Below are 72089 nucleotides of genomic sequence, written 5' to 3'. Positions count from 1 at the left end.
TCAGTTCAGTCGAGAAATCTGCTGATCAGTTGAGCAGTGATGCTATGTCATTGTTCATCAAAAAATTTGGAAGGTTCATGAGAAAGAATCAAGGAAACTTCGAGAAGCCATACCAAAGGAACAGCTCCAAAGATGAATCAAATTCCTGCTACAACTGTGGCAAATCAGGTCACTTTATTGCTGATTGTCCTAAACCCAAGAAGGACAGTCAAGGCTCGACTGATAGAAGAAAGAAATCATATGAGCACAAAAGAAGACCCAAGGAAGATAAGAAGTCCTTCAGAAAGAAACATGAGATACTCTTAGCTGAAGAAAACAAATCTAAATGGGCAGAAACTGACAGTGAGGAGTCAGAACCAGAAAGCTCATGCAACTCTAGTGATGACGATGAAGTCAAGTTCTTGATGGCCAATGATGCAGAAGAAGATTCATCTAGCCAACAGGTATTTGATTTCAGCTCAACTGATTTCACACGTGAAGAACTCATTCTAACACTACATGACATGGTAAATGAGTAACAAAAGCTTGCATCATCATTTGAAAAAATCAAAGCAAAGCAAACTGATCTCACGGACAATAAAACTAAAACTGATGAATCAGTTGATGGGTTGAGTCTAAAAAGGGAAATTGCTGAGTTGAAAGCAGAGAGAGACAAAAATCAGATATTAATCCAGAAGTTGATTCTTGAAAACTCAAAACAGACTGAGCTCATCTAGTCTTGGAACAAGTCATCTACTGCACTGAATGAGATGCAGAATTCACAAAAATCAGTTTCTGATAAAACTGATTTAGGGTACAACACTCAAGGAGAAATGTATTCAAATGATACTCAACCAAAGCTAAAAATAGACAAAGGGAAATACATTCACTTTGTCAAAGCAACAGTGGTACAAGAACAAATTGAGCCCAGAAAACTGATTGAGCAACCTACTGAGAATATGAACAAGGCTAGAAGATATGGGATTGGTTATAGTCAAAAATTCTCAACTGATTCACAAATTCAGTCATAAAAAAGGTTTCACAAGAACTATTCGAATAGCTATTTCAATTACTATAACTGCAAGCCAGTTCAGAAGAGATATAGAATGAACAATCAGTTGAATAAAGCTAAAACATATATTGTATCATCTGTACACTACACAACAAGCACACAAAAGCCGAGAAAAACCATTTGGAATACAGCTACTGGAAAATCTGTTAGACTAATCCAAGTGTGGGTTCCTAAGAGACTAATCAGCTCAGGACCCAAATAGATATGGGTACCAAGTTATATTGTGTGTGTGATTGTGGGTAGCAGGTACAAAAAAGAACTCAATATAGTATTTGGACAGTGGATGTTCGCGACATATGATAGGAGATGCAAGTGCGTTATCTCAACTGATCAAATACAGTGGTCCAAACATCAGTTTCGGGGACAATTCTAAAGGTAGAACTGTGGGTCAGGGTAAGCTTATCCATGGTAACTTTACTTTTAAAAATGTTCTGTTAGTAGAAAACCTGAAGTATAACTTGATTAGCATCAGTCAGTTATGCGACGGTGGATTCTTAGTACAATTTGACAAAAACTCATGTTTAGTCAAAACTTCAACTGATGAAATCATACTAACTGGCAAACGTTGTGGAAACACATATAAAGTCAGTTGGAATGATCAAACTTATGCACCACTTTGCTATATTGCTTCCAAATCATCTAAAAACTGGTTGTGGCATAAGAGACTAAATCATTTAAACTTCAAATCCATTGCCTATCTGAGTAAACATGAACTTGTAACTGGTTTGCCCAAAATAGACTTTTCAAAAGAAAAACTTTGCGCAACATGTCAGTATCGTAAACAAATATGATCTTCTTTTAAAAACAAGGGCGGTAAATCTTCATCCCGATGCTTAGAATTGTTGCACATGGATCTCTTTGGTCCTATACAACCCATGAGCTTAGGAGGAATGAAATACACCTTGGTAGTCGTAGATGATTTTTCAAGATTTACTTGAGTTATTTTTCTCAAATCTAAACATCATACTGCTTCGCAACTAATAAAGCTCTTCAAAAGACTTTTAAATGAAAAATCAGTTGGAATTGATCGAATCAGATCTGATCGAGGAACTGAATTCATCAATCAAACTCTTTCAAATTTCTTAGAAAATGCTGGAATTAAGCATGAGCTCTCAGCAGCCAGAACTCCTCAGCAAAATGGTGTAGCTGAGATAAGAAATCGGACCCTTAAAAAAGCTGCTAGAACAATGCTTGCTGATTCTGGTATTTCTCAAAGATTTTGGGCAGAGGCGGTAAACACTCAGAACAGATCAATGATTAATAAGAATCATATGAAAACACCATATGAGATATGGCACGAAAAAAAAAGTATAATTACTTATTTTAAAATATTCGGCTGCAGATGTTTTATTTTTGATAATGGTAAAAATTATTTAAATGCGTTTGATGCTAAATCTGCAGAAGGAATATTTCTTGGATACTCATCAGTTAGTATAGCTTATAGAGTCTTCAACAAGAAAACCCTAAATGTTGAAGAATCTGCTCATATTGATTTCGATGAAACTGAACTAACTGATAAGCCAACTAATCAAGTTGAGCTAGTTGATCGATTTACAGATATCAGTTTGGAAGATGATGACAAAAATGAAAGTCATGGCAATCAAAACCTACTTCAAACACCTGAACGAGAAGTACTGGACCAATCAGAAGTGCAGGAAGTCGTTGCCGATGATCAGTTGATAGAGCATAATGATAACATTCAAATACCAGTTGACGAAGCACCAATTGAGACTGAAAACTGTGTTCAGTTACCAACTGAAAAATTGCTGATACAACAAATACTGAGTAAAGATGGAGAAAATCACATCCACCTGAACTGGTAATAGAAAATCCATCTGATCCAGTAAGAACTCGGAATCAAATGCTAAATTTATTTATCTATTCAGCTTTTGTTTCACAACTAGAACCGAAGAAAACTTATGAAGCTCTTGCTGATCCTAACTGGGTAAATGCAATGCAAGAAGAGTTAAATCAGTTCACTTATAACAATGTCTGGAACTTAGTTCCAAGACCAATTTCAAAAACTATTATAGGTACAAAATGGGTATACAAAAATAAACTGAACGAGGATGGTTCAGTTGGACGCAACAAAGCAAGATTAGTGGCACAATGATATAGATAAGAAGAAGGAATTGACTATGATGAGACGTATGCTCCAGTTGCAAGACTGGAAGCAATCATAATTTTTCTTGTTTATGCATCACACAAGAACTTCAAGATCTATCAGATGGATGTAAAGAGTGCATTCCTAAACGGTCAACTACAAGAGGAAGTATATGTTGAACAACCCCCAGGTTTTGTAAATCACAACTTTCCTGATCATGTATATCATTTGAACAAAGACTTATATGGTCTTAAACAAGCTCCCAGAGCTTGGTACGAAACTCTTTCAAAATTTCTAACTGATCATGATTTTTCTGTTGGATCAGTTGATAAGACCTTGTTCAAATTTACTAAGAATGATCACATTTTATTAGTTCAAATTTATGTTGATAATATCATATTTGGGTCAATTAATCCCAAATTATGCGAAAAGTTTGCTAAGCTAATGCAGGATAAGTTTGAAATGAGCATGATGGGTGAACTGACATTCCTTCTTGGATTGCAAGTGAAGCAACTTGAGAATGGTATAATCATCAGTCAAACTAAATATACAAAGGAGCTGCTGAAGAAATTAGGCATGGAATCATGTTCAGCTGCAAATACTCCTATGAGCTCATCAGTAAAACTGGACACTGATCAAGGGGGAATATCAGTTGAGGCGACATTATATCGAGGTTTAATAGGTTCATTGTTTTACTTAACTGCTAGTCATCCTGATATTGTATTTGTTGTCTGTATGTGTGCTAGATTTCAAGCAAATCCTAAGCAATCACATTTCTCAGCTGCTAAAAGAATTTTGAGATATCTTAAGGGTACACAAAATGTTGGGTTATTGTATTCTAAAGACTCTACTTTCAATTTAGTTGGATATTCAGATGTAGATTATGCAGGATGTAAGCTTGATCGTGTGGGGACCCGGGCTCTAACTCAATTTTGTCTGGGATTAAATGGATCTGTGAGAAAATGTGGGTCAAATTTTTCGCTTTTTAACATTCATTCAAATGTATATAAACAAGCATAAGTTCTTTATTTATTTCTACAAACATACAGCATGTCTTGTTCGGGTACAATCATACAACTAGGGTTTAATACAAATCATGAACTACAAGTAGTACAAGTCTAGTCTGACACCACTAGTGATCTTCTGCGCCCGTAGTCACCACGCTATCTCGAACTCATCTCTCTCGTGACCCAGATCCTGCCCCACCTATTGTTATGCACACATACAGACATAACAACAGCTGGAAACTCCGGTGAGAACAAATCCCAGTATAAAACATGTATACATGCATATGCATAATAAAATCATAAAGCACAATCTCATGCATGTAACATAAATCATAGGTTCCATAGTCTATGAAACCAATCTATAAAAACATGCAATGCAACTCAACTCATGTCTTGACTCAACTCGACTCTACTCTAGGGATCCCGGGGTGAATAAGACGTCACTGTCTGTCACCTACCCTCCCAATCGGGGTAACTGTACGTCTTATTCCTAGACTTCGGTCGTGTCTGTATCGAATCTACAATCGGAGGAAGTCTGCTCCTATGCGTCGATACACCGAACGTATAGTTTTGACAACTCTGTCAATGACTCTCCTATCTCAATGCTTGATTATAAATCTATAAACATAGCATTATCATATCAGGAGATTTGAATATAATTCTATACACAATTCAAAACATATCAAAAGATACAATAACAACTCTAGTATGTGATTTTGTTGGGAAACTCCAATCAAATCTGATTCGAGTCCTATCTTCCTTATAATCACATGAATTATACCTTCTTGTCGTTCGTAGAAGTCGAAGTCTTGAAGATGAATCTGTCAATATCAATATGAAATGGCAATGTTGATACACATTTTATCAATCTCTAACTCAATCAACACATATCCAATTCAATATTTGATTTCGGTATCATTTGACGGCATAACGACGTAATTTCACAATACCGGTCAATCCAACTCTCACATATATCAACAATTCACAAGTCTCAACTCATCATTATCACCATAATACATCATACCATGCTGAAATTTGCACATATTTTATTCAAACATGCTGGAATCTCATAACAATAGCATACGATATCATTTCTTCGATCCGATTACGAATATGCTATGCTCAATATGTCAAGAACACAATATAATCGTCATATCCTAATTTTTCCAACAAGTAATCTTCAAAACATGCTGCAAATGAATGAGACTTACATCCTTTAATAGCTCTTGATACAAGGAACACGAATCTATTCTTGTATTGAAATTTGGATGAATGTCTCTTGCACCACTCAAATCTAAAGGAAAGGAACCTTTCACTTCTTTTGGGAATAGCTCTCGATTTTCCTTTGACATCTGAAGAACAAGTGACTCAGCCCAAGTATCTATATATATAAATGCCATGTGTCATCATAAAATACAAAGGTGGACTTCTCGCATGCAGCACCGCGGGTGCGGTAGGTTCAGGAGCGCGGGTGCGCTGTGCTCTCGGCACCAATTTCATTTTCTGAAATTCAACGACCGCGGGTGCGCTACATATAAGACCGCGGGTGCGGTGACATTACCGCGGGTGCGGTTACGTTTGGACCGTGGGTGCAGTATCATAATGTCAAATTTTGGTACCCTACTGGACATCTACCGCGGGTGCACTCATTTCTGGACCGCGGGTGCGGTGTCCCTTCGGTAAAATGACCAATTTTTCTACCCATGCACCGCGGGTGCGGTACACTGCAGGGCGCGGGGGCGGTCTCCCTTATTCAAAACTCTCATTTAATGTCATGCATTCTCATATCTTCCGAGTATTTTGTCAATGAAGACTAATAAATCTCGAGCCTTACAGATCGTAAAAGTACAAGTGGATCTTGTCAGTTTCTAGGAGACAGACTGATCTCTTGGTTCAGCAAAAAGCAGACATCCATAGCTACCTCAACAACTGAAGCAGAATACCTTGCTGCTGGTAGTTGTTGTGCACAACTGATCTGGATCCAGCAACAACTGAAAGATTATGGAGTAATTACAAATGAATCGCCCATATTTTGTGAAAATACGAGCACAATTGCCATCACCTTTAATCCAGTTCTTCACTCAAGGACCAAGCATATAAATGTCAGGCACCACTTCATTAGAGATCATGCTTTGACGAAGGACATTAGACTGGAGTATATTTCAACTGAGCAACAAGCAGCTGACATCTTCACCAAACCATTACCCGAGACTAAGTTTTCTTACTTTCGCAATATTCTTGGTTTAATTGACTTGTCTTAAAATTATTATTGATGTTGTTTTAATAATAAAATTATTTGCAGAATATAATAACACAACAACAAATTGAAAATGATACTTTATTAAGAATAAAATTGATTCCATCTTATAGAAGATAACTTAGAACCAACTGAATCTTGCCATTCTGTAATCACATTATTCAACTCATAAATTCGGATTCTAGAAAATGATTCAATTGTAGAAATATTCTCAATCACATGCCATTCCTTCCAGAGCATTGCATGTAACAGAACATTGTCATCAACCATGTCTGTAACATGCATGACTTCAAAACAATTAATGTATTTTCTTGTTGTTGCTGCTTGAGCACGAGAAGAAGCAGCACCACTACTACTTATCCTCTGCAAATCATGAATTTTGAACCATGTTGACATCACTTTCGTCAAGACATATTCCTCCATCGTTTTCTTCAACTCTTCTAAATAAGGACTTAATTGTTCAGTAACTTGATTATGCGTACTGCTGCATGCATCAGAATTACTTGAATCCGACATATTGAACTGTTATGGTCTCACATTTTATCTCTATCGTCTTATTTATAGACAGATGACATTAAATGTTGAAGGAACTAAAGAGTCTCAAGTCAACCGAAACGTTTTTCTCATTTACCCAGGCTTCTTATTTATCAGTTGTTCATTATCAACTGATATCAGTTTGTCATTTATTACTTAATGCTTAAATGATTCCAGCTCGCAATTCATATATAACAACTGATGAAATCTATCATTTGCAGGAAAAAGAAAAACAAAGTTAAGCTAATATAAATACTTCATTCAACCATAAACCTTTGCACGGATTACATCATCATATTTTTCCTCTACAACAATTATCCACATTTTCAACCAAGTGGATAAAGGTGTGGTAGATGTCTTGACAAAGCTCTGAGAAACAGCTATGCGATTAAGGATTTTCAGTTCCTTTCGAAGCATTAGCTGATAGATATGACCATCCTTAAAGATGTCCACCCACACAGCTATGTTCAAGTACTCCCGCACTTTTCTCAACTCTGCCACCAGTTCAGGAGTGGTAGCCTCTCCAGTATTATACAGGAACTCAAGCTTCTGTAACTTTTCCCAGTAGTGAAGACTCTTATAGAAGACTTCATCTTCTATAACAGCCTTCCTGTTCTCCAGAGCAAACGGTGAAGCACTCGAGCTACTCGTATTTGCCATTCTTTTTGTCTTGAATATTTTCACTAATATGACTGAAACTAATCGTGTCACTTCTATTTATAGCCGAAAATCATGGAAGCTGAAGGGCCGCCAACGTTTCAGCAAACGATAATCTTTCTAATCTTTAAATTTATTTTATATCGTAATTTTAATTATTTTATGCACCGATTAAGGGGGAATATTAGTTTTGAAGAAGTTAACTGAGAGGACAATTGTTTGGGAATTCTCAACTGAAATGAATCAGTTTCCCAGCTGATCGTTCAGCTGGATATTTTACAAATCTTCTAATATAGGTTAACAAATTAAAACTTATTATATTCCAAATCAATTGGCGTGACTGCAGTTTCATAACGTGGCATATTTTAAACCGCTCACTTTTTGCACACACGCTTACATCACACATACACACGCTTTTATTCAAAATTTTGATGGACTGACACGTGTCTAGAATTTAAACATTCACATACATATAAATAATTCCCGCTTCAATTCAGTTTCTTTCTTACGCGTACATCATCTCTCAGAGCAAACTCATACACTCAGCGCTTGTATTTCGCAAAATCTCAGGTTTCCTTACTCTCAGCAATGGCAAATCAGATCCCTGCTCATATATTGAACGCTATGGCTATCGACTTTGAATCAGCTTTATTAGTCGCAGAAGTCGATGTGAAAAATGTATTTCTGAAGCTTGAATCAGCTGGGCTGAGGATATTCTTAGGGCAATACTCGCAGGAGATTTACCCAAAAGAACTCAAGGACCTCTACTCAAATGGATATATCAACTCTGATGAAAGCATCAATTCCACTATTAATGGTCAGTTGGTGACCATTTCTGAAGATTCTTTCTGAGAAATCTTTTCATTACCTTCTGATGGACTGGTACACCTTGCTGATGTTAAAGCATCAGATATTGAAGAAATGCAAACTGCTGAAATCTTCGAATGCCCAACAGCCTATCAAAGCAGTTCCTCTGAAGATCATCCCACCAGAAATTTCAGCTGGTGCAACAAAGGAAACAGTTAGGATCAAATCTCCTCTCATCCATATCAATCGTCCTGCTGTTCTAGCACCTGCAGACCCAAAGGTATAAAGATTACAGAACTGGTGGATACTACTCGTACTGGATTGGAAATTCCACACATCCTTAGTACTGAAAAAGGTAAGGGCAAATTGATTGAAGAGACCAGGCCATCCAATTCCATTCAAACTCATATTGACCTTGTTTGGGAATAGGTTAATAATTTTGCAGCATCAAAACTTCAATCCTATGATGTCTGGACCGCTTACAGAACTCAGATTTTTGCTAAGCAACTGAAAAAGAAATCTCAGCTGAACAAGTTTATCAAACTGGAAGCAATTGTCCTCAAGATGGTCAAAGCTGCCACAATTGTTCAGGCTTTGGAGAGGAAAAACTATTTTTTTGACCAAATTCGAGCTAAGAAGCTATCTCAACTGCTTGATAAATTGAAGGAAAACTACATTCCCACCAATCCAACTGCTTATAATGATCGAGCTGTGATCACTCGGCTAGATACAGATCTTACTAGCTTGCAAGCTCAGATAAAAGTGTGGGAAATGGATCAAGAGTTAGTTCTTCCTGAGAAAGCCTCTGAAGAAGAAGAAGAAGAAGAAGAAGAAGAACCCTCCTCTCAGCAGAAAGAGCCATCCTTAGAACAAACTATTGTTACAACTGAAGAAACAGTTCAGGATGTGCCACAATCATCTGCTGTGGAACATCAGCTGTACTCTTAATCCGAGTTGAATTTTGCCAACATTGATGAAATTATTCAATCAGTAGTGACAGAATCTATTATTAGTGAACACATTTCTGAAGAAGTTGATCACTCAACTGATCAAATCACTCAAGAGGTTCCTATCTCAACAGAAGCACCAGTTCAACCTGCTGTTTCTGAACTAAAGGAGCAAAAAGTGGTGCCTACTCAATCACCAAATCAACAGATTGCTGAGAATATGGAGGCATTGTTGATTTCTTCTGAAAAACCTCCAAATGATGAACCAGCATGAAATCAGGGGACTATCAAATAGATGTATCAGTTCATGACCCTCTCACTGAAGATCTTATTCAGCAGGAAAGCCCAATTGTTGAACAACATCAATCCTCTTCTCCTCCAGTCCAAGTAGCAGTAACTGAAACAGATGTTCCAGCACAGACTGTTTCTGAAACGATACTATCTGATAGGACCATGGTGGTCTTTGATCAAGTCTCACATGAACCAAGAACATCTGATTGGTCACCTTCTCAATCCACAGAAATGGATCTTGTTCTTGAAGAAATCCAGAATATGCAGCACAATATGCAGCAGATGATTACTGAAATCAAAAAAATTCAATCCACACAATTCTCTCATACTGTCAAATTGGATTCTTCAATTGAATTTGATTCAGCAAAACTGGAAGCCATTCAAGAAAACATGGAGTCTCTTACCCGAACTGTGGATGAGATGAAGAATAACAAAGGTCTAGCTCAAAGTCTCTTCACAACTCAGGATATAATCAGTCAACGAGTTGAGCGATTGGAGACCTTTGTTTCTATTAAAATGGAATTGCTGCAGACTTCTTTACAATCTGATGTCTCAAGTATCTCCTCATATGTCAAAATTCTTTCCACTGACGTTCGAAAATTATCTATGAAGATGGAGTTGTTTGACAAAAAGGGGGAAGAGATCAAAGAGATTCTAAAACAACAAAAGAAATCTTCTCGTTGAAGAAAAATCTCTACAGATTCGTGTGATCCATTATTCAGTGGATCAATCTCTTATTTTATCTACAATGAGTTCAGACGTTCAGTTATTATTTACTTAGTTTTGTCAAACACCATAAAGGGGGAAATTGTTGGAAACTAAATTCTGGCGTTTGACAAAATATGAACCAACTGAATATACGAACCAACTTATCGAGTAAACTAAACTCGGCAACTGATCGAGTAAACTGAACTCAGCAACTGAATCTAGTAAACTAATATACGCAACTGAAACGCAATTCAGTTATTCTCCTCACCAGCAAATCTGGAACACGTCAACCGACAGATAATACATTCAGCCGTATGCTTTTAAGCTAAGCATCCTTCAACTAAACATGTCTCGTGAAAGAACATTCAACCGACAAAGAGACATAGAAGACTGAAACTGAATATGAAACGCCGCACTTCAATCAATACAGCTTAGAACAACGCATTTTGGTTAAAGCAGTTAAGACGCCATATTACAATAAATGAAGCAAACAATTACCAAGGAATAATGAAGTGGCAATCAACGGATACAAAGATTCAAATATATCTCAAGTTACCGTTGGAAGGGAAGCTTATAAATATAACAGAAGAACAGCTGAATAATAAGAAGACCACTCCATTAAAAGCTTGCTGTTATTCTTCCAAAATCATAGCTCACTCTTACTTGGTTTATTCGTAGCATTCAAGGCTACAATTTGAGCTTACTAGTACTTTGTAATAATCGTTAAATTCGATAGTGCTAAGATCAGTTACGCACTGAGAACATTCTATAATACTAAGAGTTTCAGCTTTTGGCAGTGATAAGTCCAAACTGAAGTGGGTCAGTACAAATCTTGTATTCAATCAAAGTCTTTTAGTGGAAATCCTATCCTTGAGATAGAAGGGGTGACGTAGGAGTAATTGAAATCTCCAAACATCCAGAAACAATCCTTATGTATTTTATTTCAGTTTCGTATTCTATCTTTCAGTCAGTTACTTTCCGCAACTACTTTAGTTTAACTGATTGTCATTCCGAGAATCAGTTTGTTACCAAACCGAACTCAAAATTCGAAAAGATCAGTTTTAATTGTGAGTGTTTATTCAACCCCCCTTCTGAAAAATCTTGATACGTTAATCGATCATATCATAGTTGTTTATTGATACGTTGCTAGAAGAGAAAGATTTATGTGATAATTATAATGGACTTGGGTGGGAATCTGTAAATGAGACTATTACAGCTTCAACGGAACAATGTACAAATTTTTTATTAAGGTATTACATAAATATATCATCAACTAATACAAATTTGCATTTGCATCTTGAGATTACATAAATATATCCAATTTTATGGATAATTATTTGATTAATAAAATTGGATCTTAAACCGGGTCAAAATGATTATTAAAACAACTTAAAATTTTAACGATAAATATTGGACTATTAATCTATCCTTATTTAATCCACTCAACCAAACACACCCTTTATGTACAGTGAAATTCACTTTAGACTTCACGTTTATGTTCAGTGTTTTGAACCGTGTTATTTTGATCTTGCAATGGAGAAAAATAAGGAGTTCAAAATTAGAGCTCTTGATTTTAACAAAGAGCTAGCAAAAATATATCAGAAAAAGAAAAAAGAAAGTTCAACCGGCAACTTTGCATTTGCATCTTGAGATTATGCAAATACATCTTTAGATTTGATGATGACGAATAAATGCAGTTGACGACACAAATTTTCCACTAAAATGCCTATTTGAGATACAGCTAAATAGCACAAAACAAGAAAGATCAAGAGGTAAAAGGGCGAGGAAGAACCCATATGAAAAAGACATTAATCTAGAAACTGTACCCAAACTTGTTGCTAAAGCTGACAAACATAATGCCCATCCATATAAACCCAGTAGTTGATGAATATTCTCTTGAAAGATTATAGTGATGATGACAAGTAGTACTTGATTATGAAGGCAACTAAGTCATTCGTTAACCCAACATGCATGGCGACCCCTTTTTATGAAGATGGCTCGAAGATATATAAAGATATATATTTTATTTTACCTTTTGAAGTTACTCTTTGTTTTTTAATTTGATAGTTATCTTTTCATCATATTATAATATTTTTTTCATATTATAATTTTTACAATAAAATAGATAAATGTAAAATATATAAAATATAAGAAAAGCGTAAATAACACAAAATATTTCAAAAAGTGGCTTTTTCATTCCCCTATTAACACATATTCTTTCAAAAATTGTAATGTCAAAAAACTAGTACATGTAAACCTCATGTATGATTAAAATAATTTATTTATTAATTTAATTAATAAAGTAGATGATGCATACTATATGTTAAATTATTTTAAAATGTATATATTTTTATTTTATCATGCAATTTGAGATGTTTTTCGATTTTTAGTTTTTTAGACGAATGTTCGATACAGAACTGTGAAAGGAGATCGGAGACGATTAAGATGTTAAAAATTTAAGTTATAGTTTTATTTTATTTTAAGTCGAAAAATTATGTATGTTAAAAGATTTTTAAATTTTAGCATTTAAGGGTTAAATTTAATTTATCGGGTGAAATAGAGACATTAAGCATTTTAATTAGAAAATTTCGAAAAGTAAGGAATTTAAAAACATCCACTAAGGACATAATAATCTTAATAATTATTTTATGACTTAATTAATTTAAAATTAGTTAGTATTTAATTTATGGGTAGAGTTTAAGATTTTAAGAACTCTTAATTTAGAAAATTTTAAAAGTTGGAGGGCTTAATTAGTAATTTAAAAGCTTGATTAATTAACCTAAACACATAATAATATCCTAAGCAATATGTAAAAGAGTCCTAGCCTTAATTCCTACATATCACACGACAGACACACACAAACACCAAAAACACATACTAGAACACCTACTTGGCCGAAACTTTTCAAAGCTAGGGCTTGGAATTTTCAATTTTTCTTCCATCAGCAAGCTTAGCCGATCATCACACTTCCATCTTTGAAAAATTTATTCACTTTTCAAGCCATAAACGCAACAAACCGTCTCCGTTTGGCGTCCATTTTTCCTCGCAATGGTTATCGATATTTCGTGCGTTTTTTACGCATAGGTATGTTTAAACCCTTCTTCTATGCATCGATCTTGTTATACTTTATTTTGATACAAATTATGCATGAAAACCTGTTGGTTTGAATATATATATATATATATATATATATATATATATATATATATATATATATATATGTATTGCATGAACTTCTACGTTTTCTTTGAGTTTTGATCGACGCCTTCTTTGGGCAGTATTTATGGCTTGCTGTTACATATGGTCATGTTATGGGATGTGTTTAGATGTCTTTAAGTGGTCTGGGATGGGTCAATAGGTTGCTGGACAGCAAGAAATGAAACAAGCACACAACCGCGCATATAGGGGCTAGATCACGGGTTTTCATGTCGGTTGGGTTTTAGGCTGGACCAGGGCTCGTGGCTAGGGTCTAGGTGGGATCTTAGGGTCTCGGGGTAGACCTGATATGGGTTGTTTAGGGTCGGGTTGGATGTAAATAGCTGCTGGAGTCGTGAATACCAGCTTGTGCACGTAGGAGAGGGCGGGACTAGGGCCATGGCTTTGTGGGTTATGGTGGGCTGTGGTATGTTAGGGGCGGGAACGGGTTGGACCAGAGTTTTAAGTTATGTCTAAGGGTCGATTCTAGGTCTTGGTTTGGGTTTGGTTCGAGTTGGAATCAATAGGAATTTGTACGGAACGCATAAGTGCCAAAGTGTCGTTTTTTGGGCAGCTTGTGTCTATATTGTTCGTTGAGCATGGTACGGGGGTTGTTTATGGTTTGGGGCTAGTTTAGGGCCTTGGACAGTAGGTTAGGATGTTTTTTATGCATAGTTCGAGTCCCGAGTCGATTGGTACGTTCTAAGCGGTTTTATTTAATTCGGGATTTGTACGTGTCTGAATGCATCTTAGGTCATTTCCAACCACAAATTTTATTTTTGAGTAAATTTTACACTAAAATAGTGCGATTTTCGCACCCAATATAACATTCATCTTCAACTCATTTACTTCAAATATTACACTAAAAATAATATTCTAGAAATATTCTTTTTATTTTACATTTATTAATTATTATCTTTTATGTATTTGTATTTGAATTATGTGTTTCAAGTTGCATTTGTATTTCAATTATGTATTTCAATTTATTTATGAATTGTATTGTTATATTAATTTTTTACATTTTTATTAAATTATATTTTTTTATAAATCATTAAATCAAATTATTCCTTAATCAATAATAATTAACATAAATAAATATTTAAAAAATCAATAATAATTATTCTTTAATTTTTATGATTAAATAGCTAATTATTAAAATAATACAATAAGTAGTATACTATTGTTTAAATAATATTTATAAGTTTTAATACTGTTGTGAAAAAGTAAAAATTTATGGTAAAAAGTAAAAATCTCAAACTCTCAAAATTTACCAAACTACACACTTTATAATATTTTTCTCTCTACTCAATTGTGATTTTCTTCACAAATGAGATATCTATTTATAGGAAATCTTTACAAATAATCCAAAAATAAAATACATCATTACCTACATCATCACACACTAATTTTCAATATTTACAACTCTTATTTTCAACATTCAAATATTCAATACACACATTTTAAATATTTTTTTCAACACTTCCCCTTGTGATGATGATCATAATGATTGTCTTCATTACGTGTTATTATACTGCCTCGTTAAAAACCTTACTAGGAAAAACCCATTGGGATAAAAACCATAGTAAGGAAAAAAGAGTGCAGTCACGTAAACTCCCCCTGATGTTGACATGAACAATTCTTCACAAATTTCGTAGATTGCGCATCCCAATATTATATATGTGCTTTCTGAATATTGTCGTAGGTAGTGTTTTTGTGAAGAGATCTGATGAGTTTTCACTTGATTGAATGTGACGAACATCAATACATTTATTCTTCTCTAGCTCCTTGGTGAATGCGAAGAACTTAGGAGGAATATGTTTAGTTCTGTCGCTTTTTATGTATCTTTCTTTCATTTGAGCAACACATGCAGCATTATCTTCATATAGTATCACAGGCTTATCATCGAATGATAATCCGCATGAGATTTGGATATGTTGTGTAATTGATTTTAACCACACACATTCACGACTTGCTTCATGTAGTGCAATAATCTCGGCATGATTTGATGAAGTTGTTACGAGCGTTTGTTTCTGTGAACGCCAAGAAATTGCAGTGCCTCCACGAGTAAAAACATATCCAGTTTGGGAACGTGCCTTGTGTGGATCAGATAAGTATCCAGCATCGGCATAACTAATTATACTTGGATTAGCATCTTTTGAATACAAAAGTCCCAAGTCTGTCGTTCCTCGTAGATAACGGAATATATGTTTAATTCCGTTCCAGTGTCTCTTTGTTGGATATGTGTTAAATCTTGCCAACAAATTTACGGCAAAAGATATATCAGGCCTTGTACAATTTGTAAGATATATAAGGGTACCGATAGCACTTAGATATGGTACTTCTGGACCAAGAATATCTTCATCATCTTCACATGGACGAAACAGATCCTTTACAATGTTTAATGATCTAACAACCATTGGAGTACTTAAAGGATTTGATTTATCCATATTAAAACGTTTAAGGATCTTTTCTGTATAATCTGTCTGGTGAACAAACATTCCACATTCTTTTTGTTCAATTTGTAAACCCAGACAATACTTGGTTTTTCCAAGATCCTTCATTTCAAATTCTTCCTTCAAGTATGACACAACTTCTTGAATTTCCTTATTCGTTCCAATGATGTTTAAATCATCAACATATACAGCAATAATTACGCATCCGGATGTTGTTTTCTTAATGAAAACACAAGGGCATATTGAATTATTTACATATCCCTTTTTCATCAAGTGATCACTTAGTCGATTATACCACATTCGACCTGATTGCTTTAACCCATATAATGATCTTTGTAATTTCACAGAATAACATTCACTGGGTTTTGAACTTTGTGCTTCAGGCATCTTAAATCATTCAGGGATTTTCATATATATATATTACTATCAAGTGATCCATATAAGTAAGCTGTAACAACATCCATAAGACGCATTTCTAAATTTTCAGATACCGCCAAGCTAATCAAATACCGAAACGTAATTGCATCCATCACAGGAGTATACGTTTCTTCATAATCAATTCCAGGCCTTTGAGAAAAACCTTGTGCAACAAGTCGAGCTTTATATCTTACTATTTCATTTTTCTCATTTCGCTTTCGAATAAAAACCCATTTGTATCCAACAGGTTTTACACCTTCAGGTGTAAGGACTATAGGTCCAAAAACATTACGTTTATTTAGCGAATCTAATTCAACCTGGATGGCATCTTTCCATTTTATCCAATCCTGCCGATTTTTACATTCACCAAAAGATTTTGGTTCATGATCTTCGTTATCATTTATGATGTCGATTGCCACATTATAAGAAAATATATCATCAATTTCATCTATATCTTTTCGGTTCCATATTTTTCCAGTATTAATGTAATTGATAGAGATTTCATGATTCTCGTCAGTTTGTGGTTCTGACAGAACATTTTCATCATCATGTGTTTCTTCAGGAACACCATTCTCTATTTTGTGATCATCATGTGTTTCTTCAGAAACATCATTCTTTATTTTGTGATCATCGTGTTTCTCTATGAATTTTCTTTTTCGAGGATTTTTATCCTTGGAACCGACTGGCCTTCCACGCTTCAGGCGTTTAATGACATCATAAGTATCTTCCATTTGTTTCTTTGGAATTTCAATTCGAGCAGGGGCATTTGCAGCATGTATATATGATTTAGTTACCCCTTTTGTGTCTGCAAATGCATCTGGTATTTGATTTGCTATTCTTTGCAAGTGTACAATTTGTTGTACCTCTTTTTCACATTGTTTTGTTCTTGGATCCAGATGTAACAATGATGATACATACCATGTAATTTCTTTTTCGGTATGTTTCTGTTCTCCCCCTAACATTGGGAAGATTTCCTCATTAAAATGACAATCAGCAAAACGTGTTGTGAACACATCTCCTGTCTGAGGTTAAGATATCGAATGATTGATGGACTATCATAACCGATATAAATTCCAACCTTTCTTTGAGGTCCCATTATCTTTCGTTGTGGTGGTGCAATAGGCACATACACCATACATCCAAAAATTCTCAGATGAGAAATGTCTGGTTCTTTACCAAATGCAAGCTGTAATGGGGAGTATTTATGATATGCACTTGGTCTGATGCGAATTAATGAAGCAGCATGTAAAATTGCATGTCCCCATATAGAAATAGGGAGCTTTGTTTTCATAATCATTGTTCTAGCAATCATTTGCAAACGTTTAATCAATGATTCAGCCAATCCATTCTGTGTATGTACATGAGCAACAGGATGCTCAACAATGATTCCCATAGACATACAATAATCATTGAAAGTCTGGGAAGTAAATTCACCAGCATTATCAAGTCTAATTTTCTTGATTGTATAATCGGGAAATTGATTCCTCAATTTTATTATTTGAGCAAGTAATCTTGCAAATGCAACATTTCGAGTTGACAATAAACATACATGTGACCATCTGCTGGAGGCATCAATCAATACCATAAAGTATCTGAATGGTCCACATGGTGGATGGATTGGTCCACAAATATCACCTGAATACGTTCAAGAAACATTGGTGATTCAGTTTGGATTTTTACTGGTGATGGTCTTATAATAAGTTTTCCAAGAGAACATGCTTTACATTGAAACTTATTATTCTGAAAGATCTCCTGGTCTTTCAGTGGATGATCATGTGTATTTTCTATAATTCTTCGCATCATTGTTGAACCAGGATGTCCCAATCGATCATGCCAATTGGTTAATATCGAATAATTATCAACTACCATGTTTGATTCAATGAGACTTATATGTGTATAATGCAATCCAGTAGGGAGCATTGGTAGTTTTTCAATCACATATTTCTTTCTTGATTTATATGTGATAAGGCACATATATTTCTTATTCCCTTCATTCATTGTTTGAGTATCATACCCATGGGAATATATATCATTAAAACTCAACAAATTTCTTTTCGATTGTGGTGAATATAAAACATCATTGATCAAAAATTTTGTACCATTAGGTAACAAAAATTGTGCTTTACCACATCCTTTAATCAAGTCTACAGGACATGATATTGTATTCACCATTGTTTTTGTTGGTTTTAGTTCCAAGAAATATCTTTTATCTCGGAGGATAGTGTGCGTTGTACCACTATCGGGTATGCAAACTTCAGTTTTGCTCATAGCATTTTCCATATTTGAACTTCAAAAAAATATGCAATAAAATAAAATTACTGACAATACATATATAAATATAACACATATCATAATTGTACAATAAAACATTATTATATGAATACATGAAAAACAAATTATTGTACATTTATATTCTACCACTATATTGTTCTTTTTCAAAAAAATCATTGAGAAAATCCGCAGCATCAAAATTGTTCATTTCTATCCCACCAACATGTTGATCATTTCCAGAGAAATCATTCATAAAATCACCAGCATCAAAATGAGTTGAATCACTCAAACGGTCATTGCGTTCAGTGAAGTTGGTCTCCTTTTCTTTCCCCTTTAATGATTCTTTATAAAGTTTACAAAGGTGCTCAGGGGCTCGACAAACTTTGGACCAATGTCCTGGAGTACCATATCTGTAACAAGAACTTTCATATCTTTTTGAGTGATTTTCATTAACACTTGTATTCTCATGATGTCTTTTCTGTGGATGGTTTGGGACGCTCTTTTGAGATGAGTTATAAAAATAACTATCTCTATTATTTTCAAAACCACGGCCGCGTCCACGACCACGACCAATTCCACGTCCACGTCCACGTCCACGACCTCGACCTCGACCTCGACCAAAATCTTGTCTTTGAATTTGATTTTGATTCTGAGGTTTAAATTCATTTTTACTTACAGCATTTGCTTCTGGAAATGCTGTTGATCCAGTGGGTCGGGAGTGATGATTTCTCATTAATAGCTCGTTGTTTTTTTCAGCCACAAGAAGACAGGCGATGAGCTCAGAATATCTCGCAAATCCACGTACTCTATATTGTTGTTGTAGAGTAATATTTGATGCATGAAACATGGAAAATGTTTTTTCAAGCATCTCAGATTCTGTGACCTCATGTCCACAAAATTTTAGCTGCGAGATTATTCGATACATCGCTGAATTATAATCACTGACTTTCTTAAAATCTTGGAATCTTAACATATTCCATTCATCACGGGCGGTCGGAAGTATAACTTCCCTTATATGTTCAAATCTTTCTTTCAATCCTTTCCACAAAGCCATGGGATTTTTTTCAGTCAGATATTCACATTTTAATCCCTCGTCGAGATGTCGACGTAAAAATATCATGGCTCTTGCCTTTTCTTGTGATGTACATATGCCATTTTCTTTAATAGTCTCGCTTAGACCCAATGACTCAAGATGCATTTCTACATCGAGAGTCCATGGCATATAATTCTTTCCCGTGATGTCGAGCGCAACAAATTCGAGCTTTGTTAAATTTGACATGGTGGTACTAAAAAAAATTACGATGCATTTTATTAGTTAATAAATATTGCAATACAAAGTAACGGATAAACAACAAGTACAAGCATTTGTAAAAATAAAGAAAACACATGAGGAGGATATTCTCCGATAAATACAAGACTCGTGAGTATGATAACCAAAATAATTAAAAATAACCTTGAGAAAGCCATCTTCTTTTTTCTTCGAAAAATTTGATGAAGAATAATTTTTAGAGAAGAAGAGAAAGTTGGAGTGATTGAATGTGTTTGTGAGATGATATTTATAGGGCAAAAACTAGCCGTTTGTTGCCGTTTATGACCGTTGGTGTACAAAAAATAAATGTATGTATTTGTATAATTTTATGGTAATAATATGATGTATATAATATTAGACATGTTTAAATAATTATGTATATCATATCATAATATTATAATGAGTGTCATAATTTATTTTGTTCAAAAACCTTATAGGCTTTTATACTTGTCGTATCCCTTACCGGGAGTGTGGGATGTCGTCTTAACAACCTCCCAGGATTTATAACAAGTTTATGAAAAATTTACTTTTATTATTTCTAATAATAACATTATATTATATATTAAATAAATACACAATAAATAAATACAGTAAAATAAATATTATTACTTTTGTTACCTTTTTCTTCTGTTTGGAGCTTGGAAAAGTATGTAGGACTTTTAGAGCTTCGTGCTGATAACGTGTTGTGAAAAAGTAAAAATTTATGGTAAAAAGTAAAAATCTCACTCTCAAAATTTACCAAACTACACACTTTATAATATTTTTCTCTCTACTCAATTGTGATTTTCTTCACAAATGAGAGATCTATTTATAGGAAATCTTTACAAATAATCCAAAAATAAAATACATCATTACCTACATCATCACACACTAATTTTCAATATTTACAACTCTTATTTTCAACATTCAAATATTCAATACACACATTTTAAATATATTTTTCAACAAGTACAAATATTTATAATAAATAAAAACAAAAAAAATTAAAAATGGACCTCTGCATAGGAAGGGGGCTGCGTTATTTTACCCATTGGAAAAAGATTGGTTGCACCAAAATGGTGTAAAGGAGATGCCCTTGGAGGCTGTTTTGGGTATAAATTTTAGTATTGTAGAGCTCAAATTCAGTACACATAAAACACATGTATTTATTTAATTGTTAAATTATTTTAGAGACATGATTTATTTAAATGTATTATTTTAAATTATTTATGTTTATGTGATACATGTTAAAATGTTTTCTTGAGTTTTGTGTTTCAGGCGAATATTCGATACGGGATCGGGAAAAGAGACCGGTGACGATTTAGACAATTTATGAAAATGGGGTATTTTATTTCAAGTCAAGAAAATTAGTATTTTATTTGGTTTATGGACTTTTTAGCATTTTAAAGTCTAATTTAATTTGTTATGTGATTTTGAGATTTTTAAGCTTTTCCACTAAACTACTGAGTTGAGTGGTGGGGATTTTATTTAAACCTTGTAAATTTGTTTATTTAGCCTTTTAGTGGGTTAAGTAATTATATTAGTATTATTTTATTTCTAATTATTTACCTAAACATTTCTTTAGCCCCTAATAGATTAATTAAGCAATTTATTTCCCTACACCACACCCACACTCACGCATACACAATTTCAGCACACACTCACGTTTCTTTCTTTGAGTGAAAACCTAGGGTTCTTGAGCCCTCTCTTTCAGCAGCCTCCATATCACTCCTTCCCCTTGATTTTCAGTAGATTCACGCTAGTTTTGTAGAAAGAAAAGTGCCACAAGTCGTCCTGGATCGACCCTCGCATCCTCTCCACTTCGGTATCGTCGTTTCAGGCATATTTAAAGATCAAGGCATGTATAATCTTTTGTTTCTGCATCGATCTTTCTATATTATATGTTCTTATATTTATTATGCGTAAAAATCCATGTATGTTGTAAAACGTTTGAGAAAAAATTTGTTGGATCGATTTTGAAACGATTTTAGATCTGGAAACTCGAAATTTGCTGTCATTTTAAATACTGTGACTTTTTGGTCGATTTTGTGGAAAACCTTTCAACATATAAAACGTATAACTTTTCGATACCTTCGATTTGACAGTAAATTCGAAATATTTGGATAAGAGAGTGAGTTATGATCGTTTTTCTGGGATTGCTCAAACTGCGTTTTTTTTTTAAAACGCGTTCTTGATGTGTTCTTGAATTTTTTGAGTTGCAGGTTTCGTTGGGCACCGCCGGGCTTGTGTTACTGCATTTATATATGTTATGGGATATATTTAGGTGTTATTTGGTGATTCGTTTCGGTCGGGAATGGCTTGGGATGTAATAGAATTCGTAGGAAGCTAAATGATGTCGAATTACGGGTTATTGTTGTATTGAAGTGCTTGCCGATGCTTTGGGGTGTTTGTACGGGTTTGAATCAATGTAATAGTATCATAGGATGAGTCTCGAAGTGTTAGTTCATGGTCCCTAGGCTTGGATTGGAAGAATGAATCAATAAGTTAGTAAGTTTTCGCGAGTTTGCAAGTCCAGAGGGTACCCGGACCCCGACACGAATTCCGTGTCCATTTTTCCTTCAAAATGCGATTTTCTAGCGTCTACACGGACCCTTACACGGGGTCCGTGTCTCTTTAAAAAAAATTTAAAAAATAAAACAAAAATTAATTTTTTTGGGATCGTTTTGGGGTTTTGTTGTCATGATTTAGTACGATAATTAAACGAAGTCGAATCCCAAGAGATTTAGAATGTAATAAGAAAATTTGTCATTTTTGGGTGTGAGCAAGACTATACGTCTAAGTTATGCAAGGTAGGTATTCAAACTCATGTTAGTACGTGCAGCAGTGGCCCCAAGCGAGATCCAACGAATCCTTCAACGCCAAGAAAGTATGTTCGACGTCCAAAAAAAATATTTTAAGTTTTTGAGGTATGCTAAATGTCTTGTGACCAAATTATGTATGAGATTGGAAAGCGGTAAAGTATGACCAGGGACCAATCCACCCGTCAAATTATGAATGGGGGTCTCATGTATGTGGCAGTGGATCTTCCCTGTCAGCACAGTCTGATCAGGTACATTTATGTATGGGTCACATGCTTTGAAACATATCTTTACGCAAAATGATGTTATGTATGCTCAAGTATATATGATGCAAGTATGTTTAAGAAATTCTGATGATGATGGCACGTCTACGTTTATGCTACTACGTTCATGTTTCAAGTACGTTTATGCTATTACGTTCAAGTTTCAAGTATGTAAGTCTTATTTTAAAGGTGCATGTGGTTTTATTCTGTATTACTTGTTATTTCTGGTTTATATATGTTGAGTCTTTAGACTCACTAGACTTGATCGATGCAGGTGATGATGAATTTGAGGAGACGAGAGGTGAGGGCCAGCGAGCTGGCTTGGACTGAGCGGGAGGCTAAACCTGAGGACCACCCATATTTTTAAGTTTTTATGCAATGCTTCAACTACTCTGATTTTACGTTTTGGTTTATGATGTTTAAACAAGTATTTTTCTCAAATACTTTTGGTTGGACAATTTATTTATGATCACAATTTGAAAGTTTCTTTTATATTTAAGAAAACTTTTATTTTTCCGCAAATTTCAAGTGGTTCAAAATACGGTGCGTTACAAGTATGGTAGGGCAGCATATCCAAGGACGATTCAACAAGGTTCTCTGTGTGTGTAAGTATTTATGACGTGAAAAATAATTATTTCTGAGGTATACAATTTGTCTTGTGACCAAATTATGTTACGGGTATGGAAAAAAAAGAATGTGCCTGGGGACCTATCCAACCTCTTCGTAGGAACTATGTTATGTTAGGAAGCGGACATCTAGTCCAAGGGCCATGGTAATCCCCGCATGCCCAGTACGTACTGTGGTTTTGTTTTATGAAACGATTTATGTTATAGGCTACTTGCATTGAACAGAACTATACGCAAAATGATTTACGATTCTGATTACTATGACGAGCGTGAAAATATGATTTGATGAAAATGTTTATGCAGGAAAGTCATGTTATACATATTTATGTTTATATTATTCTATGTTTAAAATTGCATGGATTTTTATTACGCATACTTGTTATTCACGATTTATGCTTGCTGAGTCATTACACTCACTAGACTTGATCGATGCAGATGATGTAGTTGAGGAAACGGGAGGCGGTCACCAGTGAGCAGTCTCAGACTAGCGGCAGTGCAAACTCAGGGACCTTGTAGTTCACGAGAGTTTTTATTATGCACGTTTAAAATTATTTTATCTAATTTTATGTCTTAGTATTTGTGAATAGTAAGTTGAGACTTTTTATATTATGTTGGATTTTTCAAATTATGGTGGATGTTTTAACTTGGGATTTTTTTTTTGGCTGTGGAAATTAAAATGCTGAAGCTTTTATATTAAATATATTTTTAGTACAAGTGATGACCGTTATTTTATTTTATGAGTTATATTTATAATAAATTATTTAATAAGAAAATTTTAAATTTTTCTGCAAATATGTGAGTAGTAATATTTTAAGATACGATTCGTCACAAAAGTAGTCTTGCGCTATGATAAATTATTTAATAAAATAATTAATACAATTAATGACTTAGATGGGTTTCTCGTCGCTTATCATTTTCCAATGCCATCAATTTTTACGTGAATTATTGTTGGTCGGATTAGAGGAGGTATACCGTACCGAAATTTTGGATACCGTATACTGTACCGAAAATACCGATATGAGAAAAATGATACCGTTACCGTACCGACTTTTCGGTACCGAAAGGTTGGTATACTGAAGTTTCGGTACGGTATTGGTAAAAAAACCGTCATATCGAAAGTATGTATAAAAACATTCATTCTCTTGTAATTTCAAGGCCAGTGATCACCAATACTAAACAAATCCCTCAAGACAGTCAAAGGGACCAAGATAGATATATACAAAACAAATCCATCAAGACAATAAACACCAACCGCAACATGTTTCTGGAGATCAAGACATCAATGAACACCAATAAACTTCAACTGCAACATGTGCGACTTCTTCATCCGCTATCTTTGCAACAATGTCTGAGGTCCTGTGATTTATGAAGCATGTTATCTTTTTAACAAGTCCAGGCAGGCCCAGCATCCAATCCTCTAGCTAGCTGTAAGGTTAGGCGACAAAGATAAGACAATCTCAACAGTTTAAATTCTCAACTATGAGTCGAGTTGTGTCAGTGAACTTTGATTTGAATTATTCCAACATGATGAGTCCAAACAGAAATTAAATTTTTTATTTTGGTACGGTATCAATATATATATCTTTTTATACCAAAAAATATCTTATATATTTTTTTAAAAAAATTATTATTTAAAAATATTATATATTTTTTAATATATATATATATATATATAAATATATATATATATATATATATATATATATTATTTCGATATATACCGAAAATTTCAAATTCTATACCGTTAGTATCGTACCGAAAATTTCGATATACCAAAAATTTCGATAAATTCGTTATTTTTCGGTACGATAACCTTGATATACCGAAAATTCGATATTTTTTCCCGCCCTAGATTCGATATTCCAAAGATTCGTTCTCTTTGAAATAAAATCTGACTAGTAAAAATATAAGTCCCACTTAAATAAATTTGAAAAACAATAATTCAATGGATTTGATGCATACCTAATCTCATTGTATCATATAATTAATTTAAAATATTAGTTGCTTATGAAACTGTAATGCCCAAGAATTTGATTAATGTAATCTGAAATGATTAACGTAATCTGAGCTGATTTATTGATAAGGAACGGATATGAGTATAGTTGGACCACTCCGAGACCAAATTGGGTAACACATATGAGTTATGTGATTTTCGGGCAGAACATGTGGCCCCCGAGCGGTAGAAAGAGACCGCCCGAGCGCCAATGTTCAACAAAGAAGAGTCTCGGGCAGAAGAGGTGGCGCCCGAGCGGTAGAATAGTACCGCTCGAGCGCCAATGGAGGAGCATCCGGACAGAGAGCCTCGCGCCCGGGCGGCAGATTGTCACCGCCCGAGCGCCGAGCTCGCGCCCGAGCGGTATTTTCTTACCGCTCGAGCGCGAGGCGTGGCGCGTGAAGGATGTGCCACTCGGCGTTTTGCATGTACGAGATATATATATATATATATATATATATATATATATATATATATATATATATATATATATATATATATATATATATATATCATGAATTCTGAAAGAAAAAGGAATCGAAGAAAGGGTTGAAAATCCTTGCGCCTTTTCTGAGAAATCCGTCCGTCCGATTTTGAATCCGACTTCGGTACTGAGTTCCTATCGACGTAGACTACGACTTGACGTAAGTTTTACTACGTTTTGACATGTCTTGAAATTATGATGTTGTTAGAATTGAATACACGTCATATATGTTGCTCTTGACATGTTAGACATCATAGAATCGAAGTCAGATCCAGAAACGGACTGAATATGAACTTGTTATGATTTTCAGAATGAGATTGAATAAGAATTGATATCCAGATTGAGTGATTATCGATTATGAGATATTAGAATTGATATCTGACTGATATGATAGGGCTGGATATATTGAGATTATGATGTTATGTTGTTGAAACAGAATTTGATTGAATTCTGTTTGTATCCAGTATTAATTGAGTGGTGTATTGATACCGTACCCTCGATATTGTTATTGTCAGACTGAGTATTTACAGGCTTGGGGTTCGAGACTTCGACAGAGCCAGAATATCAGAAAGAAAGGTATAAATTAATGTTGAGTTGGGATTGCACAACTCGAGTGAGGTTTGACTCGAGTTTCCCTAAATCACATACTTAGTTTATTACATTGATTCTTGTAATTGATGAGATTGATGTGGGTTGTCTATTGATTTATAGACACTGCATGTAATGACTGCTGATTTGCTAGTCATTGATTGATTTGCTTAGATACTGACTGTATGTATTGATTACTGAGTCGTTGAGTCATAGACTGATTCGCCTAGTCACCGGCTGATTCGTCGGGTTATTGTCTGATTCGTCCATTATAGGCTGATTCGCCTAGTCACCGGCTGATTCGTCGGGTGATTGACTGATTCGTCTAAACTTAAGCTGATTCGCTTAATTACAGGCTGAGTTGTCTGATTATTGGCTGATTCGCCTAATTACTGGCTGATTCGTCAGGTTATTGACTGAGTCGTCAATTCTGCGGCTGATTCGCCCAGACACTGGAGATATTAATTATATCGATGCCGTTTAGGGATTGATTCATTCCTATCGACTGAGATTCGATATAATACCTATATCCAGACATCGGGATCCCTAGGATAGAGTTGAGTCGAGTCTGAGACGACGTGTCAGTGGAGTCGAGTCTGAGACGACGCGTCGGTTGAGTTGAGTCTGATATGACATGTTGATTTACATTGTTTATGCCATTCATGATTATTTAATGTTTGATATGCATTTATGTTTCTGATTTGAATCATGTTATGAATACTTCTTATATATGCTTTCGTATATGCTTTTATATGACTGCATGTTTACATTGTTTATACTGGGATATTTATATCTCACCGGAGTTATCCGGCTGTTGTCTTGTTTGTATGTGTGCATGACAACAGGTGGGGCTGGATCAGGGTCAAGAAGAGGATGAGAGAAGATTAGATAGCGTGGAGATCCGGGCTTCGAAGCAACATAGGATTCAGCACTGATATGTAGTTGAACCTAGTTGAATTCTTGTAGATAACGCAAGATTTGTATGTTCATGTTTAATATGTAATTTGAGTAAATTACATTACGTTTCTGCTTTGTATTTTAAAAAAAAAATTTAGACCCTGTTTTATAATTGATTAATTAGTCCCAAACATGATTAAGAACTTGATAAGCGTCCGGGTCCCCACAACAGGTGGTATCAGAGCGATAGATCATTTAGATTGAGATAGAAGAGGCTAGTGAGCGGGGTAGATTGAGTTTTCTTTCCTTGCTTGTGATTGCTAGCATGTCTTACTGCTTTACATAACACATGTTACTTGATTTATCTGATTTGATTTTGTAATATGTATTATTGGGAACGAATCTGAATTGATTCTCGATCAGCAGTAAGATGATCGGAGGAGAGACTGAATTGAAACAGGTTTGTTGGATTGGATTACTAATCTTTTTGAGTTTCAGATATGCCTCTTAGAAGAATACCAGAACAGGGTAGTACATCGAATCCTCCAATGGATGTAACACCGACTCCAATGGAAACCTTGCTGAAGAGGTTTCAGTCATTCAAACCACCCACTCTGAAAGGTACTGAGACATCAGTCGAGTGTGAGAGTTGGTTAGGTAGCATTGAGTTGCTGTTTGATTCACTGGAGTACAGTGATGAGCGCCGGATTAAATTGATTGGGCACCAGTTGCTTGATGTTGCACAAAGCTGGTGGGTTACAATGAAGAGGGCCTTGGAGCAGCGAGGTACGATTGTTACTTGGGATGTATTTAAAACTGAGTTTTATCAGAGATTTTTCCCAATATCGTACAGAAAAGACAAGGGGGCGGAGTTTGCCAATTTGAGACAGGGTCATCTGAACATTGAAGAATATGTGACCAAGTTCTCTACCTTGTTGAAGTTTGCTCCACATGTGTCTGAAAATGACGAAGCCGTTGCTGATCAGTTCATCAATGGCTTGAATCCCGATATTTTTACATTGGTGAACACAGGGCGACCGAATAACTTTGCTGATGCCATGAATAGAGCAAAGGGCGCTGAAGCGGGCCTGATAAGGCAGAGAGGAGCTGAATTTGTTCCTCCAGTGTCGAGACCACAGCAACCACTTCCCCGATTCGAGAGTGGTAGTAGCAGTGGTGGAACGAAAGATTTTTTGAAAGCTAGAGGAAAGCAATTTAAGAAGTCTGGCGGCAGTTCTTCTAGCTCTAGTGGTTCTCAGCAGAGTTATACTGGAGTGTACTGCGGAAATTGTGGAGGGAGACATTCCACTGAGCAATGCCAAGGAGTACTTGGTAGCTGCAACTTCTGCAAGCAACATGGACATTTTGCCAGAGTATGTCCACAGAGGAGTTCCCAAAGATCCCAGGGAACTGAACCATCTGGATCAGCGGCACAGTGGAGTAGACGATCAGCTGCCGTTCCTTCATTTCAGCCAGCACCATCTCAGTCACAGCTGAGGCCAGGAGGAAGCCAGACAGTTAGCCAGCCTCCTAGACAGCAGGCCAGAGTATTTGCTTTGACCGAGGAGCAGGCTCAGGAAGCACCAGATGATGATGTTGCAGGTAACTGATTTGTTTGATTATCCTGCATATGTATTGAGGGATACCGGTGCTTCACATATTTTATTTCTGAAAAAAAATTTGCATTGATGTATGCATTATCTGTTGAGTCCATATTTACTGTAGTATTTGTTTCCTTTCCTTTGGGAAAAGATCTTGTATCAGTGATTTCTGTTAGATCTTGTATACTACAGTAGGATGAGAATGAGATCGAGATAGATCATGTGGTAGATGGTATTGTACTGGTGTTCTATGATTTTAGAACTGCATTACTGATATTGATATGCTGATCAAGTACGAAGCTACCATAGATTGATTCCAGAAGATGATAAGAATCAGACCTGAGATGATCAAGAGATGAATATAGTACGATAAGAATTCTAGACTGAGAATTTCTTTGACATTCGTACTAGCTATGACTCGATTATTACAGAAAGGAGCAGAATGACTCCTTATGTATTCAGTTGATTTACTGAAGTTGAGTCTATCATTGGCTGATTTACCAATGATAAGAAAGTTCTCGATGTTTTCTCTGATAAGACTTCAGATCTGATTTCAATCAGAGAGATTGAATTTAGTCTTGAACTGATCTTAGAAATTGTTGAAATTGTGAATCCTGATTGAGAAAGATAGTAGACAATCAAGATTATATGGTACAGTCCGAACCAGAGTTGATTTCGAATTGATAGCAGTTTAAAAAGCTGATTAGAATATTTAGAACTCAATATCGATAGTCAGAACAGAGTGTCGATCAGAGTAACAGATTCGTGATTTTGTATTTTGTATGAGATTGATTATTCTGTGATGTCAGATGTGTCAGAATTGTACAGCAAAGCTTGATATTGATAGTCAGAGCTGAATACCAGGTAGGTATTTCCTCTTTAATTTATGTTATTAACTGATTTGTATATATCAAATAGTTCGAATCAGAAATGACAGATCTTGTCAGAAACTTACAGTCGTGGATTTAGTGTTCAGTCTGATGATTGCGACTGTATTGTATTCGAACAGATAGTGGTGATATAGACAGATGAGATCAGTTATAACAGAAATGTATTGAAATGTTGGCAGAAATTGTACTGATATGTCTAAATTGCTAACAGAAAAGATAGAAAGATAGAAATCAGAAGATTATTACAGATTTTGTATAGTTCTAAATAGAAATGGGAATACATTTCTATAGCCTTCGTAATGAAATTATCGTCATTTTTACAGATTGTAATATGATATGATTAAGATTGACAGATTGTTCAATCTATATCTATCAGTTTGTACCAGATAATGTACAAACATGACCAAATGACACAGATTGATGTCAGAAAAGTGGTCAGAAAGATCAGAATGCCACCATAAAATGTATCAGATTGTGATTTTTTTTATTGATTGTGTACTCATGATAGAGTATACCATGAGCTCTCTCTTAGATTGTTTTATAAAGTGACGGATAATCAGAGCGAATTAGCCGGATACTGGAGAATATCCCGGAACTGTAGTGCTAGATTTTAGCACTAGTTGATATGATTCACTGCCATTTTGTGAATTGTCGTACAACAACAGATCTCAGACGAGTATCGAAATCGCTTCCTCGAAGCGTTGTACGGAAAGATATATGAATCCTCTCTTTATCGAGATGATATCTCTGAGATTCCTGAGATTGGACCGGACATGATCAGAGATATGACTGAAAATATGAAGCTAATTCAGAAGAAAATGAAAACAACTCAGAATAGATAGACTGAATATGCCAACATCGGACGATGACTGTTGGTAACTGAGATCGAAGATCGAATATATCTTTGATTGAAATAAACAGACTTAATAACAGCTGATGGTGTTGAGCTGTTACGAACTGTTAGTTGGGTCTATATAGATGTTGTATAACCAGTATTGCGAAATTGACTTTATTAGAGCTATTTGTGGAAATAGAATTTGATATGAGATTGAAATATCAGAATAGATTCCTTGAGATGAGTTTTTGATTTAAACTCTATATACATTTCTTCTGATATATCTGAATTGATTACTTACGAGTTCGAGGACGAACTCAGATCTAAGAGGGGGAGAAATGTAATGCCCAAGAATTTGATTAATGTAATCTGAAATGATTAACGTAATCTGAGCTGATTTATTGATAAGGAACGGATATGAGTATAGTTGGACCACTCCGAGACCAAATTGGGTAACACATATGAGTTATGTGATTTTCGGGCAGAACATGTGGCGCCCGAGCGGTAGAAAGAGACCGCCTGAGCGCCAATGTTCAACAAAGAAGAGTCTCGGGCAGAAGAGGTGGCGCCCGAGCGGTAGAATAGTACCGCTCGAGCGCCAATGGAGGAGCATCCGGACAGAGAGCCTCGCGCCCGGGCGGCAGATTGTCACCGCCCGAGCGCCGAGCTCGCGCCCGAGCGGTATTTTCTTACCGCTCGAGCGCGAGGCATGGCGCGTGAAGGATGTGCCACTCGGCGTTTTGCATGTACGAGATATATATATATATATATATATATATATATATCATGAATTCTGAAAGAAAAAGGAATCGAAGAAAGAATCGAGAAAAGGGTTCAGAGAAAGGGTTGAAAATCCTTACGCCTTTTCTGAGAAATCCGCCCGTCCGATTTTGAATCCGACTTCGGTACTGAGTTCCTATCGACGTAGACTACGACTTGACGTAAGTTTTACTACGTTTTGACATGTCTTGAAATTATGATGTTGTTAGAATTGAATACACGTCATATATGTTGCTCTTGACATGTTAGACATCATAGAATCGAAGTCAGATCAAGAAACGGACTGAATATGAACTTGTTATGATTTTCAGAATGAGATTGAATAAGAATTGATATCCAGATTGAGTGATTATCGATTATGAGATATTAGAATTGATATCTGACTGATATGATAGGGCTGGATATATTGAGATTATGATGTTATGTTGTTGAAACAGAATTTGATTGAATTCTGTTTGTATCCAGTATTAATTGAGTGGTGTATTGATACCGTACCCTCGATATTGTTATTGTCAGACTGAGTATTGACAGGCTTGGGGTTCGAGACTTCGACAGAGCCAGAATATCAGAAAGAAAGGTATAAATTAATGTTGAGTTGGGATTGCACAACTCGAGTGAGGTTTGACTCGAGTTTCCCTAAATCACATACTTAGTTTATTACATTGATTCTTGTAATTGATGAGATTGATGTGGGTTGTCTATTGATTTATAGACACTGCATGTAATGACTGCTGATTTGCTAGTCATTGATTGATTTGCTTAGATACTGACTGTATGTATTGATTACTGAGTCGTTGAGTCATAGACTGATTCGCCTAGTCACCGGCTGATTCGTCGGGTTATTGTCTGATTCGTCCATTATAGGCTGATTCGCCTAGTCACCGGCTGATTCGTCGGGTGATTGACTGATTCGTCTAAACTTAAGCTGATTCGCTTAATTACAGGCTGAGTTGTCTGATTATTGGCTGATTCGCCTAATTACTGGCTGATTCGTCAGGTTATTGACTGAGTCGTCAATTCTGCGGCTGATTCGCCCAGACACTGTAGATATTAATTATATCGATGCCGTTTAGGGATTGATTCATTCCTATCGACTGAGATTCGATATAATACCTATATCCAGACATCGGGATCCCTAGGATAGAGTTGAGTCGAGTCTGAGACGACGTGTCAGTGGAGTCGAGTCTGAGACGACGCGTCGGTTGAGTTGAGTCTGATATGACATGTTGATTTACATTGTTTATGACATTCATGATTATTGAATGTTTGATATGCATTTATGTTTCTGATTTGAATCATGTTATGAATACTTCTTATATATGCTTTCGTATATGCTTTTATATGACTGCATGTTTACATTGTTTATACTGGGATATTTATATCTCACCGGAGTTATCCGGCTGTTGTCTTGTTTGTATGTGTGCATGACAACAGGTGGGGCTGGATCAGGGTCAAGAAGAGGATGAGAGAAGATTAGATAGCGTGGAGATCCGGGCTTCGAAGCAACATAGGATTCAGCACTGATATGTAGTTGAACCTAGTTGAATTCTTGTAGATAACGCAAGATTTGTATGTTCATGTTTAATATGTAATTTGAGTAAATTACATTACGTTTCTGCTTTGTATTTTAAAAAAAAAATTAGACCCTGTTTTATAATTGATTAATTAGTCCCAAACATGATTAAGAACTTGATAAGCGTCCGGGTCCCCACAGAAACCAAGAAAAAATGTGTTATAATTACACTAAAATAAATATAAATAACATCACAATAGTGTCACGAATCAATTTTATGAGGTAGATTATCTATCCAATTCATGGAAATTAATTACTTTTTATTTTAAAATTATTTATTTTCATGAGACGGGTCGATCCGTCTTGGGAGATAATTTGTAATATCCTCTCACAAAATAAATAATACTTGAATTTTGATTAGAGTTCATTGGTGTTTAATTTTCAGCATATTATAATATATTATGTATATTAAAGTTCGTGAACCCTAAAAGAAATAATTATAACTGGATTACGACCCAAGTACATATTCACAAATATTCGAGCTATGGTCTTAAATACAAATCAAATAATATTTCATTTGGCTTTATTTATTCGCAATTACAAATTCAATAGTGTCGCTCCCTAGGAGCCTGATCCTACTACTATACAATTAACTAACTATTTCACCCATCAAAATATCTTTATTTCATTTAGGTTATTCTTGATGGAAAGATAATTTTATTGAAATTCACTGTACTATTAATCCATGTAAAAAACCTGTTTGTCACGAAAATTGCGAGCATGCCAGGTACGTGTTGTGCCAAAGTTGTGAAATAATCTGACTTCATTTACCAAGCATTACGAGTCTCGATTCGACCGTTAGTTATAGTTCCTTCGATATGGCTTCAAAGCTAACGTATAAACTGAGAAAAATAAAGAAATTATAGGGAGGATCCATTAACAACATCAAACTTAAATATGTTGTTATGAATTTTGGTCAACATTCTACAATAAAGTTGGAGGAATGATAAAATAAGCTGCTTGGAAATGGAAAAATGAGCGAACAATTAATGACAGAATTCTGCTGAAGATTGCTGTAGATTTTTTGTGTTGATTTTTCGGTGGCTTCTTTCTGATTCCTCCATCTGCTTTTGTCACACTCCACAGAGAAGTTTCAACCACATTCCACGATCTTGCCACGATTTCCACGTCGTGTAATGGTGCATCGTGCTTTTCCCTGGGCCAACCGGGATTCTCTTGGATTTTCCTTTGTTGGGCTACTGCTCATGGGCTTCAAGGAATATTTTTTGGACACAACAATTGTCCTCCGTAGCCAATTTGGCTCATGGGCCAATTAGGCTATATTTAATAATTCTAATGTATTAGCTCATTTATAAGTTGGGCCCAAGTGTTAATACGATATATAGGATGAGGCAGGAGAGAGAAAAAAACAAGAAAGAAAAGAGAGAAAAAAAGACGGTGTGTTTCCTCCCACACTTCTTCTTTGTCTTCTTACCCCAAAAATCCTCACTCTTCACTGTTCTTACAACCAATCCTCCTTCGCATCAAGTCACACTTTCTCAAGGTAGGTATATTTCTCCATTTTTCTCAATCTTCAATCACAAAACATTATAGAATATGTCACATCTTCAAGCTGCTCTCAAGGTATTTGTGAATATGTTTGAATGAGTTTTTTATAAGCAACACCTTGTAACACCCACGGCATGATATCTTAAATAATCTCCTTTCAATGTTTTCAACTTTTCAATATTCACGCCTCAATTGTTCGGAGACGTTGATTCAAGTGGGAGACTTCAAAGCACAGAGAGAGAGGTGGACAGTATGCTCTCTAAGAGAAAGGTTATCGTAACAACTCTCCAATAGAAGAATGCGAACTTTGACTCCAAGGAAGAGCTCGTAAAGAAATTGGAGGCCGAACTCGCTCAGCATAAAACCGCCGTGATGGCCCTTCTGCATGACAATGAAGCCTTGAAAGTTCTCTCTAATAAGCTCAAGGCCGATATCCAGCACTTGGGTGATAATCTGGTGCAACAAAGCATGCTTACCAGCAGCGGGAGCACACCTTGTAAACAACGGAGCAGACTCGGGCAGAGTGCATATCCAAGTGGGAAGAATTACGCCGTCTTGACCTTTCTTAAGCGCTCATGCATCACCATTAACATTTCATTTTGGTATTTTGTTCGATGTTCGGACCACTCTGTAGTAGATCTTTTGATTGGTTGTATTTTTTTTGCCATGATTTGGATTAATGTTGAATTTTGGATGTTGGATAATGCCTGGAAATCAAATTTTGTTGATGGAATTATGTTATGTATGTTGCTTGGGTTTTTCCACATGTTTTTACACATGTTTGTATTTCTGGGATGCATATTTACAGGGGAAACTCTGCCCGGATTTCTGTAAAATAAATTAACAACGGCTAAATAGCCTTTTTTCTTCAATATTATCACAACACGCTATCACCATTGCTCATTATCACCCATACTTTCCAAACACCATCAAAGTATCGAAATATGTAATAAACGTACTCTACACGTCATCAATTCTGCTATCAAGACAACACATTATTCTCTTAAGAACACCTCAGCTGCAAAGGATTCCATGAGCAAATTTTTTTTATTATTTATTCACAGATGCTCCACCAACTATTTGCAAACAAGTTCATCAAGGAATGGCTTAAAAGCCTATTCCTCACATATTTACATAAACTTTTTATAGACCAATATGACAAAATTAACCAAAGTAGTCATCCAGCCTACTTTGTACAATACTTCCCATCTTTTCCATCTTTATGAACAACCTGTCTCCGGCTGTCGACTTTCATCTGAGCCAGAGCTAAGATGAAATCCTCCATTTGTAACTTTTCTTCCTCACTACCTCCACATTCCTCCTCAAATATTACTTTAGCTCCATCGATATCCCACAACTCCTGAGACTGCACTTCGTTCACCAGCTGCTGCATCTTGGCTTTCCACTCGGAAGTTGCAGCGACTTCCATCTCTTTTTTAGTGAACTTAGTCATTGACCTCCTCGATAATAGGTCGAACCATGGGTCCAGGAGAGACCATGGCAGTAGGTTTGAGAACCTTCTGAACTGCTTCTTTAACCTTTTGAGTGTCCATGTACACTGCTCCTGGTTGTCCATGCATCTTGTAGTTACGAAACTTAATTGGACCAAAAGCTCCATAATAATATCTAGCTTCTATGGCATTGGAATTAGATTGATACGGCTGTGAATCATCCTGTATCACTTCCACCTCATCCCCTTTCCACATCAACAATAATTGGTGCATGGAGGACGTCACACAATGATTGGAATAAATCCAATCCCTCCCTAACAAAGCATGGAAGCTAGCATAGGAATTGACCACGAAAAAGGCTGACAGAGAAGATCGAGTCAGTAACATTCGCTGGCAACACTCCCAAAGTTTTTTAGATTCCCCAGTAAAAGCCGCCACAGAGACTTCGGTAGGAATCAAGTCTTCCACATTCTTCCCCAGCTTCTGAAGAATTTTGTATGGTAAAATATTCATAGCAGACCCATTATCTATCAATACTCTAGACACATGTTTTCCATTAACATGCGCTATGATATAAAGTAGTTTGATATGTCTAGTCATTTCATTGGTAAATTTCTTCATAACCACTATTTTCTCTTCATCAACGAGAACTCCAACGCAATCATTCAAAATACCAGTTTTAATGGATCTCGTAACATTTTGGCTTTCAGTGGATACATCGGATTCAAACATCCTTTTGCGTTTAAACTCCTCTGGCAACGTTAATGAGACAGTGGCACACTCAAATGAAACGAGAATCTACCCCACCTTGAATGTAGCCCTCTTGACTAGTTACTTGTCTTCCTCTAATAACAAGTCATCACATTCTTCCTCATTATCTTAAGCAGCCTTCCTCCCAAATTTTTTCTTCTCTCTGAGTGATTCCTCCAACTTAGATCTGCGCTCAACAGCTTTTTCTCTCAACAAACGTCGTTTTTGGGTTCGAGAAAGCAGTTTTGGGAACTTTGGATGCTTTATCTGTTTCCATACGCCATTGGAAATTGCTCTGGGAGGAATAACAAAAGGAGATTTCTTTTCATATCTACTATCGGTGTCTAGAGGTGATGGCCTCTGTATTAGCTTCTGGAATGATTGTCGGTCACTCTTTCTCTCGTCATTCATTGACCCATGAAACGAAACCTTTTCGAGGTACTGGTTCTCCGGCCTTTTGGCCATGGATCCCCTATTGTACCTCATATTCCTCCCACTATAATACATATCATCTCCACTGTGACAGCGGCCTTTTCCATGAAAAGTTTCTGTCTTGTTCTCTTTTACTTCAAACATCGTTTTTCGAGGCACCCAACACTTTTTTATATTAACTCCTGGCCTAATGGACCTGCCCTGACCTCCACCCCTTCTCCTCCCATTGATTAAGAAACGCAAATCAGTACTGCTCATATTCACATTGGCCTCTGGGGGAAAAAGATCTTCATCCATTATCATTGTTTCTTTCTTCTCGGGAAATTTCAGGATCCCCTAGTTAATTCTTTGTTGCAAAACATTTTTGAAAGCCCAACATTCATTAGTATTATGGTTAAAGGAGTTGTGATACGTACAGTAGTCTCTTCTCTTGATCTCCTCCCTGGTGGGTATTTTTGATATGTGGGGAAGGTTCTGAATTTTTCCTTCACCAAATGATCAAAAATTTCTTCTGTCTTTGATGCATCAAAGTTATAAGGCGTTTGAACTGGAAAAGCATTTTTTCTGGGAAATTCTTCATTCTTGCGCTTTAACAACGAGACTGTACGTGACACAAAATTCATCACTTCTGCCAAGGAGACTTCTTCAACTTCCTGGAAGTAAGAACCAACAGTAGACTTCTTTTTATGACTTTCCTCATGCAATAATTCCTCATACTCTGATACCTTGGCAGCAAGCTCATAAAAATCGCGGAATTTAACCCCTTGGAATTTCTTTATCAGCTCAAAGCCAAGTCCTTGCTGCGCCATTTTCACATATTCTGATTCTGGAATGAAAACTTTGCACCTACTCGTCATTCTTTTGAATTTGCAAATGAAATCATTAGCAGATTCTCCCGTCTTCTGAACCACTCTCGACAACTTCGCTATACTGATCTCAGGTATTGTTCTGAAAAACTGAGTATGGAACTGGCGTTCCATATTATGCCAAGTCATAATAGAATTTCGAGGCAGTGTGGCATACCAAGTAAACACAGTACTAGTCAATGAATTGGGAAACAAATATAACTTGTAGTTGGAAAAATTATCCAAATTTGCTAGTTCCCCACACTGTATTGTAAACCTCGTCACATGTTCCACGCTAGATTGACCGTCTTCCCCCGAGTACAAAGTAAAGTCTAGCATGCGATATCCTCGTGGGTAAGGATTTTCACGATCAACAACATCGGGGTATGGCTTGTGAAACTCTGGTCGGTTGATTGGCCTCACTCTTGGGCCATACAATTCTTGAATAACATAATGTACAGTCTCGGAGTCCAAGACTGGAGTTTTTCGCAATGGTTGCGGGGAATAATTTGCCCTCCAAGTGTTATTCCCCGAACCTGGAACTGAACACCCATGCATTCCCTCATCACCATACATCGCCGGATACATGCTAGGAGAAGTAACATCGAACATATTCACTGCTACTTGTTTACAATTACTGTAACTTTGGGGTTTCGGATCCAACTTATCTTCCCTCCTGTGTGGAGGAGTATACTTTCCTTCCCCAACAAACCCCAGAGTCGGTGATTCCTCCAAGCGGCGATTTTCACCTGCTTGAGAACTCCCCGATCCCTGGCCTTGGTCTTCAGACAATTTAGTTTCAGTTTCCTTATGTTTGTCATTTTTTGATGACTTATTCTCTTCCTTTGAAGACTTCCTCCATTCCCTTATTTCTGCTATAAATTCCATCATAACAGCAGTAAAGTCTTTTGTCATTTAATTGAAATCCCCACGGATGTTTTTTTCCATGGACAACATAATGTTTGTTGGAAGTCCCTCACCACCAGAAAATGAAATTCTTTCCTTCACAGCCTCTTGTTCAAACTTGTGTACCAGTCGTTCCACTGATCTTCCATAAGCATCGGTCTCTTCCTCCTGTGAATGATGGCCCTTTCCCTGTGATGGAGGAATTCCTTCATGTTTCTCAGTATGCTTTGGAGGCATTGGGTCCCACTGGGCATGCTAATTTGTTTGTCACGAAAATTGCGGGCGTGCCAGGCACGTGATTGTGCCAAAGTTGTGAAATAATCTGACTTCGTTTACCAAGCATTATAAGTCTCGATTCGACCGTTAGTTATAGTTCCTTCATATGGCTTCGAAGCTAATGTATAAACTGAGAAAAATAAAGAAATTATAGGGAGGATCCATTAACATCAAACTTAAATATGTTGTTATGTATTTTGGTCAACATTCTATAATAAAGTTGGAGGAATGAGAAAATAAGCTGCTTGGAAATAGAAAAATGAGCGAACAATTAAAGACAAAATTCTGCAGAAGATTGCTGTAGATTTTTTGTGTTGATTTGTCAGGGGCTTCTTTCTGATTCATCCATCTGCTTTTGTCACACTCCACAGAGAAATTTCAACCACATTCCACGATCTTGCCACGATTTCCACGTCGTATAATGGTGCATCGTGCTTTTCCCTGGGCCAACCGCTATTCTCCTGGGCTTTCCTTTGTTGGCTACTGCTCAAGGGCTTCAAGGAATATTTTTTGGATACAACAAGACCTATAAGACTTTTGATCAATGGTTAAAAGTTGAGATCCAGAGACTTGTTGATATCAAGTTCTGAGTCTCGTTGATTGTAAATAATTTTTCTAATTTATTTAGAAAAATTTAGTTGTTTCTTTGTACTGATTTTGCACGAGATAAGCAAATCTCGGGTTCACGCTCAAGTCCCGTCAAAGCAATGCAGATAGTTATATTGTATCTTTGTAATCTAGAACAATAGGATATTTGTACTCTAAAAAATCCATCAAAGTGCAATGTTAATGATGATGAATTTGAAATACACCCAAAATGGCTCTCATTTCAAATTTATCGTTCAGATCTCTCTCCAAATCAAATCAAACCAAATTATTACATCCAAAAACAATATCAGAGAATGAAATTACATTAAACCAACCAAAACGCCTTTAAAAAATAAAACTTTTATTTCAAATCTATGTTACAGTGCCTGAAATAGAAGTCCTGCGCTTCAAAGCACTCTGAAGCACAAATGGTGCACTCGCTGCGTTTGCGCCTAAGCATGTTTTTAACAATAGTGAATAAAAGATACTGGATTGTTCCATACAGAGGGGAAAAAACCTCGAGGCTATAATTATAAATTTGAGATATTCCATCAATGGCCGAAACAAAAAATTTGAAACAAGAAACGTACACTTAAGAAGAAAATTCTATTCTAGCTCATCCAGATGTCCAAAGACTTTTTTCCAATTTGATGCCGCTTCCTCTGGAGACCGATATGACCAGATATGACGCTTGGATTTCTCGCGCTCATCCAAAATCGCCTCCATACATACAGGTATTTATTATCAATCAAAATTCAGATTAACAGCGTAGGAGAGCATACATATACCATGTAAAATTAACTGCCTGCAGTTAATCGCTTCAAAATCTAACAAAGATGATAAGAAAATGTAACATGGTTTTATATTACTAACAGACTCTTACAAAATTAATGTTTGAGAGTTTTAAGTGAGTGTGAGCAATGTGAGGAGAACACAGATGCTAAAACCTAATCGAAGCGCATTCATTAAATGCACCATCTGGATTTTTATTTCACACAATCATGTACTTGGGGTGACACAAACTCAAGATCTGAATTCGAAGAAACAAATTACATCACCTCTGATTAAATAGATCGGCGGGTAAGAATCATATTTTTAATGGATGAAACCACACAAGAAACACGACTCAAGTGAGGAAGATAAATGAAATCACAATGGGAAATCATAAAGAGGAAGATGGGTTTTATATGAAGTTCTTTACTCAACAATAGTTGCAGCTAACTATTCACTAAAGCAATTAAATACAGAAGCAATCATAGAGAAATTTTTCACCTAATAGCATTAGCTATCCTGGAAATCCTTACAATTTGGAGTATCATAGGCTGAAGGGATACAGTGCTATATTTGTGTATAATTTAAGACCAGGCGTTTGTCGTTGTATCAAAACCTAAATCTAATGTTTAACCTTTTAGTGACTCAAGTATTACATCCTGATCATTAAATCAAAAAACAACTCTAATTTTTTACCGTGTAGCAATTCAAGCATCACATCTCAAATACCATTCGAGTAGGAACTATTATTTAATTTCGACAATTTCAACCAATAATTACCTTAACTAGTCAATCATAAGAATTGAACACAAGATACCAATTATTGCGTCAAGTTCTTGTCATAAGGGTAGTTGTCATTGGTGCAAATAGTTTCATTCAAATATTTTACATCGTACATTATTCTAGTCACCATATTTTGATTGTGGCGCCAGCATAATCAATTCTTGCTCTATATCATATTGCAAACTAGAAGATAGCATGAAATTTCAAACCAGTAGTTTATGCCAAAAGATACAGTGCTTGAGATGGGGGCCCTAACAGCAAGCACACAATACTCGACTCTCGAGACTCTCTTTGACTATGACACCCCAAGTTATGATAGAAGTACCAAGAAAATTGTACCACAACCAACCCTGTTGAAAGAGCATTACAAACTATCTAATAAAAAACAAATATTCAGCTAACCACACACCTCTACTTGAGCTGGAGTTTTGGTTTTGAGACTCAAACAATCAAAAAGGTCCGCCCACTTTGCCATACAATTGTCTAATGTACCGAGCCGATAGTACTGTTGCATTTGAGAGACTGGAGCTGTCACAGAAACAAACTTCATCAATTCGAAAGATTACATAATATCTCGAAGATATTCAAGTTAACACAATCTCAAACAACTTCTGCGAAGTTCAGTGCCAAATCAAACTAAAAGAACAAACGAGAGAGTGGTGGCGTACAATAGCAAAACCACAAAGCGTCAAAACGTTTGACGCATGACTGTTGCGACCGCTTTGCGGCGGAATCTTCCTTCCTCAGGCTCATGCGATCCGATACTCTACACCTACTCTGAGGTTTCAGCAGATTTACTGTAGATTGAAATAAATATTATTTTATTATACAATATTTATTGTCTTTAAAAAAATATCACAACACATTATGCTAAGAACGGGACATGATCAGGATGACATGATTTTTTTTAAATGATCGCCTAAATTAAATATAGATTATAAGTTTTTTAATAAAAAATTATCGTGAAAAAGATAATGCATGAATACTAAAAAAAATTGGCATGTAGGACTGGTATTTTACAACTGATTAAACCAGTGTTTTTAAACCAGACCGGACGGTTCAACCAGGATGTCCGGTCCAGACTTGGTGTAAAAACCATTTTAACAGTCAAACCGGTTAGGACCGATCAAAATCGATTAATACCCGGTCGGACCGACGGTAATCCGATTCAAAACCGGTCCGACTGGTTCACCAATTTTTTTTTTTTGTAGAATTTGATTATTTTCTTCGATTTTTAAATTTTATGTTTAGTTATATATATGGTTATTTGAATTTTGTTAAAAATATTATTTTATCATTATTAGAGCTTATTTTATTTTTATTTTTGTATAAAAATATAGATATAAGTATATTTGATTATATAAATGTTTTTAGATTTAAACTTTGAAAAATACTTTGTTATTTAAAATATACTATTTATTATATTATATTATTATTTTATATATATAACAGTTTTTCGGTCCGAACATCCGGTGGAACAATATGAATGGTTGAACTGTTTTTACTAGATAGGCTGGTTCGATCACTGGTCCGGTTAAGAAAACATTGTTTATTATATCAATTTAAGTTTTTTTTAATAAAAACCGTGCTAAAAAACATAGACGCCTCAATCTTTCCTCCTCCAACTATTTATCATGCAAATCTGTAATCTATCAAACAGCTTGTGCAGCTAGGACAGCAGGACACAAAGGAAAGACACAAGCACATATTTTCCATACAAACCAAGGTGTATTTTGTTTCAGTTCTCCTAGAAGATCAGAGAGAAATCTACCTACCAGACTACCATCTTCAGTGAATCATTTGAAGTTCTCCCAGAAAATCAGAGAGAGTCTATTTACTACACAACCATCATCAGCGATTATTCATAAAGAGTAGTTTACTGGGACAATCCACTAGATCCATAAGCCCGTAACGGAAGATTAATAGTTTATGTAGGTGCATGAGTACGTGTATCACTAAATAGTTAGTAGCCAAGACCACAGAATGGGTAAAATGGTGAAGGAGTCTCCATTTACCAAGTTGGGAATAATACAGGGTAACAAACTAGCACTAAAGATAAGCAATCACTTGAACATTTAAATAATGCTTTAAACCGACACTGCACTAAGCATGATCGAATAAAAATTTTAAACACTCAACACTTTTACCAACTAGAATCTAATGAGAGTCCATCATTCAACGGGTTCGAAGGAACTGTCTATCACCATTGTAATCATGAAATCATCCTACATGTCAGATCATCAATTACACAATAATACATGAGCATCAGTGTGGTAACAAAGTCTAAATGTTGGAACAAATGACTCTAGGTTGCCCCAGCCGGTTCAATAATGGCACTCAAGTAGATCTCAATTAGCAAAATCAGATATTCATACGTCCATAACTCTGCCAGAGTGGGATCATCGATTCAAAATCGCAACTATATAATCGAATTTTGGCAGCCAGTATGACAGGAACCTAGAAAAATTTCCATATTTTCACAAAAACTGCCTGTAGCATCAGAAACCTCAGACCATTGTATAGCTGAATTACAGCAATAGATTGAAAATTCAGGTTTTAATGGATGGTTCTATAAAGGAAAATCAATCCCTCGTTTGCATTTGACAAATTTGGGGAAAGCACACAGAATCAATATGAAAAGGATAAAATACCAGAGAGATTCAATCAAGGCCACGATTCCGTCGGAGAAAAAAACCACCACTTCACACTCGCACAAAAAAAAAAAATCCTCAGGAAACCCATTATCCTCCCCCCCCCCCCCCCCCCCCAAAATTCAGAACACCACAATCAACTCAGTCACTGATGGTTCTTTTTAAGAAACCAAGTTTCAAATAAACGAAGCACTCAGATTGAAGAATAAAATTTCATTTACAGATTTTTCTTATGCATTAATTCAATTCAATTGATGCAAACACAGAAAAATGAAATCTCCGGGTTGACGTTTCGATACTCGTAAATATGATGCTGAAACTTACAGAGAGAGCTTTCCAAATATGTGGTCGATTACAAATTTCGGAGACCGACAACAGTGAATCGGTCGATTAAAGTGGCGGCAAGGGTTTAGCAAATACTTTGAGTAAAAACGGGAGAGAGTAGCTGTGGAAATCGGATTTCAAGGAAGTGGATACTGTGATTCGTTGAATGGCCTGCTGTGGAAATCCACAGCCAGAAGGCCCATTCCCAAGGCCCAGAAGTCCAATAACACCACAACAAATCAAGCCACTAGGCCTGATCCCACTAGGGCCTGCTTTGTCTGAGAGAAGTGTGATAAATCGTAGGGCTCAATGAAAAAAAAAACATTACTAATTTAATTTTTTTTTTAATTTAGGTGGAATTAGTTTTTTTTAATTTAGGTGGGACTAGAGCCGCCCTTGGGCAGTTCCAACCTAATAGTTGTTTGTTTTGTTAAATTAGTATAATAATTTTTTAAAAGAAAACCGAAATTGATATAATAACAAGTGTTTTATAATCGAACAGATAATTCTACTGGTCTACCTTATAAAAAATGTTCAATCGGTCATATCAACGGTTCAATCGGTCATATCATTCTACTGGACGGTCGGACCCAAAAACTATTGTATTATATAAAAAAAAGATAGTAAATAATATATTTTAAATTTTAAAGATCTTAAATAAAACTTAAAATCTAAACAACATACATATAATCAAACATAATAAGATTTTATTTTTTAGACAAAAATATAAATTAAAATAAGTTCTAATAATACTAAAATAATATTTTGAACAAAATTAAAAATCCAAATAATAATATAAATAAATAAAAATAAAAGTGAAAATGTAAGAAAATAATCAAATTCTAAAAAAATTAAAAATTAGTGAACCGGTCGGATCAGTTATTAATCGATTCACCGGTTCACAGCTGGCCCGACCAGTTTTGATTGGTAAAAAGGTTGTGAGTGATTCTGACCGGTGATGAGGAATGTCAAATTATATTTACGCAATAAATTCTATGTTAAGATAAAATTTGACCCTAAGTTTTTTTGTTACAAAGTAAACTAATCTGACTTGGTTAAATTGACAAATGCAGATCACTCAAGAAGTTTATTCGACAAAAATGAACTAACAAGACTATCAAAAATTATAACTAAATGATATGACAAGCACACTCGCTTTAACGCCTGCTGACTTAATCTGTGTTGATCAACACCTGAGCTGAATTAAACAAGGACAGGTCACACTGTTCCACAGACTTATCTTAAGAAATTCTGTGTTCCATAGTCAGCATATGAGCTTATCAGCAAGATAGTAAAAGTATATGTTGGATATCTCTTTCAGCTATAATGCAAAGGAATTTAATTAGTAAGTACTTGATGCGATCCAGGCGAAATAGATGAGCAGGGTCGGGTGCTCCACCGGATCGAATCAAGTATTTGTAGTGTTGTTTAGGAAAATGAACAAGGTATATGGCTTCAATCTTGACCTGCAAACAAGAAGATGAACTCGTGAATGGGCGCCGGAGGGGTGTCCGACGTGACCACTCCGATGCTTAAATCAGCAGGCAAAGAAGAAATTAAGCAATATATATGCGAATATATGTGAACAATACTTTTTAGTTCAAAGAGTCTCTCTATTAAATGAATTTAATACCTGCTATTTATAGGGGAGGAATGGGTAGTTTCCTCGATTTCCGTGACATCTACTAAGTCGGTTTACCTTCCTAGCTTCTGATGACTTCTCGGACACTCCAAGCCCAAGTTGCTCTGGCAGATTAGATGGCATGTAATGATTATACTCAAGTGTGGCTCACTTGTCGAGGTAACGCTATTTTCGAGGTTGCCAAAGTGGATATGCAACTGGAAAACACTACCCGGTCAGGGGAGAAGCACCCGACCAACTCTATGAGAGCCCGGGTAAATAATAAAGAATTGCGTACAACACCAATCCATCCGGGAAGAGGAGTTATACCATCCGGGAAGAGGAGTTATACCATCCGGGAAGAGGAGTTATACCATCCGGGAAGAGGAGTTATACCCGGATACTCCTGAAATCGACCCTGACTATGACCCGGATCCTACTAGGGGTATCACCACCCATCCCTAAAATAGTCGGGCTAGAGCTTGACTCGCTGTCCCGATTTGATCCTTTCTGCACTCTTTGCAATTGTGAACAAATATTTAAACAAGGGAACTTTTGGAGTGTCTCGTATCCCATATCCTTGACTCCCCGATGTCTGATAATCACTATTCTCGAGAGAATCGATCGAATACATTAATGAGGATGCTACTGAAAATTGCTCGTTTTTCAAGGTAATGATGAGTCTATACTCTCAATAACTGCACACGTCTCTTCACTTGGACGCACGATTTCCTAAGCGTCCTACGATCGTCCGATTAAATTTGAATCGAAGGTAGAGATGAACGCTCTACCCTATAAATAGAGACCTTGCTTATCCTTCCATCTTATCAATGCAATGGCAAGCTCAAGCAATTCGAAAGCTCCTGATATGGCGGGGGAATTTATGCGTGCGGTCACAGAGAGACGGAAGACTGATTTGGAAGACGAAGTTTTCCACAAAATACTCCTATTTTGGGAAAGATTGTACGAGCTGGAATCTTCTCAGTACGCAGAAGGGGCTCCTGCTCCTGAGAACGTGGCTCGTATGCAGAAGTACCGTGAACGTCTTTGTGTTGCGGAGTATGTGGACATATTTACTCACCATGGTGTCTACGCACTAATGCTAGAAAAGGAGTTGAAGATCCTGGAAGACATAGCCGGGTCAGATAGCTTTGGCAAGACCGCTACCGGAGATCTCAGCGGTTGGCTGCACAAATGGAGGGTTGCTGTAGAGGATGAACATCTCCGTGTAATTCGTGCTCATTTTTAATAATGAAATGTCCTTTTGTTTTCGTTCTAGCACTTATCTGGTAAATAGCGAAACCCACTTAAACGAAATTAAATAATGAAAATTGACATGACTAATAATCCCTAGATAATAATGCTTAGGCCAATGAGGTCTCGGTCTACCAGTTTGTTATGTTGAGATCTCGAGATTGTAGTCCGAGAGAAGGAATAAACAGGGACCAAGAATCCCCCGGTCTGCTGACGTGGTGCCATAATAATATGAGATTTATTGAACTCCTGCCAAACAAAAACGTTCCGTATTTCGAGGCACCTCAGACTTGACGTTTTGATAGCTGTTCAGATCCTTTCGTCTGCTCCGCGCAATTTACGAGGGACATCCTGATCATACACCTGTCCAAATCTGATGGCTATGATCAACTCTTGCCTTTGAATAATAAAGGAGACGCTTCGCATGGCTGAGACTCTTGGATTTCCCCCACATTTAAGGACGTTTGCCTATAAGTAAGAGGGTGAACACAAAAAACAATTTCCCATTTTACCATGTCGAGTTCAGGCGGTTCCAGTGCTTGCAGCAGCACACACGTCTTGGTGACCCCGGCAATGCGTCCTCATCTAGAGGAGCTGAAGAGAGGCATCGAGGAGAGCGTGTGGAGGAAAGTTATGACCGTACGAGATAAGGCCCACGATCTGGATTTTTCCTACCGCAACAGTCTCGTTCTTACTCGAGCACAAAGAGCAAGAGCGAGGAAGTATATCCGAGAATTTGCAGTGGCTCGGATTACAGACCTGGTTAATGACCAGGTTCTACTACACATGATGCTGCGGAAAGAATGGCATGCGCTAACCAAGATAATGCACAATGAAACCTTTGTCAATCTTCGAATCCACGAGCTGACTAACTGGATAACAGAATGGCGAGATTCTGTGTCTGTTGTAATGGATGACATAATTGCTCGCCGCTTCTTTATGTAATGAGAAATTTATTGCTTTTTATTGCTTTATTGCCTCTTTTCCAGAAAATCTATATAAATTTACGTGCGTCGCAACAATAGATGCTCAACCAATCGTAATAATTCGAATTATAAAACTGAAAACGTCTCCGCGATATACCTGTCTGGGAATCTATTCCGGGGTGCGATATCCTTCTTCCTGGACTAAAAACACAATCCCGGGTAATTAAATTTCCGGGCTATCGAACAAGTTGTCGGGGGCCTCGCCTTTTACTTCGCGCATTTTGCTTGTGTACTTCCCTCAAATTTACGTGTTTCCAAGTAAAAACCGGGATTTAAAATCTCCCCGGTTTAACATAACATATAACATATCGAGGCCTCAAACCTCCCGATTTATAAAATAACATGCCGGGGCCTTAAACCTCCCGGGCTCCCAAATAACATGCCGCGGCCTTAAACCCCCCGGGCTACCAAAAACTGGGTAATTCAAAAGGTACCGTGATAGTACGTACCTTTCTTGCTTCAACGGTTATCAACGTTTCGAATTTCGAGGCGTTGATAAGTCTGACACCATAATGATTACGCGTGTCCTTACCGATTCCCAAGGATCATCTCGTCCATCCGATTAGATGCAAATCAAGGGTAGAGATCGAGTCCTTCTCCTTATAAGTAGTGCCTAAATTATTTTGAAAATATCACTTTCAAATTCGAATCTCCGGCGAAGCCCTGCTTAAATTGCTCCTCGAAGCTCTTCCGTGCAAAAAATCACCCACTTCCGAAGCTCCTCTTCAAAACCTGTAAGTTCTCTATTTTTATCATGTCAAACTCTACTTCTTCAACGTCGGGAGCCAATGCGCGAGGCTCTCCTAGCGACGAATCTGCTGCGTTACGCTCCGATGCTTCTCAATCTCCCCCACCCCAACGCTCTGTCACCCAACCTGCTAAGAGACCAGTAGCCTCTTTAATTAAACCATCTTCTTCTAAACCCTCCATTCCTAATTCCTCCCGAATTCTCGCCCAAAGAAAAGGTAAGGGCAAAACTCGGGCCGTGAGCCCTCCTCCTGTCGAGGCCCCGGGATTTCCCTGGTTCTCCTCTCTGAGTAGCACCCTGCGCCCAGGGGCGGATGAAGAACTTAGGACCTTGGGTAGTATTCCTTCCAATCTTTCTATTTTAATACCCGAGTCCTCTGATAGGGCAAAAAACCCCCCTCAAGGGTACACTACTTTTTTCCGGGACCAAATTAAGAATGGTCTTAGATTTCCGATTCACCCCTTTTTCATTGCAGTTGCCAAATTTTTTGGCGTACCCATTAACCAATTTCACCCTAATTCTTTTAGGATAATGGCTGCCACTTATGTCCTCTTTAACATGAATAATTTTCTTATTAACCCCCTCATTCTTCACTATTACTTTTCTTGCCGGTTTGGGGATAATGCCTTTTCCCTGACTGCCCGGCATAACGCTCGCTTCCTTGATGATATTCCCTCTTCTCAAAAAGGGTGGAAAGGAAGATACTTTTTTATTCGACTTCCGGGAGATCTTCCCTGCTTGTCTGGCTTTCTCTCTTCTCTGCCTACACAACCTTCGCTTCCCGGCACCTATAAATTTGAAGAACCCTTCATCGTGAGCCAGGATTTGGTGGAAGGGCGCAAATACTCATCTTCCACATTAATTTCTGATGATAATTTGATCACATATATGGGTTGAGTCCCCGGGGTGAGGATCCCGAAGATCGCATGATTGATGAGGTGGCGGGCTCGGGCCCTCAACCCGGTAATTCACCCTTCTTTCTTGCCACCCCCTCCCTTGTTCTTTCCTTGATTTACTCAACACTTACTTCTCCTCTGTCCAGATAACTCCGAGATGCAAGCAGCTTTCGCTAAAAGACGAGCAGTCGAAAAGGCGGCCCGGGAAAAGGAACTCGCAACAAACCGGGCAATGGCCGAAGCAGAAAAACAACGTGCTATGGAGGAAACGCCCCGGGGAATCGAAATTACTCGAGAGAATCCTTCCCGGGATGATACTCTTCGGGTAGTGGTTGAGACCTCAGAGGAGGCCGAAGATCTGGTTCCTCTTAGTAAAAGGCAAAGGATCTTGGCTGTCGAGCCCGAACTGATTATCTTGGATAATCCTCCTGCAGGTGATCAGGGTCCTTCTGGTTCCCACGAATCCCTTCCTCCTCCGCAGTTCAAGGAAGCCTCCAGCTCCGAATTTCCTTCGACTAACATTTTTTTCGAAGGGCCTACTTCTAGTGGCGCGAAACGCTTTAAGCAGATGCTCAGTCTTTCTGAGGCGGCCTTTCTAAAAAGTGTTCCGGCCTGCAATAGATTTCTGGAAGGATCGAATCGCCTCTATTCCGTAAGTTTTTCTCCTTATTACACTTATATTTTGACACATTCTTTATGACTTTTGCTCTTTGTTTTTGCTCAGGCTGCTCAAATGATAATGTCTGCTTTTGAGGAGGTGGCTGCAGTAGCCACCAAGACAAATAGGCAAGCCCGGGCGGCTCAAGAAATTCATGATCAACTTCGAGAAGATATTGCCCGGGCTACCAAGCTGCATGAGGAGAAAGTCACCGGTCTCCTGGCCTCCCTGGAAATGGCCAACCAGCATTTGGCTTCCGCTCAGCGTGCTCGGGATGAAAGTTTAATCCGAGAAGAGGCCTCTCAAAGGCAGATTGCTTTCTTGGAATCCCGGACCCGCTACCTTGAGGAAGAAGCTACTCACCAACAACATCGAGTCGTGGCTGCTGAGGATAAGCTTAAATCCTTACAGCTTACTCAAGAGGAATGGAAGACTATTTTCCTTCAATCCTCAGATTTCCAAGCGGCTGTTGAAGATAGATCATACAACTACTTCAAAGTCGGTTTTGAGAAATGCCGGGAACAGTTTGAAGAGGAAAACTTAATCCCGGCTAACAAAGAAGGCTTCCCGGATATTGACAAAGCCATTAACTCCCTTCCTAAAGATGGTGATGCTGACCAAGAGGCTGGGGAGTCCGGGGATCAAACTGCACCTTTAGAGTAGGATTGTTTACCTTCTCTCTTTTTTCTTTGTAATTTCCGGCCTTCGAGCCCTTTAATGAAGAACTTTCTTTTCTTCCTTGTGACTAAATGATATGTGAAATACATATGTATTCCCAGACCCGGTCCTCATGGTCATTTGGGCCTTTTAAGAGCCAAAGCGCGGAGCCTTGGGCCGGGGAGCACGTCCCGGGACTTGGAATGGTCGAGGTGTGTGGCCCCGAGCCAGGGTGTAGTGCCCTGGGCTTTTGAGAACCAAGGTGCGGAGCCTTGGGCCGGGGAGCATGTCCCGGGACTTGGAATGGTCGAGGTGTGTGGCCCCGAGCCAGGGTGTAGTGCCCTGGGCTTTTGAGAACCAAGGTGCGGAGCCTTGGGCCGGGGAGCATGTCCCGGGACTTGGAATGGTCGAGGTGTGTGGCCCCGAGCCAGGGTGTAGTGCCCTGGGCTTTTAAGAACCAAGGTGCGGAGCCTTGGGCCGGGGAGCATGTCCCGGGACTTGGAATGGTCGAGGTGTGTGGCCCCGAGCCAGGGTGTAGTGCCCTGGGCTTTTAAGAACCAAGGTGCGGAGCCTTGGGCCGGGGAGCATGTCCCGGGACTTGGAATGGTCGAGGTGTGTGGCCCCGAGCCAGGGTGTAGTGCCCTGGGCTTTTGAGAACCAAGGTGCGGAGCCTTGGGCCGGGGAGCATGTCCCGGGACTTGGAATGGTCGAGGTGTGTGGCCCCGAGCCAGGGTGTAGTGCCCTGGGCTTTTGAGAACCAAGGTGCGGAGCCTTGGGCCGGGGAGCATGTCCCGGGACTTGGAATGGTCGAGGTGTGTGGCCCCGAGCCAGGGTGTAGTGCCCTGGGCTTTTAAGAACCAAGGTGCGGAGCCTTGGGCCGGGGAGCATGTCCCGGGACTTGGAATGGTCGAGGTGTGTGGCCCCGAGCCAGGGTGTAGTGCCCTGGGCTTTTAAGATTAGTACTCGTCGAACTTAAGATGTAAGAAATAATAGAACACTTCTGAGAAAAATATATCTTCCATTATATCTTCAATCAATACATCCATTTAAGCATAATACTGTTTTAAATTAAATACATTCCAAGGTCTCTTGAGGGAACGCCCTTGTGCATCTTCTAAATAGAAAGATCCCGAACTGACTTTTCGAGTAATCTTGTAAGGTCCTTCCCACCTGGCTTCTAACTTTCCGACTTCCCCAGCAGGATTGACCTTTTTCATGACGAGATCTCCTATTTGGAAATTTCGGATCCGGACCCTTTTGTTATATGATTTCATAATCCGATTCTTATATGCTTCCATTCGGATGCATGCTCGATCTCTCTTTTCTTCTATCAGATCCAATTCCATAGCCCTGGCCTGATCATTGCTGCTTGGGTAAGCTTCTACCCGAGAAGAAGTCATTCCGATCTCTACGGGAAGGACTGCCTCAGAACCATACACTAAGCTGAAAGGAGTTTCTTGAGTAGGTGCCCGGGGAGTAGTCCGATAAGCCCAGAGAACACTAGGCAATTCTTCCACCCAATCTTTTCCTTTACCTTGTAATCTGGTCTTTAGTGCTTGCACAATGATTCTATTGACAACCTCTGTTTGACCGTTAGCTTGTGGATATGCAACAGAGGTAAAAGATTGAATAATCTTCATTTCCTGGCACCACAACATAATTTCTTTGCCCTGGAATTGTCTGCCATTGTCCGAGATTAGTCTTCTGGGCACCCCAAATCGGCATACAATATTCTTCCACAGAAATTTCAACACTTCCTGCTCGGTAATTCGGGCTAAGGGCTCGGCTTCAACCCACTTGGAAAAGTAATCCACTGCTACTAATAAAAATTTCTTCTGAGCCCGAGCAGTTGGGAAGGGACCCACAATATCCATACCCCATTGATCGAAAGGGCAAGATGCCCAGATGGGCTTCATGAGAGTGGCCGGGCTGTGCTTAAAATTTGCGTGATGTTGACAGCTCTGACAAGCTTGAACTATCTGGGTGGCATCTCGGTTAAGAGTTGGCCACCAAAACCCGGCAAGCATGGTTTTTCGAGCTAGAGACATTCCTCCAAGGTGCTCTGCGCAGCATCCTTCATGAATCTCCCGGAGTACATAATCTACCTCCTCTTCAGGTAAGCATTTTAAGAGAGGCCCCTGGAATGATCTTTTATACAAGATTGAGTTTAAGAAAACAAACCTGGAAGCCTGTCTCTTAATCTTCTGGGCTTGACCTCTGTCCTCGGGTAGTGCACCCTTTTCAATAAATCTGATTAAGGGCGTCATCCAAGAGTTTTCTGGATCGGGGGCTCTTCCTTCGTCGGTCGAGAGGATCAAACGGGAGACGTGCAACACTTCTCGGGTACTTACTTCACTTAGGGAGGCAGCCATTTTTGCCAGAATATCCGCCTCGCTGTTCTCCTCTCGGGGTATCTGTTCGATACTCCAATCCGAAAAGCCCTCCGCTCGTGTTTTGATAAGCTGTAAATATTTCAGCATCCTGTCATCTTTGGCTTCGTAGACACCCCTTATCTGCTGAGTGACAAGCTGTGAATCAGAATATATAATTTTTCGGGAAGCCCCGACTTCCCGAGCAGCTCGAATTCCAGCTAGCACAGCCTCGTACTCGGCCTCATTATTAGTTACTCGGGAATCAATCCTTATTGCCAATTTGATTTTTTCTCCCGGGGGAGATATCATCACGACTCCTACTCCGCACCCTGCCAGGCTAGACGCCCCATCTACAAAAACTCTCCACACTTCCTCTTCACTGGGCTGGATCATCTCAGACAAGAAGTCTGACAAAGCTTGTGCCTTGATAGCCACTCGTGGTTTATATTCGATATCGTACTCCCCCAATTCCACAGTCCACTTAATCATTCGCCCAGATACCTCAGCATGAGTCATGATTTTACCAAGAGGGCTGTTGGTAAGAACCACTATTTGATGTGATAAGAAGTACGGTCTTAGCTTCCGGGAAGTTACGATTAAAGCCAATGCAATCTTCTCTACCTCTGTATACCGGAGTTCGGGCCCTCTTAGAGCGTGGCTGACGTAATAAATAGGCTTCTGATCAGAGCCTTCCTCTTTGATCAACACTGAACTGACAGCATGCTCTGTAGAGGATAAATATAGGAATAATTTTTCCCCGGGCTCGGGCTTTACTAATACCGGGAGCTCTGCAAGATGGGCTTTCAAGTCCTGGAAGGCTTGTTCACATTTATCGTTCCACCCGAATTGCTGGGCCTTTCTCAAGATTTGAAAGAAAGGATAACTTCGGTGTGCTGATCGGGATATAAATCGAGAAAGGGAAGCAATCCTTCCTGTTAGTTTTTGTACTTCTTTTACAGATTGGGGGGAAGGCATACACAAGACAGACTTCACCTTCTCTGGATTTACCTCAATTCCCCGATCTGTGACCATGAATCCCAAGAATTTGCCACTCTTTACGCCAAAAATACATTTGGCCGGGTTAAGCTTGATCCCATATTGCATAAGGGTGGCAAAAGTTTCCTCCAGATCATCAATAAAAGTAGTGACCTCCCGGGTCTTGCTTAAGATATCATCCACATAGACCTCTACGTTCCGCCCCAGCTGCTTCTCGAATACTTTATCCATAAGACGCTGATAGGTGGCCCCTGCATTTTTCAACCCGAAAGGCATTACAACATAACAAAATGTACCTCCCGAGGTGACGAAACTGGCCTTATCTTGATCTTTTTTGGCCAGGGGAATTTGATGATACCCCTGGTACGCATCCATAAAGCTCAGCAGCTCATAACCAGAAGTGGAATCTACCAGCTGGTCAATCCGGGGCAGTGGATAATGATCTTTGGGGCATGCTTTGTTTAGATCACGAAAATCTACGCACATGCGCCATTTGCCAGTGGATTTAGGTACTAAAACCACATTGGAAAGCCACGTAGGGAATTGAATCTCCCGAATGTGCCCTGCCTTCAGGAGCTCCTTTATTTGTTCGGATATGACCCTGTCCTTTTCAGGACCAAAATGCCTCTTTTTTTGCTTCACGGGGTGAGATCCCGGGATGATGTTCAAATGATGCTCCGATATAAGGGGAGAAATCCCCGTAAGCTCCTGCTGGGACCAGGCAAATACGTGAATGTTAGTTTTTAAACACTTAATTAAACTTACCCGGGTGGTCATGCTGAGATCCCGAGCCACCCGGATTTGCTGTCCCGGCCCCACTTCCACCGCCTCCTGCTCTTCTTCTGCCACAAAGTGGATCTCCCCTTCCTCCACTATTCTTTCTCCTGTCCTAACTCTCTTCCCCTCCCTCTTAAATCTGCTCCGATCCGCCCGGACCGCTTCTACATAACACTTTCGAGAAGAGGGTTGATCTCCCCGAACTTCTCCTACCCTTGCTCCCACAGGAAATTTTATTTTCTGGTGGTAGGTAGACGCTACAGCCCTTAACTCATTCATAGCCGGCCTCCCCAGGATAATGTTATATGATGACGGGGAGTTCACCACAGTGAAAGAAGTCATCACTGTTTTCTTTAGATCGTGAGAGCCCAGAGTCAGCGGCAAAATAATCTCCCCCTCTGGATAAACCATGTGTCCGGCGAAACCAAAAAGAGCAGTTTCCACTGTTTCCAGGTGATAGCCCTGTAAGTCCATCTGCTCAAAAGCATCTTGGAAAATTACATTCACAGAACTGCCTGAATCTACGAAAACCCGCAGAATGTCATAATTCGCCACCCGGGCTTGGATCACCAAGGCATCGTTGTGGGGTAGATTCACCCCTTTCAGGTCTTCCGGGCCGAAACTGATGACTGCCTCATTGCCCCTCATTCCTTCCACCTCCAAGCACTCTTTCCTACTTCTTGACTTCCTTGCCCGATTGGAGTCTCCGTCAGTAGAGCCTCCGGATATCATTTTAATTGTCCCTACAACGGGGGGTGACTTCTTTCTCTGCTCAGGTTCAGGCCCCCTTCTTCTTCCGGGCTCGGTTCTAGAGTTGTTTCTCACACCTCCTCTCTGAGAACTAGATCCGGGCTGTCGGGATGCCCACGGCGGCACCCTAGACATTTGAGTATTGATAGTGGGCTTTGGGAAGGAAGGCGCAACATAATTTCCCTTTAGAACTTTGCAATCCTCAGTATTATGATAGCCTAATTTGTGAAGCGCACAAAATCCTGTCTTCTCTGGCCGAGCCAGTTGATGATCCGGAGCTAAATCCCTACTACACTCCTGCACCTCCCTCTCTCGGGGAATCTTCAGAGGCACATGATGAGAGAAATGCCCTGGATTGCCCCTCTTCTGTCCCCTCTCCTCGGGTTTGGATACCCGGTCTCCCCTTTCTTTCCTCACTGCTTCCCTCTTCTGTTTCTGGGCTTCCTCCATATTTATGTACTTCTCTGCCCGGGATAACAGATCCTCAAAATCCCCGGGCACTTTTTTGGTTAGCGATTTAAAGAATTCACCCTCTCTCAGACCCTGGGTGAAGGCAGTAGTCTTGGTCTCGGTGGCACAAGATGGGACGTCTAGAGCCACTCTGTTGAACCTTTTGATGTAAGCCCGCAAACTCTCCTCGGGACTCTGCTTCACCTCAAAAAGACTAAAAGCAGTCTTTTTGTACTTCTTGCTGCTACTGAAATGGTGTAAAAACACCCTCTGGAAATCCTGAAAGGAGTTAATACTCTGGGATGCCAGGCCTTCGAACCACCTCTGAGCTGAATCCACCAACGTCGTTAGGAATACTTTACACTTAATTCGGTCAGTGTAGCAATGCAACATGGCCGTATTTTCAAATCTGGCCAAGTGTTCCTCTGGGTCAGCGTTGCCATCATAATCTTTTACTTTGGCGGACTTGAAATTCCCGGGAAGAGGTTCCCGGACTATGATGTCTGCGAACGGACATCCTCTCAAGATTGTTCGGGCAACGCTTCGTTCTTCCAACTGTCCTTCGAGGACCTTCATCTTCTGCCGTAAATTTGACAATTCCTCTGCCATGGTAGGAGATTTGGATCCGGCGCTAGACTCCTCATCTTCCCCTGTTACTTCCTTTTCCCTCCTCTCCTGTTCTTGCTCCTCTTCATGTCCTTGTTTATCACCCTGTTTATCACCGGGTGGTGTAACAGGTCGAGAGACCTCCTTTCCAGCTGCATATAACGCGACGGCATCAGCCATCATTCTTTTTAACTCCTCAGGGGTCAGGGTAATGTTTGGCCCAGTATTATTGACATTGGCTTGTCTCGAAGTCTGTCCCCCATCCCCCTGGGCATGAGGATCACCCTGATCGGTTCTTCTTGTACGAGCCATATCAACGTCTTGAATTCAGTATATTTCCCACAGACGGCGCCAATGATGCGATCCAGGCGAAATAGATGAGCAGGGTCGGGTGCTCCACCGGATCGAATCAAGTATTTGTAGTGTTGTTTAGGAAAATGAACAAGGTATATGGCTTCAATCTTGACCTGCAAACAAGAAGATGAACTCGTGAATGGGCGCCGGAGGGGTGTCCGACGTGACCACTCCGATGCTTAAATCAGCAGGCAAAGAAGAAATTAAGCAATATATATGCGAATATATGTGAACAATACTTTTTAGTTCAAAGAGTCTCTCTATTAAATGAATTTAATACCTGCTATTTATAGGGGAGGAATGGGTAGTTTCCTCGATTTCCGTGACATCTACTAAGTCGGTTTACCTTCCTAGCTTCTGATGACTTCTCGGACACTCCAAGCCCAAGTTGCTCTGGCAGATTAGATGGCATGTAATGATTATACTCAAGTGTGGCTCACTTGTCGAGGTAACGCTATTTTCGAGGTTGCCAAAGTGGATATGCAACTGGAAAACACTACCCGGTCAGGGGAGAAGCACCCGACCAACTCTATGAGAGCCCGGGTAAATAATAAAGAATTGCGTACAACACCAATCCATCCGGGAAGAGGAGTTATACCATCCGGGAAGAGGAGTTATACCATCCGGGAAGAGGAGTTATACCATCCGGGAAGAGGAGTTATACCCGGATACTCCTGAAATCGACCCTGACTATGACCCGGATCCTACTAGGGGTATCAGTACTATTTTTGGATAAAGAACAAGGACATGTTGCACTCTCTGTATAATTATCGGGTATTCAGTACATCTGTGAGTACCGTCTTTATTTATTAACATCAGTGACCAATATTTATAAAATGGGATGCTTCAGAGTTGAGAGAAGACTATTGTTTCATTGATAATCATAAAGTATCATTTGAAATTTCAGCATCTCTTCAAAGATACATTATGAGCTTATATTAGATCATTTTAAGGATCATTTTGTGCACACTTTGTTCTCAATTATTTCTGTATGCAATAGAATTATTATTGAGTGATAATTATTGTAAATATCATAAGGTTGTTTTTGAACAAATTGAACTTTATTGAAGTAGTTGCTAGAGTTTCAACTTAATAGGTGTAATGACCATGGGATATCCTGATATTGGGCTCGCTCTAGAGCCTTCTTTTGTAAACATGGGATCATTTTGTGCACACTTTGTTCTCAATTATTTGTGTATGCAATAGAATTATTATTGAGTGATAATTATTGTAAATATCATAAGGTTGTTTTTGAACAAATCGAACTTTATTGAAGTAGTTGCTAGAGTTTCAACTTAATAGGTGTAATGACCATGGGATATCCTGATATTGGGCTCGCTCTAGGGCCTTCTTTTGTAAACAGGGGATCATTTTGTGCACACTTTGTTCTCAATTATTTGTATGCAATAGAATTATTATTGAGTGATAATTATTGTAAATATAATAAGGTTGTTTTTGAACAAATTGAACTTTATTGAAGTAGTTGCTAGAGTTTCAACTCAATAGGTGTAATGACCATGGGATATGCTGATATTGGGCTCGCTCTAGGGAATTCTTTTGTAAACAGGCTCCCTCTGAGGACTTCTCCATCCAAGGATATCTCATGCGCTGTCATTCGTAGAATATCTAACCCCTGAAAATTGGTTTTCATTCGCCCCCTCCCCCCCAAACCAACACTGAGAATCTAAGTACTTAATCCTGGAGGTACAGGGTTGGAGTGTTGGTAGAGGCGAAAGAAACTACTTTTCAGCGGTGAGATATTTTAATAGTGATGGCACATGCGAAAGCCCGTGAGGGAGAAGGCCCAGAGGAGTCATGTTTACGAGAGAAGATCCCTAATGGATCCCTTGATAAGGATAAAAAAAAACGTTTTTCAACGACCATGGGCTATCCCGATCTTGAGCTCCCTAAAGTTTTTTTAACAACCATAGTCTATCCCGATATTGGGCTCTCTATGGGGCCTTATCCCATAAACGAGCTACCTCTAATGTTTTCTCCCTTACAGGCTTTCTCATACACCGTCACTCATAGAATATCCAACTTCTGAAAAGTAAAACATTTTCTGAAAGAATGTTACGCGCATTATCATCAACGTAGCAGTATCACAATGCCACCAACATAGCAAGCGGCGCCTCAACGCCAAAGTATTGGGCCTAAGCGCCATCCAACCTGAACAAAGCTGTAGGTACGGAGCTTGAGCGCCAAAGGGTCGGAACTTGAGCGCCAGTTTGACAAAAGTGTGACTTTTAAATATGTTTTAGGCATTTAAAGGCATGGAAATCAAATAACTCCATTTCTTCATTTCTAACACTTAATAATCGAGAAACGGGCTTAGGGTTCTTCAAATTTACCTCCAAGATGGCTCACAAATCACATATTTCATCAAATTGAAACTAGAACCAAGATCTACGCATGAAACTCTTTCTAGGTACGTCCTTTATGCAAATAATCCTCGGAATATGTAGTTTAGATGCATGGGTATGTTAGATTGTGAATAAACTTGGGAATTATGTATATTGATGAAGGATCTCCTCACTTTTGCAGCTTAATAGAGGTTCATGTATCGTTTAGGTCGATTCGAAGTTGTATTGTAAGTAAACTCATTTCTTGCTACTCGTATAAGAGATTGTATCTATGATATGATTAGAATTGCATTTAAATATTTTAGATAATAAGAAATTCATGTTGATGTGTACTTATATGTTCATCATGTTGAAAAGAAACGGGAATACAATGGGATGCATACCAAGTGTTTGAAAGAATGTCTCATCCAAGTGCTTGATAGAGTATTTGAAGGTTTTGTAATAATCAAAGGCTTGCAAGAGATCCCAAGGTTAAGAGTTTCAATCGTACACCAACATTAGGCAAGATTTTCCAAGTTTCTTGAATGCACCTTTCAATATAATTAATAATTTTATTAGCATGAATTAAATTTTATACCCTGTGTGTGATGTTAAAATATTTTAGATCTTTGATAAGTTTCATGGTCGTGTAAAAACTCTCAGGGACGTAGTTATCAGACGAACATAACTCTGACATGAGTTGACATGTGTCATTGTAATTGCGCTCGGACATGTTCTGTTTATGTTTCATCTTCAATAACCGAGCGAGCACAGACAACACAGAATGACCATGTGGATTTCCATCCCAAATTTCTTTCTCGGCTGATTTAATGCATTCATACAATGATTTAATAAAACTGTTTGGACTTTCAGGAACTTCGGAAAAAGTATTTATTGTAGAATTTTCTTCACCAAAATTATCATTCTCATTTTCAGGGGTCTCTTCAAAGTTAACATTTTCTTCAATAGTATCAAAAAAACCCAGAAATGGAGTATGATCAATTCGTGGTGCAACAGGATATGAAGATGACGAAGGATCATCCATATTAAAATTAGGATAAAACGGATGAATGTATTCCTCTCCATGAAAAAACCAATTGTAGTAATTTGGTACAAATCCATAACGACCGAGATGTACCTTAACGGTATCTTCATCTAAAAATATTTTGTTCTGACATTTTTGTCGATTGCAAGGACAACGTATATTTCCATTTAATAAACACTCAGGATGACACAGTGCAAATGTTACAAATGACTCTACACCAACACAATATTCATTCGTTAGAAATTCATTCTCCAACCGACGATACATCCAATTTCTATAGTTATCCATTTTATCCTATAAAAGAATAAATAAGATGTATTTTACTCAATCGCTATCATATACTAATTAATTAAATAAATTAATACATGAACTCCTTAAATAGTTCTCGTTCAACAACATAATTAGGCAGATTTAATAATTTTAATGTTGACAATTAATTGAATATTTAAATTATATAATATAATATTTTAATAACAAACATGTAATATATATTATTTAATTCCTAAATAACATGCAATAAAAATAAATTAAACTATGTATAAATCTACAACAAACTTACAATCTGACCGTAGAAGACGCCGGAGCACTGTGCACGCGCAAAAAAATCAGCTGGAAAACGACATGCACTACAAGCTAACAAAATTCATAATCTTAACCAACACTCATAAATTTACCAAGAATTGAAGATAAAAAACTTACCCCAAATCGAAACTAAAATCGCCTAACAGAGAGAAATTTATCACAGATGTGAAGCGGTGCGGAGAAAAATGGACCGTATAGTATTTATAGACAATTTGCGACGATTTTTGAAAAAAGCGTCGCTATCGGAGACAGTTTTAAAACCGCCGCCGATTTAATAGTGACGGTTTTATAAACTGTCGCTAATTAGCGACAATTAGCGACGGTTATTCGGAAAACCGTCGCTATTTGCAACAGTTTTAAAACAGTAACCGATCTAATAGCGACGGTTTATATAGAACCCTAACCGATCTAACCAGCGACGCAATTTTTTAAATGATGACGGTTTAAACAAAAACGTTGCAAAATTTTGCGACGATTTTTCAAATAGCGACAAAATCGTCGCTAACACCTAATTTTTTTGCAGTGTTAGCCATGGGAGTAAGAACCCTCGGGATGAGCTCCGAAATGGACTACTGATGTTGACGATGTAGGTGCCGGCTCTGGTTAATGCGGCTGCGTATTATGTTTATTTAAGGGTTGTACAACTTAGCGTGATCATTCCACTTATGTTTAAGTGTGCTCGATGTGTTGTCCACTTGTTCCACTATATATCATCCCTATATAAAAATGAAGATGTCGTATTTGAGTGACGAATGTTATGTTTAAGTTAAAATTATGAAAATGGATGTTACAGTTATGTTCCTCTTGTATTAAATTTATGGCTAATTACATGTGTTCCTACCTATGCAGTTTTAAACTCCTAATGTCATTTCCTATGAATGCTACGCCTTCAGTGCACTGTACTTGTTAATATTCCTTATAAGCTTGTTGAGTCATTAGATTCACTATACTTGTCTGGCGCAGGTGAGCCAGAAATTGATGTAGTAGTTGGTGACTTCGTGTTGGAGTAATCGACGAGATGTCAAGGTGTGGTGGCGCATAGACCTCGCGGTCCATAAGAGATCCATTTATTATGTAGATGTTCAAAACATTTTTTTTATTTGCATGATGATTATTGTTTTTGATTTATGTTGTATTGTGAGAACTAATTTGGTGCATATTAGATGATTGATAGATTTAAGAATTATGGTTGAATATTGTGATGTTTTGTTTTTGTTTTTGTTTTTTTTTTTTGTTTTATTGTTCTTGTTTTCTTCTGTGGAGCCCGATAAACGATTAAGTCATGCAAAAATTTCTATTGAATTATTGTTTTAGTGAATTTCAAGATGTTTAGGATCATATACATAATACATGTATAATCATACATATATAATCACTTAGAATAATTAGAACTTTTTAAGAAAAAATTTATTTCTCTGCATTTTCACACACAAGTTGCACGAAATGAAATGTTTAGACGCCTTGGGCGTTACAATAGGGTTGGTGAACCGAGTATTTAATATTCACTTTGTATCTGAGTTGTATCGATCAAATCTTCTAGTGGAAATTTTCTGGACACAGAAGAAGGAGAGATGTAAAAGCTTAATATTTGAACTTCCATAAACAAATTCCTATCCCTTCCCTACTTACTTACAGTCTTATCTGATTTTATCAGATTATTTAAAATATTCACTTTGTATTTGAGTTTTTTCCAAACTGATCTGTTTATTTTCTGAGTAATAAAAATATATCAGTTAATTTAAGAAGAGTTTATTCATCTCCTTCTAAACTCCTTCTCGATACGAGTAATGATATCAGAAAGGGTTTTTCCGATATCTGAATATTTAATATACACTTATGTCCTCATTTAACAAAATCCAACTACTTTCTAAGGAATAATATGACGACTAGAAAATTTGAATGCAAGCACATCTATCAGCACAAGATGATAATATGTGATATGTCATCACAGAAGGAACTATGAATAAAAGCAAACACAACTATTGCTATCACAGAAGGTACTGCCCATAAGCCCATATTTATAGACAATTTGCGACATTTTTTGACTTAGGGATTGGCCAATGTTATTATCAAAAACGTTGTGGGCATATAGAACATCTAAAAGGACTGTCACTAGGGTTAGTCCATTTTCCTTTACCTTTGGTCATTATGCGGTGCTACCATTGGAGATTATGGTGCCATCAATGCGAGTGGAAAAAACATAACGAACTCTCCCTGAACATTACAGTGAGGCAATGATCATGGAGTTAGAAGAAGTAAATGAACTGAGAATCCAATCATATAATAATGCCTTAGTGTTACAGAAGCAGAAAGTGACAATGATTTACAATAGGAGGATCAATAAAAAGAGCTTCCATTAAGGAGAGATTGGTTGGAAAACCATATTGTCCTTGGGAACAAAGGACATCGATTTGGGCAAATGGTCCCCAAACTAGGAAGGACCATTCGAGGTGCATAAAGTCTTGTAAGGAAATGCATATTGGCTATCATGTTTAGATATTCAACCACATAAAAGATGCATAAATGGCAAGTATCTAAAGTCATAATTCGAAGTATGAGGGAAGAAAACGAACGAAGGAGTGAGTAAAGAGAGTAGAGGACCTTGTATCCAGTGAGGAGTTGGTCTTTTGGCTACTTTGGCATATATCTTTGTTTTTACTATTTGAATATTTCAAAATATGATGGAAAAAGTTGGCTCTACGGCTACTTTCGGGAATCAAGCTTTTGTTCGAACAATAATGATTCGACTCCACAGTATGCCTCTGGTTACATGGAAAGAGATTTGGTACGTGGGGAGTCGGTCTTACGGCCACTTATGCATACATTTGATTGATTTTTCTGTTATTCTTATTGAATATTACGAAAAATCGTTGATAAAGTAGGTGATACAGCAGCTTGGGTAAAATGGTTGTTGCGTATGCAGTAATATTCCATGAGGTAGGCCTCTGGGCCACCTAAAAAGTGTGGCATATAAAGATAGAGAGCAGAGAGTTAAGCTCGTCTGGATAGACAACGAAGAATAAAGAAAGAACATAGCATAATGAGAGCGCTGCACAAACCACAAAAGGACCTAAAAGTTTTATTTTGTTATAAGAGTAGGCTTACTAGCCACTTTTATATATATATATTTGGTTCTTTGTTTTAAGACTTCATTTGAAGTAGGCCTTAGGGCCACTGGTGTTCATATTTGTTGTTCAATAATGAAAATGATTGAATGAAGTTGTCCAGTGGACAACTTTTATCATATTGGATAATTTTGTTTTACTAGAGAATTAATTGAGAAAAAATAATAACGAGTGGGGAGTTTTTAAATCAACCTATGGTTTTACTGGAAATTGGTGTAATGAGTAAGATTAATTGGTTAAGGGTATAAGAACCAATGGAAAACTCCTTTCCAGCACCAACATCCAACATCACATTCAACTCCTCTTCATTTCCCAACCAACATCCAAAATAACATTCAACTCATTTTCATTTTCCAACCAACATCCAACAACCAGAATGTCAAATCAACAATCACCAAATATAAAGGGGAGTCACCACATGCAAGAACAATAAGTAAATGTGTACGCGGGAAAGGGACCCGACTTACGTACAATGCATAGACGTGCATGCGGAAAAAAAATCCATCTGAAGTGCAATGTACGGACGTGTATGTAGGAGAGAGGTCCGACTCAAGTGCAATGCATAAATGTGTTTATTAAACAAATTTTTAAAAATTGGGTATGCTACGAATGGGAGATGGTGTTTTGAATAAATGCAGTACAGAATTTTCACGGATGGGTTCAAATTTACCTTTTTTGCACGATGCTGCAAATTAACACAAATGTATAGATGTCAAGCTCACAAGGGAGTTGAGGCCAACCTATGGCCAACTCTCAGTCAAGTGTTACCTCTCATCAATAAATTTACCAACACTGACATATAAAAGCAGGACTCATTCAAGGATAAAAAGCCACATACAAAGGCCAACCAATGGCCTAAGGCCCCAAGATCATCTAATGTCTTCTAGTTACGACTGAATTCTTACACATAAGATGGCCAGAGCAGTGGCAGGTCTCATGAACCATTGTTACCATATCAGCTGAATTTCTCGGACAATACAAACAGGTCCAAGATTGTCAACATACGTCATAAAATGAAAATGGCTAAGATGACATCTAAAAGCAATTCCAGAAGACAACTATCGGGAAATCATATTATTCGAATAAGCTTGAAATTGCATTTTGATGTAGGAATTAAGCCAGATGTTGAGAAAGAAAGATAAAACCAAGGGTAGAAGGTTACCCATCCAGATGGTAGGCATGACATTAGACAAAGGTATAGATGCATCTTTTGTAACTTAACCATCAAAACACACCAAATTCCAGTGAAACAACGATGGGATCAAGCGAGTACTAGGGACAACGACATACCTGTTGCAGTCGACCGATACCAGAGAAGAACTAGATGAGGAGAGCAGACACTTTCCGTCAAAAGTAGAAACCGTCGACCGACCTGTGATGGAGTGAAGAAGAGAAGGCCGAGCGCAAGATGATTAGACAGTGGCAGAGGCGAGAAGAACTGATCGGAGCGTGGAAACGATGCAAGGGTTTACAGGGGAAGTCCAGGATTGATTTCGGGCTCTGTGGATGATAATGGAAGTCTTCACTTCACAGGAGAAGCCAGAGAACTTTTTGGTGAATCAAAAGAAAGCAGACTTCCGGATTTTGAATGTGGCATTTGGGAATTTGACTTACACGGCTGTTTGTCAAAAGAGGCCCAAGTTTGCTATTGAACTTGGGTTTTTGGTTGAGCTTCATTAATGATAAAAAGAATTGGGCTGAGAAGTTTACATATGTTGGAGTAGTTGCATTTGTTGGAGCTCAACTTTAACTAAGGCCGAAGTGAATTGGACCCAAAGACCAAGGACACATATGCATGCATAAATATTTATAAACAATTAGAAATAAGTGACACGTGGAATAGCCTGCCCTCCTCAAAAAGTTGCATATATTGTAGTAGTTGCAGGATGATCCATTTTTTTTTTACCAAGTGCTTGGATCGAATTTTGTTATAGAAATCAAGATTAAAAATAAAATTCATAGATCATACCACATACGAAGTATAGTTATTTTTTTGTCAAAAACTGCACCAAACGCTCTGCCTTGTAAACAACATATTTAAATAAAGAAGGCATCATTCACTATATTAGGGGTGGGCAATTAAACGTCGGGTACCCGACATTATCGGGTTCGAGTATTTTACTGATATCCGACAAATTTTTTTTATGGGTCTATCCGTCTATTCAATTTAAAAATACATGTATTTTTTTTGTGGCTAGTCATAACAATGACAAATAACTAATCGTAAAATGATACAATGACCAAGGTTGTAAATGGCGGGAGGCGGTGGCGGGGCGGTCGGTGACCGCCTACCGCCTCGGCCGCCTCGGCGGTGCCTAGGCGGTTGGATTTTTTTAAGTAATTTTTTATAGATAATCATGCCATATTATCATTTTTATGTAAAATGTGCAATTAAATAATGTTTAAGCACAAAACATAATATCATATAGATAATGTGCAATTAATAAAGATTCATCATTATATTAATGTTATTATGCTAACGAAGTAATATATATATATATATTTTTTTTTACCAAAAAACTAAGTTCAAATTTTCAAAGTTTCAATCAATTATCCATCATTAGAACAAGTAGTAGACTAAACATAACTAATCTTCCAAATCATCTACATATGCACCATCTACTACATCCATGATCCTCTCATCATCGGACTCAATCAACATTTTCTTCATTCTCCTCCTCCGATGTTTCTAAATATTCATTAAGTTCTCTAATGGCGATGTTCCTTGCACTCCTCCTTGGATGTAGCACTTCATCCACTCCGGAGGCCTCCACTACCATTCTCCAAGTAAGACCTTTAAATAGTCCTAATATTTAAAATTAGTTGACTTTGACTTGATTTTTAAAATCGTTGACTAAGTTTTAAAAATTGTTGACTAGGTTTTTAAAATTGTTGACTACTGCCTCGCCCGCCTCGACCCGCCTACTCGCCGCCTCGACCCGCCATTTAGAACACTGATAATGACATGATTTTTTGTGAAATGTGAAAAATACATGTGTTTTTTTAATTTACTAGTCATAATATGATATAATGACTAGCCATAACTCAATATAATGACATGTTTTTTGTGAAATGTGAAAAATACATATATTTTTTCAAAAAAAAAATTAAAATGGTTTTTTTTTCAGGTACCCAAAAATACCCAACAATTTCGGGTATCCGACTACCAGACTTGTCGAGTACCCAAACCTGAAAACCCGACCTGCGCCCACCCCTGCACTATTTCTCAACTATCTTCAAAATTATTACTCTTACAAAGAAACTCATTTTCTTCTTAATTATTCTTCAATATAGTCTTTCATCAGAGTATTTATTTCTTTTACTACAATTTCTCTTTGAAGTCTAATAGTAAAAAAATGAAAAAAAATTGTAAATGTCATTTTTATTGTGAGTGTCTTATTGTGCTCAATTATTAACTTAGCTTTAAATCTTCATTGTTGTTTTATCTTTGTATTAGTTGAACTATATTTTATATTTGAAAAACACTATTGTTTTCAAATAAATTTGAATATATGTTCAAATATTTTCATTAAAAATCCACAAATCGACCGTAACAGCCTGAACCGTTCAAAATCGCAAAACTAATTTTATATGTAAAACCACGATTAATTGTTTTTTAAATATTCACCGATCGCATATTTTAATTCGGTTTGAATTTAAAAAAAAAATCAAAAAATGCGTGTGATAGGTGGACAACCATCTGATTATTCGAATTATTTCTATACTACTGAAATAAAGAGTTGAAATTATTGAATATTGAAAATAAGAGTTGTAAAATATTGAAAATTAGTGTGTGATGATGTATGTAATGATGTATTTATTTTTAGATTATTTTCAAATAAATTCTATAAATAGGTCTCTCAATTTGTGAAGAAGAAGACAATTGAGTAGACAAAATTTTATAATGTGTGTTGTTTAATATATTTTGTGAGTTTGAGATTTTTATTTTTTACAGTAAATTTTTACTTTTAACACGTTATCAACACGATACTCGAAAGATCTCCGTATTTTTTTCAAGCTCCAAAACACAAGAAAAATGTAATCATATTTAAAAGTAATAATATTTATTTTATTATTTATTTGTTTTTTTGTTGTATATATATTTAATATATAATATCATGTTATTATATAAAAGGAGTCTATGACACCTCATTATTTAATGTGATGTGATTATATTATTACACTGCTTATATATTTTTATTGTGTTACTGTTTATTTATTATATATATATTTAAATAATATCATGTTATTATATAAAAAGAGTCTATGACACTTATTATAATAATATGATGTGATTATTTCACGGTTTATATATTTTTATTGTGTTATATAATGAGTATATATTTGTATAATATCACAGTATTATATAAAAGAAGTCTCCTACATTTCATTATAATAATGTGATGTGATATACATAATTATTTAAAAATGATTAACATTATATACATTATATTAATACCATAAAATTTACATATACATACATTTATTTTTAAGATTTTATAACGGTCATAAACGGTTAGTTTTTACTCTATAAAAATGATTTATAATCGCATTCCATCAATATAAACTTACCTTTCCTCCCTAAAAATTTTCTTCATCAAAATTTTCCAATAAGAAGAAGATGGTCCTTCGAAGATTATTTTGTATAAGTATTTTGGTTATTATACTCGCTAATCTTATATTTATCGGAGAATATTTGTCTCGCGGTTTTTTTTAGAATGCTTGTACTTATAATTTATCCATTATTTTGTATTGCCATATTAATAGATTTAGATCTTAACTAATAAAATACGTTGTTATTTTTATAGTAACACCATATCAAATTTGGCAAAATTCGAATTTGTTGTTGTAACGTCCGAAAAACCAACCTACGTAAACCACATGCATGCAAATTATTTGAATTGCATAATTGTTTTATTCAATTGATTTAAATGCTTGCATGATACATATTAAATTTAATAAAGGTATGATGACATGATTTCATGAAATTGAAGGAGACCGGGAATGACCAAGACAAGAATAAATATTTTTCACTACATATTTTCGAGTCTTCTTAATACGATTAAAAATGATTAATTTTTTTCTAAAAATGACAGAGTTCAAATTATTTTACGAGACGAACTCGATTTTACCCGTGAAGTCGGTTTTGGGCAAACGAGGAGTTTTTAAAAGATCAAAAATATTATTTTTGAAAACTAATTTTTATAAACTTTTATGTTTCAATTAAATAAGAGTTATTAAGCCTAATTTAACTTAATTGAGTATGCCCAATTGCTCCTATGCTTGGAAGTCCAAAACTCAAGCTCATTATCATGCAAATTAAAATCTATAAATAAGATACCTAGGTTTTGGAACACACACATCAGCCGATTTTTACACACACAAAATTCGAAAGTTATCAAGGAGGGAAAAGCTAGGGTTCTTCGTAGCCTGTTCATTCTTTCTCGTGCCCTTCGCTGACGATCGCGTATTCGAGCGTTTTAAAACGCAAAGGCATGTTTTCTAAACCCTTAGATGCATCATTAAAACCATAATATCCATGTTTCAATTGTTTTTGCATGAAAAATATTTACGTTCGATGGTTTAATTGTATGACGATTATTTTCAAAAATTTTGAACGTTTTTACGTATATATGAATGTATTATGATTCCCAACAAGTACACTGCCAACATAGGGTGAAATATGGTTAGAACATGAACAAAATTAAGAGGAAACGAGGGCTAGACAGTAAGCTAAGGGCTGCACGTGAGTTGTAAGGAGAATCCTAGGGTTATGGAATGGTTCACACATGATTCAAGGGGTGGCTCGGTTCATGGCTGCGCAAGGCTCGACTAGGTGGCTAGGTTGGACATGTTTAGGTGTAGGGAAATGTCCTAGCATGGCTAGGACTCCTTGGTCGCAGCCTAGGACGAGCCCATTGGGGTGAAGACTCCTCATGCGAGAGTTGTGTGATGCGCACTGCTACAAGGGGGCTCGCAGCACGGGTCTGGTTCAGTTTAGGGTGGTCCAGGAGGGTATAGACAGGGTGTTGTCCGTGCTTGCTCGAGGGTGACTAAGGTTTAGGGGCTGCGTGGATATATTTATATGCTAGGACTCCTACCTAGACTAGGAAAGAACTTGCGCGGCTATGTCTCGATCAAGGGGCTAGGTGCATGGATTAGGGTGAGTCTAGAGGGTTCAGTAGGGTCCATGAGAGGTCTGGTCAGGGTTGGCTCGACCATGGTCCAAGAAAAATGAGAGTTGGCTCGGTGGGTTTAGCTTAGGGGTTCGAATTTAGTTTTTTAAAAAAAAGAGGGGCTCAAAATGTGGGGACCCGGACGCTAATCATGTTCTTAATCATCATTGGGGACTAATTAATCAATTATAAAACAGGGTCTAATTTTTTTTTTTTAAAATACAAAGCGGAAACGTAATGTAATTTACTCAAATTACATATTAAACATGAACATACATCTCAGTATAAAAGTACAAGTCCTGTACAACATACATTTATTCAACTAGGGTTTAACAGCTAATATCAAGTGTCTAACCCTATCTCTAAACCAAGTCCGGAATCACCACGCTATCTGTCTTCTCTCATCCTCTTCTTGACCCTGAACCTGTCCCACCTGTTGTCATGCACACATACAAAACAAGACAACAGCCGGATAACTCCGGTGAGATATAAATATCCCAGTATAAACAATGTAAACATGCAGTCATATAAAAGCATATACGAAAGCATATATAAGAAGTATTCATAACATGTCTCAAATCAGAAACATAAATTCATATCAAACATTCAATAATCATGAATGGCATAAACAATGTAAATCAACATGTCATATCAGACTCAACTCAACCGACGCGTCGTCTCAGACTCGACTCCACTGACGCGTCGTCTCAGACTCGACTCAACTCTATCCTAGGGATCCCGATGTCTGGATATAGGTAATCATATCGAATCTCAGTCGATAGGAATGAATCAATTCCTAAACGGCATCGATATAATTCATATATCAGTGTCTGGGCGAATCAACCGCAGAATTGACGACTCAGTCAATAACCTGACGAATCAGCCAGTAATTAGGTGAATCAGCCAATAATCAGACAACTCAGCCTGTAATGAAGCGAATCAGCTTAAGTTTAGACGAATCAGTCAATCACCAGACGAATCAGCCGGTGACTAGGCGAATCAGCCTATAATGGACGAATCAGACAATAACCCGACGAATCAGCCGGTGACTAGGCGAATCAGCCTATGACTC

The 72089-nt window shown here is 37.5% G+C and overlaps 1 protein-coding gene and 1 long non-coding RNA gene across 4 annotated transcripts; one reads left to right on the top strand and one right to left on the bottom strand.

Annotated features, from left to right (window-relative positions):
- Positions 1 to 40486: 40486 nt before the first annotated feature.
- On the bottom strand, positions 40487 to 66273 carry LOC140821664 (uncharacterized). Of its 3 annotated transcripts, none has more exons than XM_073182201.1 (4): positions 66132 to 66273; positions 42316 to 42444; positions 42057 to 42175; positions 40487 to 40813 (listed from the first exon to the last, which is right to left on the bottom strand). In XM_073182201.1, exons 2-4 carry the CDS (start codon positions 42398 to 42400, stop codon positions 40700 to 40702), a joined length of 318 nt encoding a protein of 105 aa, XP_073038302.1. In that variant the 5' UTR covers positions 42401 to 42444; positions 66132 to 66273; the 3' UTR covers positions 40487 to 40699. The 3 variants fall into 3 exon arrangements, with proteins under 3 accessions (XP_073038302.1, XP_073038301.1, XP_073038303.1); XM_073182200.1 differs by lacking the exon at positions 66132 to 66273 and adding an exon at positions 44623 to 44767; XM_073182202.1 differs by lacking the exon at positions 66132 to 66273 and adding an exon at positions 44299 to 44317.
- On the top strand, positions 59657 to 62918 carry LOC140821661 (uncharacterized). Its single transcript, XR_012115794.1, has 3 exons — positions 59657 to 60175; positions 60292 to 60337; positions 62680 to 62918. It is a non-coding gene; the product is annotated as an uncharacterized lncRNA (long non-coding RNA).
- Positions 66274 to 72089: the final 5816 nt, after the last annotated feature.

Source organism: Primulina eburnea, unplaced genomic scaffold (assembly GCF_022965805.1).
Source record: "Primulina eburnea isolate SZY01 unplaced genomic scaffold, ASM2296580v1 ctg695, whole genome shotgun sequence".
In the NCBI taxonomy this organism is placed as follows: Eukaryota; Viridiplantae; Streptophyta; class Magnoliopsida; order Lamiales; family Gesneriaceae; genus Primulina; species Primulina eburnea.
Note: the sequence above shows the minus strand (reverse complement) of the source record. Positions and strands in the feature narration are given on the sequence as shown.

Bases quoted from the DNA above. Each gene is read 5' to 3' on its own strand.
- LOC140821664 (XM_073182201.1), bottom strand. From the start codon at position 42,400: ATGAGCCTGAGGAAGGAAGATTCCGCCGCAAAGCGGTCGCAACAGTCA. The intron at 42,176-42,315 runs GTACGCCACCAC...TTTCTGTGACAG, and splicing joins CGCTTTGTGGTTTTGCTATT to CTCCAGTCTCTCAAATGCAA. The intron at 40,814-42,056 runs GTGTGTGGTTAG...GTATGTATGGAG, and splicing joins AAACTCCAGCTCAAGTAGAG to GCGATTTTGGATGAGCGCGA.